The sequence below is a fragment of the Hemitrygon akajei genome, chromosome 26 (assembly GCF_048418815.1).
Source record: "Hemitrygon akajei chromosome 26, sHemAka1.3, whole genome shotgun sequence".
NCBI lineage: Eukaryota > Metazoa > Chordata > Chondrichthyes > Myliobatiformes > Dasyatidae > Hemitrygon > Hemitrygon akajei.
In genome coordinates, this window is record NC_133149.1 from 37,322,808 (window position 1) to 37,394,896 (window position 72,089).

Consider the following 72,089-nt stretch of genomic DNA (forward strand, 5'->3'; position numbering starts at 1 on the left):
AGTTCGACCTTGTGTGATCCTCATTCGGAAGGATTTCGTTGACTGTTCTCGTGTTAATCTCCGCTGGGATAGCGGGAGATTGAGAATAGTGTGGAAGGAAGGTCAGTGCCTTTAAGCCGTTATATTTCATAAAATTCTTCGTGGGAAAGTTCGACGCCGGGAATCGAAGGACAACGACGTGGAAGAGATTTTAAATCGCCTTAAAAAGTCTCTCCTTTTAAATGGACTGTGAGCTTTTGAACTTTCGGCATACCGCTTTAAAGAACTGTTTTTTTCCAATACCGCTTTAAGAACTGTTTGAACTGCAACGCTATTAAGAACTGTGAATCTGCCGCACAGCAGCTGAATTCCGGTTAAGCTAGTGTTTGTTTACTTTTGGGGGGTTTGTTTTCAGTGTTTAATAAACGTGTTATTTGTTATAAAAACCCTTGCCTAACTCATATATATTTATTGTTGCCTGAATACGTAACAGAAGGGGCCTGCAATTAACATGGGTGATTTTAATCTGAATGTCAATTGGACTAATCAAACTAGTAAGAAAACAGTATGACATAAGTTTTTAGACTAGTGCTGTATATCAGGGATTATTTCTTTGAGTAATATGTTACAGGATCTACCCAGGAACATGTTGTCTTAGATTGGCCCATGTATAATGAAATAGGATTATTAAGAGGTTTTGCAGTGAAGGATCTTTCACTGGGTACTGATCACAGCATGGTAGGATTCCAGGTAGAATTTGAGCCGGTGGGGAAATACTTTGTCCTCAACTTAAGTAAATGTATTTGCAAAGATATAGCAAATAATCAAGCGCTCACGACAGTGCATGATGCCGTCTCCGAACATCCTGACGTATTTCAATGTATAGTCAGACCTCAACCAGGCTTGTTTGAAGAAAGCCCTGCCCAATTACCACCACTCCAATTTGCCTACCGGAGCAACAGGTGCACAGCAGATGCCATCTCATTGGCTCTATTTATTTATACTTGCATTTGCACAGTCTGTTGTCTTCTGCACTCTGGTTGATCTTACATTGATCCTGTTATAGTTACTGTTCAAAACAATTGCTGAGTATGCTACATGAAAATGAATCTCAGGGTTGTATATGGTGACATATATGTCCTTTGATAATAAAATTTACTTTGAACTTTGAAATAATGTGAAACAACCAGTGAGAGCTTCAATGGATATATATGTAGTTCAGGTCAGGATGGGACACTGGGAGAGTGAGACAAGGGAATTAATCAAGGGAAGCAAGAAAACGGCAGATAATTTAAATCAATTATTTGCATTAGTCATCACACTGAAGACGTCGCAAATATAACAGATGGGCTGATTTCAAACTGGAGGAATGAAGAAATGGCTGGTCATTCAGAAGAGCTTAATGCGATCAAACCAAGTCAACATGATTTTATGAAAGGGAAATGGTGTTTATAAATTTTCTGGAGCTCTTCACGCAGGTCAACACATCACAAGACCCAAGATACAAAAGCCTGAAGACATGTACCTCCAGGCTTAAGGACAGCTTCTATCACACTATTATCAGACACTTGAATGTTCCTCTTGTACAATAAGGTGGACTCTTAGCCTCACAGTTTCCCTTGTTATGATCTTGCATTTTATTGTTTACCTGTGCATCACTTTCTCTGCAGCTTTTACACTTTATTCTGCATTGTTACTGTTTTACCTTGTTCTAGCTCTATACACTGTGTAATGATCTGATCTCTATGAACAGTATGCAAGACAAGCTTTTCACTGTAACTTGGTACATGTGACCACAATAAACCTAACCAATACCTATATAACAAGAGTAACACACGCAAAATGCTGGAGGAACTCAGCAGGCCAGGCAGCATCTATGGAGAAGAGTAAACAGTCAATGTTTCGGGCTGAGACCCTACATCAGGGATGAAAAGTAACTGAAGAACAAGGTCCAATCCTTTGGACACATCACTAATTAAACCTTTTCCGTCCAAAGAAGACCCATTTATTGAAACTCTTTGTCTTCAGTCCATGTTAACATTCTTCCAGAAGACCATAAGATCTCGCATGCCTGCTTTTTATGTGCCAGCTTGTTCTTGTCCTTTAGTTACCTTTTATTGGTATCAAGGATGGACTAATATTGGAAGTCATCCAGAAGAGATTCACTCAGCTAATTCCTAGGATGAAAGAATTGCCCTGTCATGAACAGTTAAAAATATAGACCAATATTCTTTGGAGTTCAATGAAATAACGAGTAATCCTATTGGAACATCTAAGATCCTGAGGGGCTGACACGACAACAACAAAGATATTTCACTCCAAGACACAATTATGGATGTGGGGACATAAGCTGACAGTCATTAAAAATATAACATTCTTACAGTTAGCAACTTTCCACTCAGTATTCGATTTTCAAGTTTGAATCTTCAGTCAGGATTTTTAAAAGCATGGTTAGAACATAGAACATACACTCAGTGGCCACTTTATTAGGTATCTCCTGTATCTAATAATGTGGCCAATGAGTGTATGTTCATGGTCCTCTGCTGCTGTAGACCATCCACTTCTAGGCTTGATGCGTTGTGCTTTCAGAGATGCTCTTCTGCACACCCCTGCTGTAATGTATGGTTATTTGAGTTACTGTCACCTTCCTGTCAGCTTGAACCAGTCTGGACATTCTCCTCTGACCCCTCTCATGAACAAGGCATATTTGCCCACAGAACTGCCACTCACTGGATGTTTTGTTTTGTTTTTTTCACACCATTCTCTGTAAACTCTAGAGACTGTTGTGTGTGAAAATCCCAGGAGATCAGCAGTTTCTCAGATATTCACACCATGCCATCTGGCACCAACAACATTCCATGTGCAAGGTCACTTAGATAACATTTCTTCCCGCATTCTGATGTTTGTTCTGAACAACAATCAAACCTCTTGACTATGGTTTTATGTTTTAATGGATTGAGCTGCTGCCACGTGATTGACTGATTAGAAGTTTATATTAAAGAGCAGATAGACTGGTGTACCTAATAAAGTGGCCAATAAGTGAGCACAGTGTAGACTCTTCAGCCCACAATTTTGTGCCAATCTTTAAACCTACTCTAAGATCAATCTAACCTTTCCCTCCTACATAACTCTCTATTTTTTCTATCATCCATGTGCCTATCTAACAGTTTCTTAAATGTCCCTAATGTATCTTCCTCTACTTTGACTCCTGGCAAGCTGAAGTACACACCCATCACCCTCTGTGTAACGCACTTACCTCTGATATCCCCCTATATGTTCCTCTACTCACCTTAAAGTTATGCCCCTTGCATCAACCATATCTGCTCTGGCTGTCCACTGGACAATCATTCATCACGACTTGGGCCTGTCTGCTTCTGGTAAGAGTTACAACTAAGCACGGTAGATACATTTATTAATTTAGAGATACCACGCAGAACAAGACCTTCCAGCCCAATGAGTCACACTGCCCAGAAACCCATCTATTTAACCCTATAGCTTAACCACAGGACAATTTTCCTACGTTTGGTGGACGGACACAGGTGGGAGGACAAGAGATGGCAAAATCTGCTGGTAGAGTGAGACAAAGAGGGGCATGTAAAAGCTTGTGCTGTGCAAAATAGCCTCCAGTAAGAAATAATTAAATTGATAATCTAAGCAAATGCAAGGACATTTTAGAAGAAGTACCGTGACAGCCTTTGCTTGTGACTTTAAAAGGAAAAGTTTAAAGAACCTGCATTTATGTAACACTTTACATGGCTGTAGGATGGACAAAAGTAGTTTATATTCTTTTAAGAGCTTTTAAGCATGTGACCATTGTTTAAATATAGCAAACCTACAGCTCAATTGTGCACAGCATGATCCATTGAGCAGCAGAGAAATGAGTGGGCAGTCCATCACTTAGAAATTTATTCCTGGGCAGACCATTTGGACAACTAACACGTTACATTCCACATGTGAATGAAAATCTGTTTTTAGTGCTCCTGACTAGGGATGACTTTCTAAATGACTTTCTGACTGACCAGGGATGATTTTTATTGATGGTAGTTGAGGGGAAAGTATTCCTCAGGATATTGGGAAACTCAGCTGTCCTTTGAAACAAGGCTTGAGATCTTTTAAATCTACTTGAGTGAATAGATGGGCCTCAGCTAAATGTCTCAGCTGAAAGACAACACCTTGAGCTGTCCTGGAACCCTGCACTGAGTATACCAATCTATTTAGTGTTGTAAATAGGGGGTCCTGGTGCAGGAAACACAAAAAGTTAGTATGCAAGTGCAGCAGGTGGTCAAGAAGGCCAATGGAATGCTGGCTTTTATTGCTAGGGGGATGGAGTATAAGAACAGGGAGGTCTTACTGCAGTTGTACCGGGTATTGGTGAGACCACACCTGGAGTACCGCGTGCAGTTCTGGTGTCCATATTTAAGAAAGGACATACTGGCTCTCGAGGCAGTGCAGAGAAGGTTCACTAGGTTAATTCCGGGGATGGGTGGGTTGATGTATGATGAGAGGTTGAGTAGATTGGGACTCTACTCATTGCAGTTCCGAAGAATGAGAGGCGATCTTATTGAAACATATAAGATTGTGAAGGGGCTTGATCGAGTGGATGCGGGGAGAATGTTCCCAATGATGGGTGAAACTAGGACTAGGGGGCATAATCTTAAAATAAGGGGATGCCATTCCAGGACTGAGATGCGGAGAAATTTCTTCACTCAGAGGGTAGTGGGGCTGTGGAATTTACTGCCCCAGAGAGCTGTGGAAGCTACTACACTCAATAAATTCAAAACAGAGATAGACATTTTCCTGGATAAAAATGGCATTAGGGGATACGGTGAGCGAGCAGGTAAGTGGACATGAGGCTAGGTTTAGATCAGCCATGTGATCTCCTGGACCAGTTTTCGATAGCCTGGATGGGTCGGAGAGGAATTTTCCAGATTTTTTCTCCTCAATTGGCAACTCGGTTTTTTCCCCCCGGGTGATCACATGGGTTTGGGCGGGATGAATAATAAAATAAAATGGGCGGCATGGTGCCCTGTTGGTTGGCACTGTTGCCTTGTGGGATTTGGTGAAAACTAGAGTTAAGATTGGATCAGCCATGATCTTGTTGAATGGCGGAGCAGGCTTGAGGGGCCGATTGGCCTACTCCTGCTCCTATCTCTTATGTTCTTATGTAATTATTGGAGCAGACCCAAGCCCATGGCACTCTGATCCAGAGCTATAAACTACTCATGACCTTATTCTAATTAGTGGTCATGAAACATCTAGAGAGTGCCTTGGAGGAAAAGTATAGAGTTCTGGCAGTCTCTGCCAAAATAGATCCAATCAGCAGCAGATGTAGATAAAATGGTAGGTTATATTACAGAAGCAATGTGCTTTAGGTGTGGGAAACCTGAGGTGAAAGCACAAAGTGCAAGAAACTCTCCACACCTCAGACAGCATCTGTGGAGGATGAGACAAAGTTGTCACATCAGTTGTAAAGAAAGGTCAAATACTGCCTGATCTGTTGAGGATTTTGAGTAATTTTTTGTTGTCTTGCATTATTCTGTGGATGCATAATCCTACTTAACAATGCTCATTACACTTCCTAGTAATTAATTTTCGTGGAAGGAATTGATCGTTGTTTAGAGACTGTGAAAACGAAAGGTTCTCTATCTCTTTTTCCTGCCCAAAGAAAATTAAAGCCTGATTTTATCCCTGTCTTTCCTGGTCTAATGTAAATAGAAACCACAGGAAACTCAGTTTAGTCCTGCATTCTAAAGATATCACCTCTAATAGAGCAACATTCCTGCAGCACTATACAGTATAGAATGTACTAAATGCTCACGTACACCGCTGCCTTCTAACTTCATAGTGGGAGAGAAGTCATACTAAACATCATGTTGCTGAATTTGTACAGAAGCAAAGAAACTAAGCCAAATGCAGTAAAACAATTAATGTTTCAGGTCCAAGACCCTTCCTGATAAAGGGTCCAGACCTGAATTTTAACTGCTTCTCAGAGAGGCACAAGAGGCTGCAGATTCTGGAATTTGGAACAACACGTAAGATGTTAGAGGAACTCAGCAGGGCAGGCAGTGTCAATGGAGAAAAATGAACAATTGATATTTCCAGCCTCTCCTGAATTCCTCCAGCATCTTATTTGCTGCTGGGTCTCCACAGATACTGTCTGCCATGCCAAGTTTTTCCTGTATCTTCTGTTTTTATTTCAGATTCCAGCAAACTCCCATTTCTTTATTTTCATATGCATTTCATGTATAGTTCAATAGTTCCATTTAATATCAAAGAATCTATTACAACCTGAAATTCTTAATCTCCGCAGTCATCTTCAAAACAGAAGAATACCCCTAAAGAATGAATAACAGAAAAGCATAAGAACCCCAAAGTCCTCTGCCCCCCCCCACACACAAGCAGCATCAACCCTCCCCTCCCCCACTTATTCTTGCATAAAGCATCAGCATTCCCATAACCCTCCATTCCAGCAACAACCCCAGAGAGAGACCATGGTCTACAGTGCATCAAAAAATGTTCACTCCAACATTTTCGACATCCCCCAGGCACTCTCCCTCACACTAACAAGGGAGAGACAGGTATCACTCCTTCCACAGCGAGAGTGGAGACAACAGTCACTATTTTGATGTTATTCAGTCTGAAGCATTGCCTTTTATTTCGAGTTCCCTGACTCAAGAATCGACAGCAAACTCTCCCTCACCACTGAGGGAGAGATAGATGATCCCAAGTGCAGAGACCCCAACAGCCACTCTCACACGGTCTTCGATGCTCCAGCTCCTGCTATGTTTCAGCTCACAACACAGGTGACAATTTGTCTCCACAGGACCACGCAAGGCCCTGAAGTCACCCGACTTCAGGCCAAACCGGGACATACTAAAATGTGGCTGATCGGCGAGCTCCAAAAACCGGAACAAGCCATTGTGCAGAACTGCAGTTTTTGAGTCCGGTGAAGGTCAAAGATCCCGATAGGACCCAGCAAGCATGAAAAGGAAAATACAGACATTAGAATAGGAATAATTTAACTGTTTCACTGATGAGCTGGGAGAAGTCGCCCTCTGATGACATCTTTAGCTCTACCCACATAGGGCGGTACAGTAGCATAGTGGTTAGCGTGATGCTTTATGGCGCCATCTGTAAGACTGGGGTTCAATCCCAGCTGCTGTTTGCAAGGAGTTTGTCCAATCTTTGTGTAATTGTGTGGGTTTCCTCTGGGTGCTCCAGTTTACTCCTGCATTCCAAAGACAACGGTTAGGGGTAAAGAGCTTTGTCAGTGCTGGAAGCATGACGACACCAGGGGACCGCCCAGCACAATCTCCGCTGATTTGATTTGACACAAACGACACATTTCACTATTTGCTTTGATGTACATGTGACAAATAAAGCTAATCTTTACCTTTTATATTCAGGGACCTCGCTTGCTGTTGATTGAGATGGAAACTAATGATTCATAGCATGACGGCACTAACTAGAACCTCACCTAGGTTGCAGGGATATAAATGCTGAAGATTTGCTGGAGATCGGCAGCAGAATCCAATGGGGCAGAAACTGGTTAATGGACATTTGATGAGGGTTGTCCCTGTCTGTTGCTGATTTAGATAGTGTGATTCTACACACGGAGACTTTGTAAATGAGCACATGGAGAATGAAATGATCATTGTGTCATTCATAAATCTGGAGAGCAGAATGTTAATGACCTATGCTCATTTTTATTCCAATTTTTATAGTTCCTGCAGGGTTGTTCCTAATACTGTAGAATTCAGAGAGCAGCAACAGGCGAAAACGGTGGGAAGGAGATTACATAGAACATAGAACATATAAAATAGACTACAGCACAGTGTAGGCCATTCCACCCACAATGTTGTGCTGACCTTTTAACCTACTTTAAGATCAATCTAAATCTTTCTTCCTACATAGCCCTCCATTTTTCTTTCATCCATGTACCTATCTAAGAGCCTCTTAAACTACCATGCCTGACAGTGCATTCCATGCACCCACTACTCGGTGTATTAAAAACCTACCTATGACATCCCCATATCGTTTCCTCCAATCACCTTAAAATCATGTATTAAGCATTGCCGCTCTGGAAAAAAGGCTGCGGATTTCCACTCTGTCTATACTTCTTATCATCTATCAAATTCAATCATTCAATAGTTCTATTTAATATCAGAGAATGTGTATAATATGCAATCTGAAATTCTTGTTCTTCACAGTCATCCATGAAAACTGAAGAGTACCCCAAAGTAAAAACGTTAGAACCCCAAAACCCCTTCTACTCACCCTCCCACGCACAAGCAGTAACGAAGTATCAACTTTCCCTTCCCCCACTTACCGTACTTCAGCAAAAAAGCATCAGCACCCTCCACCCACCAAGCAAGCAATAGCAAAGCCCCCAAGGAAGACCAGGAGCTGCAGACCAACAAAAACTCATCGTTCACCCAACAGTTTGACATTCCTTAGACTCTCTCTCTCTCTCCCTAAGAAAGAGGCAGAGACATGTCATACAGTGAAAGGGGAGATGAACAAGACAAAAAAAGCACTAAAAGAAAACAAGTCATATCTCATTTTCCTTTACTCCAAGGAGAAAAGCCATAGCTTGCTCAAACCTTCTTCATAGAACATGCTCCCCAATCCAGGCAGCATTCTGGTAAATCTCCACTGCAACCTCTCTGAAGCTTTCACACCCTTCCTATAATGAGGTGAGAAGAAGTGAACACAATATTCCAAGTGTGGTCTAACCAGATTTTTACAGAGTTGCAATATTACCTTGAACTCAGTTCCCTGACTAATGAAGACCAACACACCATACACCTTTATAACCACCCTATCAACTTGCAAACTTACTAACCCACCCTTCACAAACAAGAGAAAGTCTGCAGTTGTTGGAAATCCGAGCAACACACACAAAATGCTGGAGGAACTCAGCAGACCAGGCAGCATCTATGGAAAAAAGTACATTTGACGTTTCAGGCCGAAACCCTTTGGCAGGACTGGAGAGAAAAAGCTGAGGAGTAGATTTGAAAGGTGGGGGGAGGGGAGAGAGAAATGCCAGGCGATAGGTGAAACTTGGAGGGGGAGGGATGAAGCAAAGAGCTGGGAAGTTGATTGGTGAAAGAGACAGAAGGCCATGGAAGAAAGAAGAAAGGTGGGGGAGGAGCAGCAGAGGGAGGCGATGAGCGGGCAAGAGGGAGGGACAAGGGGATGGGAAATGGTGAAGGGGGGTTGGTGGAGGCATGACTAGAAGTTTGAGAAATCGATGTTCATGCCATCAGGTTGGAGGCATCAACTCCTGCTACTTCCAAATGGATCCCACCACCAGACACATCTCCCCAACCACCTCACTTTCTGCTTTCCACAGGGATCGCTCCCTACGTGACTCCCTTCTCTATTTGTCACTCCACACAGATCTCCTCCTGGCACTCATCCTTGCAAGTGGAACAAGTGCTTCACCTGCCCCTACACCTCCTCCCTCACTACCGTTCAGGGCCCAAAACAGTCCTTCCAGGTGAGGTGACACTTCACCTGTGAGTCTGTTGGGGTCATTTACTGTGTTGGTGCTCCCAGTGTGGCCTCCTGTATATCGGTGAGTCCTGACGTAGATTGGGAGACTGCTTCACTGAGCATCTACACTCCATCTGCCAGAACAAGCAGGATCTCCCAGTGGCCACCCATTTTAATTCCACTTCCCATTCCCATTCCGATATGTCCATCCATGGCCTCCTCCACCGCCGGGATAAGGTGACACTTAGGTTGGAGGAACAACACCTTATATTCCTTTTGCGTAGCCTCCAAGCTGATGGCATGAACATCGATTTCTCAAACTTCCAGTAACGCCCCCACCCAAATCCCTTCACCCTTTCCCATCCCCTTGTCCATCTCTCATGTTATCTCCTTGTCCACCCATTGCCTCCCTCTGGTGCTCCCCCCCCCCTTTCTTCTTTCTTCCATGGCCTTCTGTCTCTTTCACCAATCAACTTCCCAGCTCTTTGTTTCATCCCTCCCCCTCCAAGTTTCACCTACTGCCTGGCATTTCTCTCTCCCACCTCCACCTTTCAGATCTACTCCTCAGCTGTTTTTCTCCAGTCCTGCAAAAGAGTTACAGCCCAAAACGACAACTGCACTTTTTTCCATAGATGCTGCCTAACCCACCATTCCATTTCTTCATCTAAGTCACTTATAAAAAAAATCACAAATGTCAGAGGTCCCAGAAGAGATCCCTGCTCTACACAACTAGTCATGAACCTTCATGCATAATATACTCCATCATTCTGCGGTCTAAGAGCAAGACAATTCTGTATCCACACGGCCAAGTTTCCCTTGGTAACATGCCTCCTGACTACCATGAAGAACCTTATCAAATCCATAAGTAACCATTTATGTCCATGGGGAACCATATAAAATCCATATACTCCATATTCACCACTCCACCTTCATCAATTTCTTTTGTGACATCTTCAAATAATTCAGTCAGACTTTGGAGACATGGCCTGTCCCTCTCAAAGCCAAGCTGACAATCCCTGATCACACAGTGTTTATTCATTTGCTTGTAAATCCTGCCTCTAAGAATTCTCTCCAACAGTTTGTCCAACATTGATGCAAGTCTCACTGGTCTATGACTCCCAGGATTATTCCTTTACCTTTCTTGAACAAAGGAATAACATTTTTCCACCCTCCAATCTTCTGGAACTGCTCCTGTGGCCAGTGAGGGTGCAAAGATCATCATCATGGGCACAGTAGTCTCTTCCCTCACTCCCCTTAGTGACCTGGGCTATATCCTGCCTGTCCCGGGAAGTTAACTATCATAATATTTTTCAAAGTATATCCTCTTCCTTAATCTTGACATACTCCAGCATATTGGACTATTCTATGCTAGACTCACTTTTGTCAAGGTCTCTGTGGTGACTACTAAAGACAAAGTACTCATTAATGACCTCCCCTATCTCCTCCAAATCCAGGCACGTGTTTCCTCTTTTATCCTCGATTGGTCCTAACCTCACTCTGGTCATCTTCCTGTTCTTCAGTATGTATAATGCTGTGGGGTTTTCCTCATTCCTACTCTCCAAGGTCTTCTCATGGCCCATCTAGCTCTTCTAAGTTCCTTCTTAAGCTCCTTCCTGGCTACCTTGCAACTCTCAAGAGCCCTGTCTGACCCTTGCTTCCTAAAGCTGAAGTATGCTTCCTCCTTCCTCTTGATTAGATGGCTTTTCTTCTCTTGTCAACCATGGTTCCTTCATCCAAACATCTTTCCCCTGCCTCAGTGGGACAAGCTAAATTAACAGCTAGGAGACTTGCGTGTAGATACTATGGTATGTATGATTACATTGTAAAGAGACAATGACTTTGAAGTGAGAAATTGTATTGTGGAATTGAAACATTCTTTCCCTTTCATTAGTTCCAGCAAAATGCAGCTAATCCAATGTCCCAGTGCATTCCCCTGATACGGACAGATGTGAACGTACATCAATGGTCACTTTATTAGGTACCTCCTGCAACTAATAAAGTGACCACTAAGTGTATGTTCATAGTCTTCTGCTGTAGCCCATCCACTTCACTGTCCGATGTGTTGTAGACAGAAGCACCCAAAAGTGCATTCACATCCAACTATACAGAAACAGCAATGCATGCAGGTCCTCCCCAATTTATGACCTGTCAGGCTCATTGACAGCACACACACACAAACAAATACGTATTTGTGAGACTGGCAGGATGAATGAGGATAGATTTCCCAACAGCAATCTGTCACAAGGGGACATGGAGACTAGACCCAAATGCAGAACACAGGCACTGATGTACTAGGGGCAGGATAGGAACAACTAAAGGATAGAACAAGATGGGGGGTGGGGGGAGACCATGGCATGCAAAGGCAATCCTGGGCTTCAGAGAGCTGATGGCAAAGGCAGGACCCTGGCTAGACTAAAGGATGGGTCTATGGGACAAGGAATGCTGGGAGGATAGCCCCCTGGGCAGGCCACATTACTCCTGGGCAGGTCCCAGCCTCCCAGGCAGGAACACAGGGGTCTGGGCAAGACACAGAGCACCTGGGCAGGTTGAAGCGCACAACCCATCAGAAGAGAGGGGTAGGAAAGGGTCAGAGTCCCCCCACCAGGCAACAGCAGTCCAGCCTGCTTACCCAACAGAGGCAAGGGATCAGAAGGGAGCTCAATCCAGGGTGACTACAAGAGCAGACTTACAGAACTAGATGATTAACAGTGGGTACTCCAAGCCAGGGTCAAACAAGGCAAACCAGCCAGAACAGCAAGTACAAGAGAAACAGGACAACCCCCAACTAGACTCAGTCCCAGAGCCCCTTATGTACACCTGCCAGCCGATAGGTCTCAGGTGCACCTCCTTAAGCCAAGATGATCCTATTTGGGCTTAAGGGTGAAAGGAGGGACGGCTACAAGACCTGGACTCCGGAGTACGCGGACCAGATCAAGACCCGGAATGCGGGATCTGGACCGGCCCATAACAGGCATCTTCTGCTGAGGGTGAAGTATAACATCTCAGCTCTGGTTTCACCTTCATAGCATTTTTTAACTTCAAAGCTCAAGGTAAATGTTATTCTCAAGTACATATTTGTCACCATGCATTGCACAAGGCAGTCTTGGTCCTTGTAGCGAGCCTCAGATTCTCCCAGACCCGCGAGGAGAGTCGAGCAAAGATCAATGTTGCTTAGCCGATACGCCCACTGATTTCAGCATCGAGGGAGAGAGTGTGGCCAATGGTCGACCCCGAGCACGTGAACCCGTGGACCACCCCCAGACCGCAATCGTCGATGGCAATGACCGACGTCTCCACCGCGCTCTGGGCCAGGACACCCATCCTCCCCAGGCTGATGGCAAGCCCGAAGTCCTTGCAAGCAGGAGAGGAAACGCGAAGGTTTTCACCTTCACTGCATCCTCAGCATCACCTGGAGAGACAAAGTCCCAAACTCTGAGGTCCTCTCCCGCGCTGCACTTCCCACAATGTTCACGCTTTTAAGACGACGCAGACTGCGCTGATGGCAGCAGGAAGAAGAAGAGAGCATGGCCTGGGTGGTAGCGATCTCTGATGATGGATGCTGCTTTCCTACGACAGTGTTTCATGTAGATGTGCTCATTGGTTGGGAGGATTTTACCTATGAGGAACTGGGCGGAATCCGCTACATTCTGTAGGATTTTCCACTCAAAGGCTTTGGTGTTTCTATACAGAAACAGTCTTAGATGTCATGCCAAATCTCCACAGACTCCTAAGGAAGTAGAGGCGCTGCTGTGCTTTCTTCGCAATTGCACTTTTGTGCTGGGCCCAGGACAGGTCCTCTGAAATAATAACACTGAGAAATTTAAAGTTGCTAACGCACTCCACCTCTGATCCTGTGATGAGGGCTGGCTCATGGACCTTTGGTTTCCCTCTCCTGAAGTCTATAACCAGCTCCTTGGTCTTGTTGACATTGTGTGAGAGGCTCTTGTTATGCCACCACTCGGCCAAGTTTTGTCAGATCCATTTACTGTGTGTATAGGTTGAGAAATGAGAGCATTTGCTGAGGTGTTGGGCTCTAGAGCAAGGATAGGCAGCAAGGAGCCAAACTTTTCAAGGGTTATGTTTGGAAGCTTTTTTTTTAATGAAAAAGGTAATAGAAGTATGAAATTTTCTTTCTTAAAAATACTATTGGTTCATTAAGAAATCCAGAGGTTGATACATTCTTGTTAGATAACTATACAAGAGCAATATGGAAACAAAGCAGTTTGATACACTCTGATTGTCCATGATCTAATTGATCATGAATCATGGACCTAACAGATAAAACTCATGGAGATGAATGGCCTCCTTGTGATGCTAAGTTCCTATTATTGGACATAGTGTCATTGCCTTGTGGGCATACTCAATAAGTCAATGAAATAATAACTATAACAGAATCAACAAAAGGCCACACCAGCGTGAGTACTTAACCAGTGTGCAAAACAAAACAAACTGTGCAAAAACAAAGAAAATAAATAAATAAATAAGAAATAAAAGTTGAAAACATGAGACGAAGTGTCCTTGAAAGTGAGTTCATAGGTTGTCAGAGGATATCATTGATAGGGCGAGTGAAGTTGAGTGAAGTTAATCTCTTTGGTTCAAGAGCTTGATGGTGGAAGGTAATAACTGTTCCTAAACCTGGTGGTGTGAGTCCTGAGGCTCCTGTACTTCTTTCCTGACGGCAGCAGTGAGAAGAGAGCATGGCCTGGGTGGTGGGGATCTCTGATGATGGATGCTGCTTTCCTGTGACAAGGCTTCATGTAGATGTTCTCAATGGTGGGGAGCGCATTCCCCGTGAAGGACTGGGCTGGATCCACTACTTTTTGTAGGATTTTCTATTCAAGAGCATTGGTGTTTCCATACCAGGCTGCGATGAAGCCAGTCAGTATACTCTGCACTACACATCTATAGAAGTTTGTCAAAGTTTTAGATGTCATGCTGAACTTTCACAAACTCGTCGTAATCACACTTATGTGCTCGGTCTAGGTTAGGTCCTCCAAAATTATAACAGCGAGGAATTTAATGTTGCTGACCTTCTCCACCTCTGATGAGGACTAGTTCATGGACCTCTGCTTTCCCTCTCCTGAAGTCAATAATCAGCTCCTTGATCCTGCTAACATTGATTAAGCGGTTGTTATGGCACCACTCAGCCAGATTTTCAATCTCCTTCCTATATGATGATTCATCACCACATTTGATTCGGCGAATGTCAGTGCTGTCATTAGCTAACTTGAATAGGGCATTAGAGCTGTGCTTAACCGCGCAATCACGAGTGTCAGAAATGTCTTAGGTAACGAATTTTGCTCTGGCACACGGAGGAGCTGATTATAAGATTAACTCGTTCTGTACAGTAGTATATATATATTTTGTACCTACTTGCCTCCCTGCCCCCATCCCTCAAGACCCCAACCAAACAGCTGCTTGTTCACGAAACACGTCTGCTTTGTTTTGCTGAAGCCACTGGTCTGCTGAGAATTTTTTTAGTTTTTGTGTTCCTTTGCTCCATGTACCTATCCAGAAGTCTCTTAAAAGACCCTATCGTATCCACCTCCACCACCGTTGCCGGCAGCCCCTTCCACGCACTCACCACTCTCTGAGTAAAAAACTTACCCCTGACAACTCCTCTGTACCTACTTCCCAGCACCTTAAACCTGTGTCCTCTTGTGGAAACCATTTCAGCCCTAGGAAAAGGCCTCTGACTATCCACACTATCAATGCCTCTCATCATCTTATACACCTCTATCAGGTCACCTCTCATCCTCCGTCACTCCAAGGAGAAAAGGCCGAGTTCACTCAACCTATTCTCATAAGGCATGCTCCCCAATCCAGGCAACATCCTTGTAAATCTCCTCTGCACCCTTTCTATGGCTTCCACATCCTTCCTGTACTGAGGCGACCAGAACTAAGCACAGTACTCCAAGTGGGGTCTGACCAGGGTCCTATGTAGCTGCAACATTGCCTCTCGGCTAAACCTCATAATCCTTTACCATTTCCTAAGTTTGATATATTGGCTATGATTTTATGTTTGAATCCTTAAAGAAAACAAAAACACATAATTAAATATTATGATTAATCACTCCATCAATATGTGAGGGATTACAGATTCTGTACTATTTTTGTGATTATTCTGATGATCGCAAGACCCTGCAGCGGATAATGAGGTCAGCTGAGAAGATCATCGGGGTATCTCTTCCCACCATCACGGACGCTGCATCCGCAAAGCAAACAGCGTTATGAAGGACCCCATGCACCCCTCATACAATCTCTTGTCCCTCCTGCCTTCTGGGAAAAGGCTCCAAAACATTTGGGCTCTCACGACCAGACTATGTGACAGTTTCTTCCCCCAAGCTATCAGACTCCTCAATACCCGAAACCTGGACTGACACCTTGCCCTATTGTCCTGTTTGTTATTGATTGTAATGCCTGCACTGTTTTTGTGCACTTTATGCAGTCCAGTGTAGGTCTGTAGTCTAGTGTAGCTTTCTCTTTTTTTACGTAGTTCAGTCTAATTTTTGTACTGTGTCATGTAACACCATGGTCCTGAAAAACGTTGTCTCATTTTTACTATGTACTGTACCCGCAGTTATGATCGAAATGACAATAAAAGTGACTTGACTGGACTTGACTTGATTCCAAAGAACGGATGCCTTATTGCAGGCATGCCTGGGTCCTGCTTCAATATTGAGCTGACATTAGCAATATAGAAAAGACACCAAAATCAGTGATGAACTGAATAACTTCCCTTCTTTTAAAAGTTGCTGAGGTGAATTGGGCACAACGTCAATCGTGATGCTGATATAATTGAAAGTCCTTCCCCAATTTATCAGGAATGTACAATGGGCTCACTTAGGAAAAGAACTTTTGGTGGGAGTAAATGTTCAGATTTCAAAAATTCAAAGTAAATGTAGTATCAAAGTACATGTATGTCACCATATACAACCCTGAGATTCATTTTTATCAACTACAGCTCAGCAGTCAGTATCATCATCCCCTCAAAACTAACCAATAAGCTCCAAGACTTGGCCTCAATACCTCCTTGTGCAATTGGATCCTCAATTTCCTCACTTGCAGACTTCCAAACAGTTGCTTGTTCACGAAACACGTCTGCTTTGTTTTGCTGAAGCCACTGGTCTGCTGAGAATTTTTTTGTTCTTGTGTGACCATCCTGTCAGCTAATGAATTACCATACCTTTGGACAGTTTGTTACTCTGCCATTATACTCTCCACTACACGTCTAGACAAGTTCGTCAAGGTTTTCGATGTCATGCTGAATCTTCGCAAACTCCTAATGAAGTAGAGGCACTGTCTTGCTTTCTTTGTAATTGCACTTTCATGCTGGGCTCAGGACCGGTCCTCTTAAATAATAATACTGAGGAATTAAAAGTTTCTGACCCTCTCCACCTCTGATCCTCCATGAAAACTGGCTCATGGACCTTCTGGTTTCCCTCTTCTGAAGTCAATAATCAGTTCCTTGGTCTTGGTGGCATTGAGTAAGTGGTTGTTGATATGGCACCACTCAGCCAGATTTCATATCTCCCTCCTATTTGCTGACTCATCACCACCTTTGATTCGGCCTACAACACTGGGGTTGCCAGCAAACTTGAATAAACATTGGATCTGTGCTTTGCCTCACAGTCATAAGTGTAAAGTGAGTAGGGCAGGGGCTAAGTACACAGCCGTATGGTACGCCTGTGCTGATGGAGATCATGGAGGAGATGTGTTGCCAATCTGTACTGACTGAAGTCTGCAAGTGAGGAAATTGAGGATCCAATTGCACAAGGAGGTATTGAGGCCAAGTCTTGGAGCTTATTGATTAGTTTTGAGGGGATGATGATACTGACTGCTGAGCTGTAGTTGATAAAAAGCATCCTGATATATGCATCTTTGCTGTCCAGATGTTCCAGGGTTGAGTGAAGAGCCAATGAGTTTCTGCTGCTGTGGACCTGTTGCTGCGGTAGGCAAATTGGAATGGATCCAAGTCGTTAATCGGGCAGGAGTTGATAGTTTTCGTCACCTACCTCTTAAAACACTTCATCACTATGGACGTAGGTGTTACTGGATGATTGTCACTGAGGCAGGCCACCATGATCTCCTTAGCACCAGTGTAATTGAAGCCTGCTAGAAGCAGGTGGATACCCCAGACCGCCACGTGTAAGATTAAAGATCTCAGTGAACCCTCCAGCTAGTTGATGAGCTCAAGTCTTTAGTACTTGGCCAGGTACCCTGGTTTTAATACCATCTGTCTGATAACATATGGTATCAAAATCCCTTTGTCAGAACAGAGTTTAGACATCTGGGAAAGACAAAGATTTCTGGAATATTGTATTGACTTAAAAATTAACAAGAATTTATAAGTAAATTGCTACAATTAGCACTATTGGATACCCACAATTCTAATGTGATTTAATAGCACAGCTACACATGCATGATCATGGTGACTGATGAACACCTCACACAAGCCAGCACCAGTGAGTGGCAAGCTCAGTGTAACTAAGCTTTTGTGAGGTCACCTCCCTGACTGAAGTCTTGGATATTGAATACACAGAAAGGCTAACAACCAATGAGAAAAGTAGACAAAATGTGCAAATAAGAACTAATCAATCAATAAATAATATTGAGAACATGACCCAGGCCATGATCTTTTCTCGTTGCTGCCATCCGGTAACAGGTACAGGAGCCTCAGGACTCGCACCAGCAGGTTCAAGAACAGTTACTACCCCACAACCATCGGGTTCCTGACCAAAGGTGATAACTACACTCACTTGTCCATCCTTTGAGATGTCCCCACAACCAATTATCTCACTTTAAGGACTTTATATTTTGTTATCTCATATTCTTGATAATTATTACTATATATTTATATTTGCACAGTTTGTTGTCTTCTGCACTCTGGTTGATCTTTCATTGATCCTGTTATAGTTATTACTCGATAGACTTGCTGAGAATATCCACAGAAAAATGATTCTCAGGGTTGTGTATAGTGACATATATATATACTTCGATAATAAAATTTACTTTGAACTTTGTGGAGTCCTTGAAAGTTAGTCCATAGATTGTGATCATTTCATTCAATCATTAGACACTCAGTTGATGGATTCCGAACATTTCATAGAATGGAAATATTCTTGTTTTCCAAGTATCTAATTATGCCATCTTTTCTATTAAAAATAATAAGAAATGGCAATAAAAACAGAAGACTGTGGAAACATTCAGCAGGTCAGCCAGCATCTGTGGAATGAGAAAGAATGTTAATGATTCAGTTGGAAGACCATTCGTCAGAATGGGGGTGGAGAGAAAATAAGTAGTAGGGAGGCTGGGGAGGGATGGATCTCTGATAGGGTGAGGCCAGGGTTGCACTGGGGATTAAACATACATAAGGGCATGATGGGTTAATGGGAGTAATTTGGGAGAGAGAATATGGACTCTTTTATTGCTGAAAGTTCTGAAAGGAAAGCAGTTAGAGAGTAGGATGTAAGAGTTGTACAATGCAGTACTACAGGACACAGGCAACAGATCAGTTGGTGCCAAAGGAAACATCATGTTTTCCTCCTTAACTCTCCCCATTAGCCCACCAGTTACATATCCTCATTTAGAGTCAATCCTGGATCATCCTATCAAAGAGATACCCTTTGTCTGATCATCCCTTCCCTCACTCCCTGCAAAATAAAGCTAACTTGTCTCTCTTTCCTTGTTCTGATGAAAGGCCTTTGACCTGATAATTTTACACTATTTCTCTTTATACCAATGTCTCCCGATCTATTGAGTATTTTCAACATTTTCTCTTTATATTTCAGATTTGCAGCATCTTTTTTTGATTTTCAACTTTCAGCTGCATCTCAGTTTTCTCCATAATTGATCTCCCTTCCAACAAAAGTCAAGAGTAGACCTGTTTGCTGATTATAGATCTTCAACATGATGGCATGAACATAGAATTCTCCAATTTCAGGTATAATTGCTCCCGCACTACCCTTTTCTCTCTCCTCTTGGCCCACACATTTCTTCCTGTACACAAACACACACCGAACCCATCCCACCATATCTGACCTTCTGTTTCCCACTCTTTACCTCCTCCATCTGTCCATCATCCATACACCCCCACTATTCCCAGATGTCCCTCCATCTCTCTTATTTGGTTCCAGACTCCACCTTCTTTTCTTGCCTGCCTGATCCTCCGAGGTCTTCCAGCATTTTGTTTTTGCGTCAGGATAGCTCTTCTGGGCTGAAGAAAGACGGTGTGCGAGAGGGAATAACAGTTGTCATGGTTCATGGTCCTGCTTATGGCTTAGTAGGACCAGCAAGGAGGCTTCAATGATAGATTATGAGTAGATCATGGCAAAATTAAAAGAACAACAGGAGTAACAATCCGTACATTATTATCTGAGTTGCATGAAATTGGCAGAGAGTAAATGAAATCAGGAAAATAAATATTTAGTCAAAAAGGATCTAGTGCTTTCCTAGGACTTCCAGCTGGGTACAGCTATCAATTTTAACCGATGTTTCGATGACAAACTCTGCCATCTTCATCAAGAATGACGTCTGAGCATGTCTAGTTTGGTGGCATTTGATTCTGATTGGTTAGACGGACAGATGATGGGGGTATAAATACTACTGGACTAGACATGCCCCGGCATCATCGCTGATGAAGATGGGAGAGTTTGTCATTGAAACGTTGGTTAAAATCGATATCTGTACCCGGCTGAAAGCCCAAGAAGAGTTTATTCATGTAGTTCAAAGCTTGGTGTGGGTGAAATGAGGCACCGCATCGGTACAGAGGAAAGAGAATGCTGTTCTATTGGGATAGATTCAGTGCTGGTAGCCAGTGTCCTGGTGAATTACATAATTAGGATTATAGTTAAGGCTAATTAGCGGGAGAGTGTATGTATGTTTTGGGAAATTTAGTAAAAGAGCAATGAGGGAGCAGTGGCGTTGGGTAGGAAATGGAGAACGCAAATCAAAATCTGACAGGAAAACGCAGATAATACAAGCAAAAGTGAAGTGAACAGAAGAGACTTGAATCAGAGTAAATAAAAAAGCAAAGTTTAAGGCTCTTTATCTGAATGAATGCAGCATTTGTAACAAGATAGATGAGCTGATGACACAAATAGAAATAAATGAATTTAATTGACTAGCGATTACAGGGACACGGTTGCAGGGTGATCAGGAGTGGCAACACAATATTCCAGGCTATATGACGTTCCAAAAGAATAGACAAAAAGGAAAAGGAGGTGGAGCAGTGTTGTTAATCATGGAAGGTATCCGTACAATGGTGAGTAGTGATATAGATGCAGGGGATCGTGATATAGAATCAATAGGTGGAAATAAAGAGCAGGGTGGAAAAGACCAGGGTGGGTGTGTGTGGCGAACTACATATACCTGTCTGGACACGCCCCCCTGCTGACTGCTCCTGTGGCTCCTCCCACGGACCCTGGTATAAAGGCGATTGGGGACACCGCCCCGGCCTCAGTCTCCAGGATGTACTGTGGTGGTCACTTGCTGCTTGTTCTTTCTTCCAGCCAATGAAAGCCTATATCTCGCCTCACGTCTCCGAGAGTTATTGATGGTGCATCAGTCTGGTTTATCAGTCATCAATGCATGGCCTCACAGTAAGATAAAGCTTAAATGGGGAAATGTTGAAGGTCTGTAAGAAGTGTTACGTACCCGTGACACGTGACAGTGGTACCCTTGTCACGTGACTGGGGTTGAAGTTATACTGGACTTGAGGTAATGGTTTTGTGATGGTGGAGTGATGTCATTTTCCCGCCAGTAGAGGTCATGTGACAGTTTTTTTTTACAGGGTATAAAAGGAAGACCCACCCTGTCAGGTGGGGCAGTTCGTGGCTAGATTTGCCAAGCTGACTTCATGTCACTGCGTGATTTAATGTGATGACGCAGTTTAGTTGAAAAATGAAGTTTTATAAAATGCCTAAAGTTTAAAAGGGTCATTGCCAACAGTTTCTTTACTGTGGGGAGTGAAGATAAAAGTTTGGAAGATAAAAATCGAGGAGAATCGATTTTCGACAGCGGAACGTTCGACCTTGTGTGATCCTCATTCGGAAGGATTTCGTTGACTGTTCTCGTGTTAATCTCTGCTGGGATAGCGGGAGATTGAGAATAGTGTGGAAGGAAAGTCAGTGCCTTTAAGCCGTTATATTTCATAAAATTCTTTGTGGGAAAGTTCGACGCCGGGAATCGAAGGACAACGACGCGGAAGAGATTTTAAATCGCCTTAAAAAGTCTCTCCTTTTAAATGGACTGTGAGCTTTTGAACTTTCGGCATACCGCTTTAAAGAACTGTTTTTTTCCAATACCGCTTTAAGAACTGTTTGAACTGCAACGCTATTAAGAACTGTGAATCTGCCGCACAGCAGCTGAATTCCGGTTAAGCTAGTGTTTGTTTACTTTTGGGGGGTTTGTTTTCAGTGTTTAATAAACGTGTTATTTGTTATAAAACCCTTGCCTAACTCATATATATTTATTGTTGCCTGAATACGTAACAGAAGGGGCCTGCAATTAACATGGGTGATTTTAATCTGAATGTCAATTGGACTAATCAAACTAGTAAGAAAACAGTATGACATAAGTTTTTAGACTAGTGCTGTATATCAGGGATTATTTCTTTGAGTAATATGTTACAGGATCTACCCAGGAACATGTTGTCTTAGATTGGCCCATGTATAATGAAATAGGATTATTAAGAGGTTTTGCAGTGAAGGATCTTTCACTGGGTACTGATCACAGCATGGTAGGATTCCAGGTAGAATTTGAGCCGGTGGGGAAATACCTTGTCCTCAACTTAAGTAAATGTATTTGCAAAGATATAGCAAATAATCAAGCGCTCACGACAGTGCATGATGCCGTCTCCGAACATCCTGACGTATTTCAATGTATAGTCAGACCTCAACCAGGCTTGGTTGAAGAAAGCCCTGCCCAATTACCACCACTCCAATTTGCCTACCGGAGCAACAGGTGCACAGCAGATGCCATCTCATTGGCTCTATTTATTTATACTTGCATTTGCACAGTCTGTTGTCTTCTGCACTCTGGTTGATCTTACATTGATCCTGTTATAGTTACTGTTCAAAACAATTGCTGAGTATGCTACATGAAAATGAATCTCAGGGTTGTATATGGTGACATATATGTCCTTTGATAATAAAATTTACTTTGAACTTTGAAATAATGTGAAACAACCAGTGAGAGCTTCAATGGATATATATGAAGAATTGGGGTAGTTCAGGTCAGGATGGGACACTGGGAGAGTGAGACAAGGGAATTAATCAAGGGAAGCAAGAAAACGGCAGATAATTTAAATCAATAATTTGCATTAGTCATCACACTGAAGACGTCCCAGATATAACAGATGGGCTGATTTCAAACTGGAGGAATGAAGAAATGGCTGGTCATTCAGAAGAGCTTAATGCGATCAAACCAAGTCAACATGATTTTATGAAAGGGAAATCGTGTTTATAAATTTTCTGGAGCTCTTCACGCAGCTCAACAGATCACAAGACCCAAGATACAAAAGCCTGAAGACATGTACCTCCAGGCTTAAGGACAGCTTCTATCACACTATTACCAGACACTTGAATGGTCCTCTTGTACAATAAGGTGGACTCTCAGCCTCACAGTTTCCCTTGTTATGATCTTGCATTTTATTGCTTACCTGTGCATCACTTTCTCTGCAGCTTTTACACTTTATTCTGCATTGTTACTGTTTTAACTTGTTCTAGCTCTATACACTGTGTAATGATCTGATCTCTATGAACAGTATGCAAGACAAGCTTTTCACTGTAACTTGGTACATGTGACCACAATAAACCTAACCAATACCTATATAACAAGAGCAACACACGCAAAATGCTGGAGGAACTCAGCAGGCCAGGCAGCATCTATGGAAAAGAGTAAACAGTCAATGTTTCAGGCTGAGACCCTACATCAGGGATGAAAAGTAACTGAAGAACAAGGTCCAATCCTTTGGACACATCACTAATTAAACCTTTCCAGTCCAAAGAAGACCCATTTATTGAAACTCTTTGTCTTCAGTCCATGTTAACATTCTTCCAGAAGACCATAAGATCTCGCATGCCTGCTTTTTATGTGCCAGCTTGTTCTTGTCCTTTAGTTATCTTTTATTGGTATCAAGGATGGACTAAAATTGGAAGTCATCCAGAAGAGATTCACTCAGCTAATTCCTAGGATGAAATAATTGCCCTGTCATAAACAGTTAAAATATAGACCAATATTCTTTGGAGTTCAGTGAAATAACGAGTAATCCTATTGGAACATCTAAGATCCTGAGGGGCTGACACGACAACAACAAAGATATTTCACTCCAAGACACAATTATGGATGAGGGGACATAAGTTGACAGTCATTAAAAATATAACATTCTTACAGTTAGCAACTTTCCACTCTATTCGATTTTCAAGTTTGAATCTTCTGCCAGGATTTTTAACAGCATGGTTAGAACATAGAACATACACTCAGTGGCCACTTTATTAGGTATCTCCTGTATCTAATAATGTGGCCAATGAGTGTATGTTCATGGTCCTCTGCTGCTGTAGACCATCCACTTCTAGGCTTGACGTGTTGTGCTTTCAGAGATGCTCTTCTACACACCCCTGCTGTAATGTATGGTTATTTGAGTTACTGTCACCTTCCTGTCAGCTTGAACCAGTCTGGACATTCTCCTCTGACCCCTCTCATGAACAAGGCATATTTGCCCACAGAACTGCCACTCACTGGATGTTTTGTTTTGTTTTTTTCACACCATTCTCTGTAAACTCTAGAGACTGTTATGTGTGAAAATCCCAGGAGATCAGCAGTTTCTCAGATATTCACACCATGGCATCTGGCACCAACAACATTCCATGTGCAAGGTCACTTAGATAACATTTCTTCCCGCATTCTGATGTTTGTTCTGAACAACAATCAAACCTCTTCACTATGGTTGCATGTTTTTATGTATTGAGCTGCTGCCACGTGATTGACTGATTAGAAGTTTATATTAAAGAGCAGATAGACTGGTGTACCTAATAAAGTGGCCAATAAGTGAGCACAGTGTAGACTCTTCAGCCCACAATTTTGTGCCAATCTTTAAACCTACTCTAAGATCAATCTAACCTTTCCCTCCTACGTAACTCTCTATTTTTTCTATCATCCATGTGCCTATCTAAGAGTTTCTTAAATGTCCCTAATGTATCTTCCTCTACTTTGACTCCTGGCAAGCTGAAGTACACCCCCTGTGTAACGCACTTACCTCTGATATCCCCCTATATGTTCCTCTACTCACCTTAAAGTTATGCCCCTTGCATCAACCATATCTGCTCTGGCTGTCCACTGGACAATCATTCATCATGACTTGGGCCTGTCTGCTTCTGGTAAGAGTTACAACTAAGCACGGTAGATACATTTATTAATTTAGAGATACCACGCAGAACAAGACCTTCCAGCCCAATGAGTCACACTGCCCAGAAACCCATCTATTTAACCCTATAGCTTAACCACAGGACAATTTTCCTACGTTTGGTGGACGGACACAGGTGGGAGGACAAGAGATGGCAAAATCTGCTGGTAGAGTGAGACAAAGAGGGGCATGTAAAAGCTTGTGCTGTGCAAAATAGCCTCCAGTAAGAAATAATTAAATTGATAATCTAAGCAAATGCAAGGACATTTTAGAAGAAGTACCGTGACAGCCTTTGCTTGTGACTTTAAAAGGAAAAGTTTAAAGAACCTGCATTTATGTAACACTTTACATGGCTGTAGGATGGACAAAAGTAGTTTATATTCTTTTAAGAGCTTTTAAGCATGTGACCATTGTTTTAATATAGCAAACCTACAGCTCAATTGTGCACAGCATGATCCATTGAGCAGCAGGGAAATGAGTGGGCAGTCCATCACTTAGAAATTTATTCCTGGGCAGACCATTCGGACAACTAACACGTTACATTCCACATGTGAATGAAAATCTGTTTGATTTGATACATGACAATTCTGTATCTACACAGCCAAGTTTCCCTTGGTAACATGTCTCCTGACTTTCTGAATGAACCTTATCAAATCCATAAGTCATATCCACGGGGAACCATATGAAATCCTTTCTTTCTTTTTCAATATTTTTATTGAATTTTTCAAAAAAAAGATACATAACGGTCATAATAGTAGAAAGAGAGTGGGATTACATTGTTAGCAATTGACATACGAGTAAAAACTATAGGTAACACCGATATAATTGACCTCTCAAACCCCTACTATAAACAAGATACAAAAAAAAAGATGGGAAAAAAACCCCAAATTGAAAAATCAAAAACAAAATAAACTAAAACTAAACTAAACAAAGCTGGGCTATTCTATTACATCAAATAAAATCATTAGTGTCGTCAACTCCGCTCCTCTACACAAATTAATGAATGATATAAAGGAATCGGAAAAGGTCAAATTACATTCTGTGAAAGTATTGAATAAAAGGCCTCCAAGTTTCTTCAAGTTTAACCGAGGGATCAAAGGTACCACTTCTAATTTTTTCTAAGTTTAAACAGGATATGGTTTGGGAAAACCATTGAGATGTCGTTGGAGGATTCATCTCCTTCCAATTCGATAAAATAGATCTTCTAGCCATTAAAGTAGCAAATGCACTCATCTGCCGAGCTGAAGAGGGCAGATCATTCATTGGTAAGCCAAACATTGCAGTTACACGGTGAGGTTGTAAATCAATGTGCAAAACTGTAGAGAATGTATCAAAAATATCTTTCCATAATTTTTCCAAAAGAGGGCAAGACCAAAACATAGAGTCAGAGAGGCTACCTCAGAGTGACATCTATCACAAATCGGATTTATATGAGAGTAAAAACGAGCTAATTGATCTTTAGACATATGAGCCCTATGCACCACTTTAAATTGAATCAAGGTATGTTTAGCACAAATAGAAGAAAAATTAACTAATTGAAAAATTTTCTCCCATTTCTCTATAGGTAAAGAAAGTGGAAGTTCCTTCTCCCATTCATTTTTAATTTTATCAGATATATCTGGCTGTATATTCATAATCATATCATAAATGATTGCTATTAAGCCCTTTTGATAAGGGTTTAAGCCTAAATTTTTTCCATGATATCAGTTGGATATGAAATTGGAAAAGTAGGTAACATGGTATTTAAAATATCTCTGATCTGTAAGTATCTAAAAAATGGGATCTGGGCAAATTATATTTATTAGGCAATTGTTCAAAACTCATGAAACAATTATCCAAAAATAAATCACGAAAACATATTATACCCTTTGTTTTCCAAACTAAAAAGACTTGACCCAGGACAGAGGGTTGAAAGAAAAAATTAAATATAATAGGACTTGATAAAAATAAATTTATTCAAGCCAAAAAATTTACGAAAATGAAACCATACTCGAAATGTATGTTTAATTACTGAATTAACCATTTGTTTATTCAATTTAGAAAAAACCAGTGGAAGCGAGGTCCCTAAGGTGGAAGTCAATGAAAATCCTTGTGCAGAATTACATTCAAGATTAACCTATTGTAGACTGACATTAATATCCACATCTTGTGTCCAAAATATTAGATATCAAATATTAATTGCCCAATAATAAAATCTTAAATGATAACCATATAAAAACCATATGCTCCATATTGTTTCTAAAGTTATCGGTTCTTTCGTCTGTTTCAATTCTTTTGCTCTAGACATTTCAGCAAGTTGAGAATAAGTCAAATAGTTAAAAAGAAAAATTCTGTATGTTTAGACCCCTTTAGAATAAGTATAAGAAGATCCTTTAAGGGGTGTTTGTAGGTTAAATAGACGTAAAAGGTTTGGAGCAAAGCCTAGAAGCGGTTTACCCCATGAGCGCCATCTTGAGACCTCCATATGCTCCATATTAACCACTCCACCTTCATCAATTTGTTTTGTGACATCTTCAAAGAATTCAGTCAGGCTTTGGAGGCATGGCCTGTCCTTCACAAAGCCAAGCTGACAATCCCTGATCACACAGTGCTTCTTCATTTGCTTGTCAATCCTGCCTCTAAGAATTCTCTCCAACAGTTTGTCCAACACTCACTGGTCTATGATTCCCAGGATTATCCCTTTACCTTTCTTGAACAAAGGAATAACATTTGCCACCCTCCAATTTTCCAATACTTCTCCTGTGGCCAGTGAGGGTGCAAAGATCATCGTCATGGGCACAGTAGTCTCTTCACTCACTCCCCTTAGTGACCTGGGCTATATCCTGCCTGTCCCGGGAAGTTAACTATCATAATATTTTTCAAAGTATATCCTCTTCCTTAATCTTGACATACTCCAGTATATTGGACTATTCTATGCTAGACTCACTTTTGTCAAGGTCTCTGTGGTGACTACTGAAGCAAAGTACTCATTAATGACCTCCCCTATCTCCTCCAAATCCAGGCACGTGTTTCCTCTTTTATCCTCAATTGGTCCTAGCCTCACTCTGGTCATCTTCCTGTTCTTCAGTATGTATAATGCTGTGGGGTTTTCCTCATTCCTACTCTCCAAGGTCTTCTCATGGCCCATCTAGCTCTTCTAAGTTCCTTCTTAAGCTCCTTCCTGGCTACCTTGCAACTCTCAAGAGCCCTGTCTGACCCTTGCTTCCTAAAGCTGAAGTATGCTTCCTCCTTCCTCTTGATTAGATGGCTTTTCTTCTCTTGTCAACCTTGGTTCCTTCGTCCAAGCATCTTTCCCCTGCCTCAGTGGGACAAGCTAAATTAACAGCTAGGAGACTTGCATGTAGATACTATGGTATGTGTGATTAAACTGTAAAGAGAACTGTAAAGACTTTGAAGTGAGAAATTATATTGTGGAATTGAAACATTCTTTTCCTTTCATTAGTTCCAGCAAAATGCAGCTAATCCAATGTCCCAGTGCATTCCCCTGATACGGACAGATATGAACGTACATCAATGGTCACTTTATTAGGTACCTCCTGCAACTAATAAAGTGACCACTAAGTGTATGTTCATAGTCTTCTGCTGTAGCCCATCCACTTCACTGTCCGATGTGTTGTAGACAGAAGCACCCAAAAGTGCATTCACATCCAACTATACAGAAACAGCAATGCATGCAGGTCCTCCCCAATTTATGACCTGTCAGGCTCATTGACAGCACACACACACAAACAAATACGTATTTGTGAGACTGGCAGGATGGATGAGGATAGATTTCCCAACAGCAATCTGTCACAAGGGGACATGGAGACTAGACCCAAATGCAGAACACAGGCACTGATGTACTAGGGGCAGGATAGGAACAACTAAAGGATAGAACAAGATGGGGGGTGGGGGGAGACCATGGCATGCAAAGGCAATCCTGGGGTTCAGAGAGCTGATGGCAAAGGCAGGACCCTGGCTAGACTAAAGGATGGGTCTATGGGACAAGGAATGCTGGGAGGATAGCCCCCTGGGCAGGCCACATTACTCCTGGGCAGGTCCCAGCCTCCCAGGCAGGAACACAGGGGTCTGGGCAAGACACAGAGCACCTGGGCAGGTTGAAGCACACAACCCATCAGAAGAGGGGGGTAGGAAAGGGTCAGGGTCCCCCCACCAGGCAACAGCAGTCCAGCCTGCTTACCCAACAGAGGCAAGGGATCAGAAGGGAGCTCAGTCCAGGGTGACTACAAGAGCAGACTTACAGAACTAGATGATTAACAGTGGGTACTCCAAGCCAGGGTCAAACAAGGCAAACCAGACAGAACAGCAAGTACAAGAGAAACAGGACAACCCCCAACCAGACACAGTCCCAGAGCCCCTTATATACACCTGCCAGCCGATAGGTCTCAGGTGCACCTCCTTAAGCCAAGATGATCCTATTTGGGCTTAAGGGTGAAAGGAGGGACGGCTACAAGACCCGGACTCCGGAGTACGCGGACCAGATCAAGACCCGGAATGTGGGATCTGGACCGGCCCATAACACAATCGGGCTGCAGGCATCTTCTGCTGGGGGTGAAGTATAACATCTCAGCTCTGGTTTCACCTTCATAGCATTTTTTAACTTCAAAGCTCAAGGTAAATGTTATTCTCAAGTACATATTTGTCACCATGCATTGCACAAGGCAGTCTTGGTCCTTGTAGCGAGCCTCAGATTCTCCCAGACCCGCGAGGAGAGTCGAGCAAAGATCAATGTTGCTTAGCCGATACGCCCACTGATGTCAGCATCGAGGGAGAGAGTGTGGCCAATGGTCGACCCCGAGCACGTGAACCCGTGGACCACCCCCAGACCGCAATCGTCGATGGCAATGACCGACGTCTCCACCGCGCTCTGGGCCAGGACACCCATCCTCCCCAGGCTGATGGCAAGCCCGAAGTCCTTGCAAGCAGGAGAGGAAAAGCAAAGGTTTTCACCTTCACTGCATCCTCAGCATCACCTGGAGAGACAAAGTCCCAAACTCTGAGGTCCTCTCCCGCGCTGCACTTCCCACAATGTTCACGCTTTTAAGACGACGCAGACTGCGCTGATGGCAGCAGGAAGAAGAGAGCATGGCCTGGGTGGTAGCGATCTCTGATGATGGATGCTGCTTTCCTACGACAGTGTTTCATGTAGATGTGCTCATTGGTTGGGAGGATTTTACCTATGAGGAACTGGGCGGAATCCGCTACATTCTGTAGGATTTTCCACTCAAAGGCTTTGGTGTTTCTATACCAGGCTGCGATGCAGCCTGTCAATATACTCTTCACTACACATCTATAGAAGTTTGACGAAGTTTTAGATGTCATGCCAAATCTCCACAGACTCCTAAGGAAGTAGAGGCGCTGCTGTGCTTTCTTCGCAATTGCACTTTTGTGCTGGGCCCAGGACAGGTCCTCTGAAATAATAACACTGAGAAATTTAAAGTTGCTAACGCACTCCACCTCTGATCCTGTGATGAGGGCTGGCTCATGGACCTTTGGTTTCCCTCTCCTGAAGTCTATAACCAGCTCCTTGGTCTTGTTGACATTGTGTGAGAGGCTCTTGTTATGCCACCACTCGGCCAAGTTTTGTCAGATCCATTTACTGTGTGTATAGGTTGAGAAATGAGAGCATTTGCTGAGGTGTTGGGCTCTAGAGCAAGGATAGGCAGCAAGGAGCCAAACTTTTCAAGGGTTATGTTTGGAAGCTTTTTTTTTAATGAAAAAGGTAATAGAAGTATGAAATTTTCTTTCTTAAAAATACTATTGGTTCATTAAGAAATCCAGAGGTTGATACATTCTTGTTAGATAACTATACAAGAGCAATATGGAAACAAAGCAGTTTGATACATTCTGATTGTCCATGATCTAATTGATCATGAATCATGGACCTAACAGATAAAACTCATGGAGATGAATGGCCTCCTTGTGATGCTAAGTTCCTATTATTGGACATTGTGTCATTGCCTTGTGGGCATACTCAATAAGTCAATGAAATAATAACAATAACAGAATCAACAAAAGGCCACACCAGCGTGAGTACTTAACCAGTGTGCAAAACAAAACAAACTGTGCAAAAACAAAGAAAATAAATAAATAAATAAGAAATAAAAGTTGAAAACATGAGACGAAGTGTCCTTGAAAGTGAGTTCATAGGTTGTCAGAGGATATCATTGATAGGGCGAGTGAAGTTGAGTGAAGTTAATCTCTTTGGTTCAAGAGCTTGATGGTGTAAGGTAATAACTGTTCCTAAACCTGGTGGTGTGAGTCCTGAGGCTCCTGTACTTCCTTCCTGACGGCAGCAGTGAGAAGAGAGCATGGCCTGGGTGGTGGGGATCTCTGATGATGGATGCTGCTTTCCTGTGACAAGGCTTCATGTAGATGTTCTCAATGGTGGGGAGCGCATTACCCGTGATAGACTGGGCTGGATCCACTACTTTTTGTAGGATTTTCTATTCAAGAGCATTGGTGTTTCCCTACCAGGCTGCGATGAAGCCAGTCAGTATACTCTGCACTACACATCTATAGAAGTTTGTCAAAGTTTTAGATGTCATGCTGAACTTTCACAAACTCGTCGTAATCACACTTATGTGCTCGGTCTAGGTTAGGTCCTCCAAAATTATAACAGCGAGGAATTTAATGTTGCTGACCTTCTCCACCTCTGATGAGGACTAGTTCATGGACCTCTGCTTTCCCTCTCCTGAAGTCAATAATCAGCTCCTTGATCCTGCTAACATTGATTAAGCGGTTGTTATGGCACCACTCAGCCAGATTTTCAATCTCCTTCCTATATGATGATTCATCACCACATTTGATTTGGCGAATGTCAGTGCTGTCATTAGCTAACTTGAATCTGGCATTAGAGCTGTGCTTAACCGCGCAATCACGAGTGTCAGAAATGTCTTAGGTAACGAATTTTGCTCTGGCACACGGAGGAGCTGATTATAAGATTAACTCGTTCTGTACAGTAGTATATATATATTTTGTACCTACTTGCCTCCCTGCCCCCATCCCTCAAGACCCCAACCAAACAGCTGCTTGTTCATGAAACACGTCTGCTTTGTTTTGCTGAAGCCACTGGTCTGCTGAGAATTTTTTTGTTTTTGTGTTCCTTTGCTCCATGTACCTATCCAGGAGTCTCTTAAAAGACCCTATCGTATCCACCTCCACCACCGTTGCCGGCAGCCCCTTCCACGCACTCACCACTCTCTGAGTAAAAAACTTACCCCTGACAACTCCTCTGTACCTACTTCCCAGCACCTTAAACCTGTGTCCTCTTGTGGCAACCATTTCAGCCCTGGGAAAAAGCCTCTGACTATCCACACGATCAATGCCTCTCATCATCTTATACACCTCTATCAGGTCACCTCTCATCCTCCGTCACTCCAAGGAGAAAAGGCCGAGTTCACTCAACCTATTCTCATAAGGCATGCTCCCCAATCCAGGCAACATCCTTGTAAATCTCCTCTGCACCCTTTCTATGGCTTCAACATCCTTCCTGTACTGAGGCGACCAGAACTAAGAACAGTACTCCAAGTGGGGTCTGACCAGGGTCCTATGTAGCTGCAACATTGCCTCTCGGCTAAACCTCATAATCCTTTACCATTTCCTAAGTTTGATATATTGGCTATGATTTTATGTTTGATTCCTTAATTTAACGAAAACAAAAACACATAATTAAATATTATGATTAATCACTCCATCAATATGTGAGGGATTACAGATTCTGTACTATTTTGGTGATTATTCTGATGATCGCAAGAACCTGCAGCAGATAATGAGGTCAGCTGAGAAGATCATCGGGGTATCTCTTCCCGCCATCACGGACATTTACACTACATGCTGCATCCGCAAAGCAAACAGCGTTATGAAGGACCTCATGCACCCCTCATACAATCTCTTGTCCCTCCTGCCTTCTGGGAAAAGGCTCCAAAACATTTGGGCTCTCACGACCAGATTATGTAACAGTTTCTTCCCCCAAGCTATCAGACTCCTCAATACCCGAAACCTGGACTGACACCTTGCCCTATTGTCCTGTTTATTATTGATTGTAATGCCTGCACTGTTTTTGTGCACTTTATGCAGTCCTGTGTAGGTCTGTAGTCTAGTGTAGCTTTCTCTTTGTTTTACGTAGTTCAGTCTAATTTTTGTACTGTGTCATGTAACACCATGGTCCTGAAAAACGTTGTCTCATTTTTACTATGTACTGTACCCGCAGTTATGATCGAAATGACAATAAAAGTGACTTGACTGGACTTGACTTGATGCCAAAGAACGGATGCCTTATTGCAGGCGTGCCTGGGTCCTGCTTCAATATTGAGCTGACATTAGCCATATAGAAAAGACACCAAAATCAGTGATGTATGTCACCATATACAACCCTGAGATTCATTTTTATCAACTACAGCTCAGCAGTCAGTATCATCATCCCCTCAAAACTAATCAATAATGTTCAGATTTCAAAAATTCAAAGTAAATGTAGTATCAAAGTACATGTATGTCACCATATACAACCCTGAGATTCATTTTCTTGTGGTCATACTTCATAAATCTATAATAGAATAATAACCATAGCAGAGTCAATGAAGGACTACGCCAACTCTGGCATTCAATCAGTGTGCAAAAGACAACAAAATGAAAGAAATAAATAAACAGTAAATATGAGGGATCTTTGAAAGTAAGTCCAGAGATTCTGGGAACATTTCCAAGATAGGACAAGTGAAGTTATCCCCTTTGGTTCAAGAGCTTGGTGGTTGAGGGGTGGTAACTGTTTCTGAACCTGGTGGTGCTGAGGCCACTTGAGGCCACTGTACCTTCTTCCTGACGGCAGCAGTGAGAAGAGAGCATGGCCTGGGTAGTGGGGATCTCTGATGATGGATGCTGCTTTCCTGTGACAAGGCTTCATGTAGATGTTCTCAATGGTGGGGAGCGCATTCCCCGTGAAGGACTGGGCTGGATCCACTACTTTTTGTAGGATTTTCTATTCAAGAGCATTGGTGTTTCCATACCAGGCTGCAATGAAGCCAGTCAGTATACTCTGCACTACACATCTATAGAAGTTTGTCAAAGTTTTAGATGTCATGCTGAACTTTCACAAACTCGTCGTAATTACACTTATGTGCTCGGTCTAGGTTAAGTCCTCCAAAATTATAACAGCGAGGAATTTAATGTTGCTGACCTTCTCCACCTCTGATGAGGACTAGCTCATGGACCTCTGCTTTCCCTCTCCTGAAGTCAATAATCAGCTCCTTGATCTTGCTAACATTGATTAAGCGGTTGTTATGGCACCACTCAGCCAGATTTTCAATCTCCTTCCTATATGATGATTCATCACCACATTTGATTTGGCGAATGTCAGTGCTGTCATTAGCGAACTTGAATATGGCATTAGAGCTGTGCTTAACCGCGCAATCACGAGTGTCAGAAATGTCTTAGGTAACGAATTTTGCTCTGGCACACGGAGGAGCTGATTATAAGATTAACTCGTTCTGTATGTACAATGTCCTGTGTATGTTACTAAAAAGGGCTTCTTTGGTTTGTTACGAGTAGGAATGCTTCTTTGTCTGTTAAAAGTTTCTCTTGCCGTTGTTTCGCTTTAGAATGGCTGATATGGTAATTGTATTCATTTGTTAATCAATGGGGAATGTTATTGTGTTTTGTGAGGCTGGGAACTTGGGGGAGGGGTTGCGCGGGCTTGGGGTGTGAGGAGAGTCCGGAGGGAGACGCCGAGGAAGGAGGACGTGCGCTCGGGAGACCACCGGGGAGTCCGAAGTGGGAGTTTCGAGAGGACGACCACCGAGGAGTCGAATGGTTCGCTGGATGAGCTCCACCGATGTGCACTAAACTGACTGAACTTTGATAAGTTGGCGCCTTTTGTTTTTTTCTTGTATATATATATATATTGTACTGCCTAATACTCTTTTAATTTTAGTAAACTCTTTAAAGTGTATTTCATAACGGTATTTGTTGTGAGTTTGATACTGCCGGCGGGGGCGCGAGGCATAAACTCGATTCTCACAGCACTTGCGTGTACGGGAGGCGGGGTTGGGGTGTGGCTGGATCTCTTTTTCCCCTAGACATATACCAGCCTGTTGGGTAAGTGTTACATTTGTGGGGTGCTCGCCCGGGATTGGATTGTCAGGGGGCTGTGGAATCGCGCAAGTAGTGAGCGGAGATGGACAGAGATAAAATTGTTCGCTGGTGCCGATTTGAAGGTGTACCGGCACAGTACGCATGCGTAGTGAGCGGAGTGGATTTTCGAGTCTCGGGAGACGCGGTAGTGCGGGGGTTAAGTTTGGTGAAGGGTATGGGGCAGGTAGAATTGGTAGCTAGACGGTGTGGTAAAGAGATGGAGTCTAGCTGGGTGTTGGTTAGTACGAGTGCTGACGTCAGGACGTTGGAACTACCGGCGACGGTCAGTGTACCGGGGGAGGAGGGGCTGTGGGGGCTCCACACCCTCTCCAAAGATGAGGCTGAGGAGACATCGGAGGAGGAGCTAGAGCTAGAGGAAAACCCCGGAGAGGTGGCAGGCACTAGCAAAGGGAGGAGGGAGGAGGGAATCGTGACTAGGCCCCGCTCCCCAGGTAGGGTGGAAGCCTCCGAGCTGGCAGCCGCACTTAACTCCCTGGTGGGAGTGGCCGAGAGGCCACAGCTGAAGCTGGGGGTGTTCTCCGGAGCCAAGCCTACTCCGGATGGGGAGGTGGACTATGAGACCTGGATCAAGCATACGTCCTTGATGTTAGAGGAGTGGCCAGGCTCGGAGGAGGAGAAGCGGCAGCGATTGGTGGGAAGTTTGAGGGGTTTGGCAGCCAAAACAGTTCGGGAGTGGAAAGTTGAAAAGTCTGGGGCCTCAGTGGAGGAATGTATAGAAGTTTTGGAGGGAGCGTTTGGGTTGTCAGGGGAACCCTGGCTGCTTTTAGCAGAGTTCCAACGCCTGGAACAATGGAGAGGGGAAAAGCTCTCCGAGTACATATTTAGGATGGAGGGGATGCTCTCGGGGCTGCGGCGCCGGGGGGTAGTGAAGGCACCGGACGTGGCTAGCGTGAGGATGAGTCAGTTATTCAGTGGCTCTCTGGAGGAGGACAAGGTGGCATGGACTATTAGGCAGGCTTATAGGAAAGGCCCCCCTCCATCATTCGGGCAATTGATTAGAGAGGTGCGGGAGGAAGAGAGAGCGTTGGGGCGGAAAAGGGGCGCGGGCCTACGGGAGCGATCCTCAGTGATACAGGAAGTGGTGGCTGGGTGGAGGAATGACAACCCACTGAGGGGTAGAGAATCCCCTCTGGAGGGGAGGGACAGGGGAGGTACCCACTCTCAGGGGCGACCAGTGCCGTGGGTTGGGAGTGGGAGTCGTCCTGGGAGAGGAGGGGCGGCAGGCAGCGTGTGCTTTAACTGTGGGAAAGAGGGGCATTTCAGGCGGGACTGTGGGCGGCCGAGGGTGTGCTATAGCTGTGGAGAGGAGGGACACTTTAGGTGGGATTGTGAGAGACAAGGAGTTCCGCGGAGGACAAGCCCCCCTGCATCTAAGAAGGGGGAGATGTCGGGAAACTTAGGAGAGGCTCAGTGAGGGAACGGACTGGAGCCTCTGGAGGAACACGTTCCCAGAGATCAGCCAGGGGACCACCGGGTGCCCACCCCTCTATTCCAGATGGGCTGGTAGGACCCCGTGCCAGTGTGGGTCTACGGATAGAGGGAGTTTACGCAAAAGCCGTTCTGGATACGGGATCGCAGGTGACCTTATTGTACCGGTCTTTCTACCACCAATATCTAAAGCATTTGCCCGTAACCCCATTTGACGCCCTGCAGATTTGGGGTGTGAGCGAGGGTGACTACCCGTACGATGGGTACCTATCGGTGAGATTGGATTTCTCGGAGGGCGATGTGGGAGTGTCCGAAGCCATTGAGACGTTGGTGTTGGTGTGTCCTGACCCGGTGGAAACCGGTGGTGCTGCCCTCCTGGTGGGGACTAATTCCCCCGTTGTGCGACGGCTCCTGGGAGCTTGTAAGGAGAAAGCGGGGGAAGACTTTCTGGAGACCCTCTCGGTGCATCCAGTGTTTCGAGCAGTGTTCGAAGAAGGGGTTGCCTCACTAGGACTGGACCCGGAGTGTAAACGTGGGACGGTGTGGTGTATGCAGGCGAGGCCCAAGGTGATCCGACCCGGGGAGGTAGCACTAGTGATGGGGACCCCCAGATTCCCAGGAGTGCCGACGGGCGAAGCCCTGTTAGTCGACGCCCCGGACGATCTTGAAGGGGAGACACGATTTCCGGCGGGGGCGCTGGTGAGGCCCGAAGTGCAGAGACCAGGGGTGGTACATGCGAGGCGTATAGCTATAAGTGTCAGGAACACCACGGCAAGAGAAATCACCTTTAAGAGGGGAATGCCGCTGGCACATCTGTTCCCGGTGACGGTAATGTCTAGCGCACCAGTGAGGACCCCTAACGGGGAGGGATCGGAGCATCGAAGGGAGCTGACCGCTGAAGTCTTTAACTTCGGGGATTCCGCTGTGTTGCCGGAGTGGAAACACAGACTAGTGGAGAAGATGCTGAAGATGGAAGCTGTTTTTTCTCAGGGCGAGTTTGATGTTGGCTGCTCCAAAAGCACTCGCCACACCATCCGGGTGACGGAGGACACCCCGTTCAGAGAGAGATCCCGGCGGCTGGCTCCGGCAGATGTTGAGGACGTGCGGCAGCACTTGTGCAAGTTGAAGGAGGCCGGAATCATAGCTGAGTCCCGAAGTCCTTATGCGTCCCCAATAGTGGTGGCACGGAAGAAGAATGGGCGAGTGCGCATGTGTGTTGACTACAGGACGTTGAATCGGCGAACTGTCCCTGATCAATATACTGTCCCAAGAGTGGAGGATGCGCTGGCCTGCCTGAGTGGTGCGAAGTGGTTCAGTGTGCTGGATTTAAGAAGTGGGTATTACCAGATCCCAATGAGTGCGGCCGATAAAGAGAAGACTGCTTTTATCTGCCCGCTGGGGTTCTTTCAGTTCGAATGAATGCCCCAAGGCATATTGGGAGCCCCAGCCACCTTCCAGAGGCTCATGGAGAGAACTGTGGGGGATATGAATCTGTTAGAGGTGCTGGTGTACCTGGACGATTTGATAGTGTTTGGATTGACTTTGGAGGAACATGAGGAGAGGCTGTTGAAGGTGTTGGGCCGGCTTAATGAAGAAGAGTTGAAGCTTTCCCTGGACAAATGCCAGTTCTGCAAGTCGTCGGTTAGCTACGTTGGTCATATCATTTCGCGAGAGGGAGTGGCTACTGATCCAACCAAGATAGAGGCCGTGACCACCTGTCCGAGACCCCAGAAAGTGGGCGCTCTGCGCTCATTTTTGGGGTTCTGTGGGTATTACCAGCGATTTGTGAAAGGATACGCCAAAGTGTGTCATCCGTTGACTCAGCTGTTGTGTGGCTATCCCCCGGTGGGAAAGAAAAGGACGGGGGACCAGAGACAGGACGCTGGAGGATACTGGAACCCGGTGGAACCTTTTGGCTCGAGATGGGATGATCAATGTGAAGAGGCGTTCCGATCTTTGAAAAGGGCACTGACCCAGGCCCCGGTGTTGGCTTTTGCCGATCCCCAGAAGCCATATGTGCTGCACACGGATGCCAATCGAGAGGGTCTCGGGGCTGTTCTGTACCAGGAGCATGGCAAAGCATTGAGGCCGGTAGCCTTTGTCAGCCGAAGCTTGTCGCCATCGGAGAGAAACTATCCCACTCACCAGTTGGAGTTCCTGGCGCTGAAGTGGGCGGTGGTGGACAAGTTGGGCGATTACCTGTACGGAGCCAAGTTTGAGGTGCGAACGGATAACAATCCTCTCACTTATATTCTGCCTTCGGCGAAGCTGGATGCCACAGGACATCGGTGGCTGGCGGTCTTGTCGGTATATGATTTCAGCCTGAGGTACCGGCCCGGAAGCAAGAATGTCGATGCGGATGCTTTGTCTCGTCGGGAGCCGGGGGAACAGGAGAGGGATGAGGAGTGGGAGAGTGTCCCTGCCCCTGGAGTGAAGGCGATGTGCCAGTTTGCTATCACCGTGAAGGCCGAGGGAAGAGGGAGGCTGGAACGAGCCGTGGACCATTTGGGGGGTTTTGACGACGCCATACCCCTAGCTTACTGTGACCTGACCGCACTACGGACTAAATAGTTGCCGGAACTGAGTCCGGGGGAAGTGGCAGCTGCTCAGCAAAATGACCCGGGCATTGGCACAGTGTGGAGAGCGGTCGAGAGGGGGGATGGGGCGTTGGCTGAGAAAGCGAAACACCCATTCGTGCCTCTGTTATTGAAGGAGTGGTCTCGGTTGAAGTTAAAGAACAAAATCTTGTACCGGGTAACGGCGCCTCCGGACCAACCCCACTCTTGGCAACTGGTCCTGCCGGAGGAGTATCGGCAGGCTGTACTCCAGGCCCTACATGATGATTCTGCACACTTGGGGGTGGAAAAGACCTATGGATTACTCAAAGACCGGTTCTACTGGCCCCGGATGAGGGGGGAAGTCGAAGAATACTGTAGGGGCTGCAGTTGTTGCATCCGGAGGAAGACCCTGCCCGTGTTGGCGGCTCCACTGTCGCACTTGCAGAGTGCGGGACCTCTGGACCTGGTATGTATGGATTTTCTGTCGATTGAACCTGACACCAGCAACACCGCGAATGTCTTAGTCATCACCGATCATTACACTCGCTATGCTCAGGCATTTCCCACTAAGGATCAGAAGGCGACGACAGTGGCGAAGGTGTTATGGGAGAAGTATTTTGTTCATTACGGCCTTCCCAGGCGAATCCATAGCGATCAGGGGCGGGACTTTGAGAGCCGCCTTATCCATGAATTACTGACTATGCTTGGGGTTGAGAAATCCAGGACTACCCCTTATCACCCACAGGGAGATCCTCAGCCAGAGAGGTTCAACAGGACCCTGTTGGATATGCTCGGGACGCTGGAGATTGGGCAGAAAAGCAGGTGGAGTCGTCATATTGGACAATTGGTTCACTGTTACAATTGTACTCGCAATGATGCTACAGGATATTCGCCCTATTATCTGATGTTCGGGCGGGAAGCGAGGTTGCCCATTGACTTGTGGTTTGGGGGTGAAGTGGGTGAATTACCCGGGAAGTCCCATCTAAAGTATGTGTCCGACATGAAGAGGGAGTTACAGCGGGCGTACGAGTTGGCCGAGGCGGCGGCTACCAAACAAAATCAGAGGAATAAGATGCGGTATGATCGAAAGGTGAAGTTTGTTCAATTATTGCCGGGCAACCGGGTCCTTTTACGGAATTTGGGACTCCCTGGTAAGCACAAGTTGGCAGACCGATGGGCGGCCAGCCCCTATGTAATAGAGAGCCAGATGCCGAACCTGCCAGTTTACCGGGTGAAAACTGAGGATGGGAAAGGGCCTATCAAGGTACTCCATCGGAATCACCTGCTGCCGCTGGGTCAAGCGGTGCAGGTGGATACGGAGCCAGAGTGGGAGATTACGCCAAGTACAAGGACTCTGCGAGGGCGCAGAGAAAGGGAAGAGACCGCTGCTGAAGAGCGGGGACGGGTCCCTCGCCCGGAAATGGCTACTGATTCGGAAGAGGACGACTCAGATGAGTGGCCCCTGTTCCCATTCGCTGGTGCTCCAGTACCCGGAGAGGAGGCTCCTGGCCCTTCCCATACTGAATTGGGTGAGAGGAGGGAAGGTCTTGAGGGCCAGATGGAGAGGCAGCCAACAGTGGTGGGAGAGAGGGTGGAGCCTGAGCGTGAGCCGGAGAGATCTCAGGTGAGGGAGGACCCCCGTGAGGAAGGGGGTGAGGGTCTGTCAGGAAGACCTGGGGTGTCCGAGACAGTGGGTTCGCAGGTGGAGAGGGAGCCCAGGGGGGCAGAAGGGGTATGGAGATCTCAGAGGATTAGGCGCCCCCCAGAGCGGTTGACATATGTGGTACCCGGAGAACCGAGTGTGATTTCTACTGCTCTGGGTAGTTATGTCGCTGCTTTCTGCACCTGGGTTGGGTTTTGTGTGTTGCAAGAAGCTTTGGGGAACTCTAGTAATGTCATGAGGGCATGACATTTGCTGGTGGGGAGAGAATGTACAATCTCCTGTGTAGGTTACTAAAAAGGGCTTCTTTGGTTTGTTACGAGTAGGAATGCTTCTTTGTCTGTTAAAAGTTTCTCTTGCCATTGTTTCGCTTTAGAATGGCTGATATGGTAATTGTATTCATTTGTTAATCAATGGGGAATGTTATTGTGTTTTGTGAGGCTGGGAACTTGGGGGAGGGGTTGCGCGGGCTTGGGGTGTGAGGAGAGTCCGGAGGGAGACGCCGAGGAAGGAGGACGTGCGCTCGGGAGACCACCGGGGAGTCCGAAGTGGGAGTTTCGGGAGGACGACCACCGAGGAGTCGAATGGTTCGCTGGATGAGCTCCACCGATGTGCACTAAACTGACTGAACTTTGATAAGTTGGCGCCTTTTGTTTTTTTCTTGTATATATATATATATATATTGTACTGCCTAATACTCTTTTAATTTTAGTAAACTCTTTAAAGTGTATTTCATAACGGTATTTGTTGTGAGTTTGATACTGCCGGCGGGGGCGCGAGGCATAAACTCGATTCTCACACCACTTGCATGTACGGGAGGCGGGGTTGGGGTGTGGCTGGATCTCTTTTTCCCCTAGACATATACCAGCCTGTTGGGTAAGTGTTACATGTACATTAGTATATATATATTTTGTACCTACTTGCCTCCCTGCCCCCATCCCTCAAGACCCCAACCAAACAGTTGCTTGTTCACGAAACACGTCTGCTTTGTTTTGCTGAAGCCACTGGTCTGCTGAGAATTTTTTTGTTTTTGTGTTCCTTTGCTCCATGTACCTATCCAGAAGTCTCTTAAAAGACCCTATCGTATCTACCTCCACCACCGTTGCCGGCAGCCCCTTCCACGCACTCACCACTCTCTGAGTAAAAAACTTACCCCTGACAACTGCTCTGTACCTACTTCCCAGCACCTTAAAACTGTGTCCTCTTGTGGCAACCATTTCAGCCCTGGGGAAAAAGCCTCTGACTATCCACACGATCAATGCCTCTCATCATCTTATACACCTCTATCAGGTCACCTCTCATCCTCCGTCACTCCAAGGAGAAAAGGCCGAGTTCACTCAACCTATTCTCATAAGGCATGCTCCCCAATCCAGGCAACATCCTTGTAAATCTCCTCTGCACCCTTTCTATGGCTTCCACATCCTTCCTGTAGTGAGGCGACCAGAACTAAGCACAGTACTCCAAGTGGGGTCTGACCAGGGTCCTATGTAGCTGCAACATTGCCTCTCGGCTAAACCTCATAATCCTTTACCATTTCCTAAGTTTGATATATTGGCTATGATTTTATGTTTGAATCCTTAATTTAAAGAAAACAAAAATACATAATTAAATATTATGATTAATCACTCCATCAATATGTGAGGGATTACAGATTCTGTACTATTTTGGTGATTATTCTGATGATCGCAAGAACCTGCAGCAGATAATGAGGTCAGCTGAGAAGATCATCGGGGTATCTCTTCCCGCCATCACGGACATTTACACTACACGCTGCATCCGCAAAGCAAACAGCGTTATGAAGGACCTCATGCACCCCTCATACAATCTCTTGTCCCTCCTGCCTTCTGGGAAAAGGCTCCAAAACATTTGGGCTCTCACGACCAGACTATGTAACATTTTCTTCCCCCAAGCTATCAGACTCCTCAATACCCGAAACCTGGACTGACACCTTGCCCTATTGTCCTGTTTGTTATTGATTGTAATGCCTGCACTGTTTTTGTGCACTTTATGCAGTCCTGTGTAGGTCTGTAGTCTAGTGTAGCTTTCTCTTTGTTTTACGTAGTTCAGTCTAATTTTTGTACTGTGTCATGTAACACCATGGTCCTGAAAAACATTGTCTCATTTTTACTATGTACTGTACCAGCAGTTATGGTCGAAATGACAATAAAAGTGACTTGACTGGACTTGACTTGATTCCAAAGAATGGATGCCTTATTGCAGGCGTGCCTGGGTCCTGCTTCAATATTGAGCTGACATGAGCCATATAGAAAAGACACCAAAATCAGTGATGTATGTCACCATATACAACCCTGAGATTCATTTTTATCAACTACAGCTCAGCAGTCAGTATCATCATCCCCTCAAAACTAATCAATAAGCTCCAAGACTTGGCCTCAATACCTCCTTGTGCAATTGGATCCTCAATTTCCTCACTTGCAGACTTCCAAACAGTTGCTTGTTCACGAAACACGTCTGCTTTGTTTTGCTGAAGCCACTGGTCTGCTGAGAATTTTTTTGTTCTTGTGTGACCATCCTGTCAGCTAATGAATTACCATACCTTTGGACAGTTTGTTACTCTGCCATTATACTCTCCACTACACGTCTAGACAAGTCTGTCAAGGTTTTCGATGTCATGCTGAATCTTCGCAAACTCCTAATGAAGTAGAGGGACTGTCTTGCTTTCTTTGTAATTGCACTTTCATGCTGGGCTCAGGACCGGTCCTCTTAAATAATAATACTGAGGAATTAAAAGTTTCTGACCCTCTCCACCTCTGATCCTCCATGAAAACTGGCTCATGGACCTTCTGGTTTCCCTCTTCTGAAGTCAATAATCAGTTCCTTGGTCTTGGCGGCATTGAGTAAGTGGTTGTTGTTATGGCACCACTCAGCCAGATTTTCAATCTCCCTCCTATTTGCTGATTCATCACCACCTTTGATTCGGCCTACAACACTGGGGTTGCCAGCAAACTTGAATAAACATTGGATCTGTGCTTTGCCTCACAGTCATAAGTGTAAAGTGAGTAGAGCAGGGGGCTAAGCACACAGCCGTATGGTACGCCTGTGCTGATGGAGATCATGGAGGAGATGTGTTGCCAATCTGTACTGACTGAAGTCTGCAAGTGAGGAAATTGAGGATCCAATTGCACAAGGAGGTATTGAGGCCAAGTCTTGGAGCTTATTGATTAGTTTTGAGGGGATGATGATACTGACTGCTGAGCTGTAGTTGATAAAAAGCATCCTGATATATGCATCTTTGCTGTCCAGATGTTCCAGGGTTGAGTGAAGAGCCAATGAGTTTCTGCTGCTGTGGACCTGTTGCTGCAGTAGGCAAATTGGAATGGATCCAAGTCGTTCCTCGGGCAGGAGTTGATACTTTTCGTCACCTACCTCTTAAAACACTTCATCACTATGGACGTAGGTGTTACTGGATGATTGTCACTGAGGCAGGCCACCATGATCTCCTTAGCACCAGTGTAATTGAAGCCTGCTAGAAGCAGGTGGATACCCCAGACCGCCACGTGTAAGATTAAAGATCTCAGTGAACCCTCCAGCTAGTTGATGAGCTCAAGTCTTTCGTACTTGGCCAGGTACCCTGGTTTTAATACCATCTGTCTGATAACATATGGTATCAAAATCCCTTTGTCAGAACAGAGTTTAGACATCTGGGAAAGACAAAGATTTCTGGAATATTGTATTGACTTAAAAATTAACAAGAATTTATAAGTAAATTGCTACAATTAGCACTATTGGATACCCACAATTCTAATGTGATTTAATAGCACAGCTACACATGCATGGTCATGGTGACTGATGAACACCTCACACAAGCCAGCACCAGTGAGTGGCAAGCTCAGTGTAACTAAGCTTTTGTGAGGTCACCTCCCTGACTGAAGTCTTGGATATTGAATACACAGAAAGGCTAACAACCAATGAGAAAAGTGGATAAAATGTGCAAATAAGAACTAATCAATCAATAAATAATATTGAGAACATGACCCAGGCCATGATCTTTTCTCGTTGCTGCCATCTGGTAACAGGTACAAGAGCCTCAGGACTCGCACCAGCAGGTTCAAGAACAGTTACTACCCCACAACCATCCTGTTCCTGACCAAAGGTGATAACTACACTCACTTGTCCATCCTTTGAGATGTCCCCACAACCAATTATCTCACTTTAAGGACTTTATATTTTGTTATCTCATATTCTTGATAATTATTACTATATATTTATATTTGCACAGTTTGTTGTCTTCTGCACTCTGGTTGATCTTTCATTGATCCTGTTATAGTTATTATTCTATAGACTTGTTGAGAATATCCACAGAAAAATGAATCTCAGGGTTGTGTATAGTGACGTATATATATACTTCGATAATAAAATTTACTTTGAACTTTGTGGTGTCCTTGAAAGTTAGTCCATAGATTGTGATCAGTTCATTCAATCATTAGACACTCAGTTGATGGATTCCGAACATTTCATAGAATGGAAATATTCTTGTTTTCCAAGTATCTAATTATGCCATCTTTTCTATTAAAAATAATAAGAAATGGCAATAAAAACAGAAGACTGTGGAAACATTCAGCAGGTCAGCCAGCATCTGTGGAATGAGAAAGAATGTTAATGATTCAGTTGGAAGACCATTCGTCAGAATGGGGGTGGAGAGAAAATAAGTAGTAGGGAGGCTGGGGAGGGATGGATCTCTGATAGGGTGAGGCCAGGGTTGCACTGGGGATTAAACATACATAAGGGCATGATGGGTTAATGGGAGTAATTTGGGAGAGAGAATATGGACTCTTTTATTGCTGAAAGTTCTGAAAGGAAAGCAGTTAGAGAGTAGGATGTAAGAGTTGTACAATGCAGTACTACAGGACACAGGCAACAGATCAGTCGGTGGCAAAGGAAACATCATGTTTTTCTCCTTAACTCTCCCCATTAGCCCACCAGTTACATATCCTCATTTAGAGTCAATCCTGGATCATTCTCTCAAAGAGATACCCTTTGTCTGATCATCCCTTCCCTCACTCCCTGCAAAATAAAGCTAACTTGTCTCTCTTTCCTTGTTCTGATGAAAGGCCTTTGACCTGATAATTTTACACTATTTCTCTTTATACCAATGTCTCCCGATCTATTGAGTATTTTCAACATTTTCTCTTTATATTTCAGATTTGCAGCATCTTTTTTTGATTTTCAACTTTCAGCTGCATCTCAGTTTTCTCCATAATTGATCTCCCTTCCAACAAAAGTCAAGAGTAGACCTGTTTGCTGATTATAGATCTTCAACATGATGGCATGAACATAGAATTCTCCAATTTCAGGTATAATTGCTCCCCCACTACCCTTTTCTCTCTCATCTTGGCCCACACATTTCTTCCTGTCCTGTTCATCTCCGGTCCTGTTCACCCTGTACACATCAGACTTCCAATATAACTCAGAGTCCTGCCATGTGCAGAAGTTCGCTGATGACACGGCCATAGTGGGGTGTGGCAGAAATGGACAGGAGGAGGAGTATAGGAAACTGATACAGGACTTTGTGATATGGTGCAACTCAAACTACCTGCGTCTCAATATCACCAAGACCAAGGAGTTGGTGGTGGACTTTAGGAGATCTAGGCCTCATATGGAGCCAGTGATCATTAATGGAGAATGTGTGGAGCAGGTTAAGACCTACAAGTATCTGGGAGTACAGTTAGACGAGAAGCTAGACTGGACTGCCAACACAGATGCCTTGTGCAGGAAGGCACAGAGTCGACTGTACTTCCTAAGAAGGTTGGAGTCATTCAATGTCTGTAGTGAGATACTGAAGATGTTCTATAGGTCAGTTGTGGAGAGCGCCCTCTTCTTTGTGGTGGCGTGTTGGGGAGGAAGCATTAAGAAGAGGGACGCCTCACGTCTTAATAAGCTGGTAAGGAAGGCGGGCTCTGTCGTGGGCAAAGTACTGGAGAGTTTAACATCGGTAGCTGAGCGAAGGGCGCTGAGTAGGCTACGGTCAATTATGGATAACTCTGAACATCCTCTACATAGCACCATCCAGAGACAGAGAAGCAGTTTCAGCGACAGGTTACTATCGATGCAATGCTCCTCAGACAGGATGAAGAGGTCAATACTCCCCAATGCCATTAGGCTTTACAATTCTACCGCCAGGACTTAAGAACTTTTTAAAAAGCTATTATTAATGCTTTTTGAGATGGTGATTTAGATGCATATCATATTTTTTTTACTGAGTTAAGTATTGTATGTAATTAGTTCTGCTACAACAAGTGTATGGGACATTGGAAAAAAAGTTGAATTTCCCCATGGGGATGAATAAAGTATCTATCTATCTATCTATCTGTACACAAACACACACCGAACCCATCCCACCATATCTGACCTTCTGTTTCCCACTCTTTACCTCCTCCATCTGTCCATCATCCATACACCCCCACTATTCCCAGATGTCCCTCCATCTCTCTTATTTGGTTCCATACTCCACCTTCTTTTCTTGCCTGCCTGATCCTCCGAGGTCTTCCAGCATTTTGTTTTTGCGTCAGGATAGCTCTTCTGGGCTGAAGAAAGACTTGGTGTGCGAGTGGGACTAACAGTTGTCATGGTTCATGGTCCTGCTTATGGCTTAGTAGGACCAGCAAGGAGGCTTCAATGATAGATTATGAGTAGATCATGGCAAAATTAAAAGAACAACAGGAGTAATAATCCGTACATTATTATCTGAGTTGCATGAAATTGGCAGAGAGTAAATGAAATCAGGAAAATAAATATTTAGTCAAAAAGGATCTAGTGCTTTCCTAGGACTTCCAGCTGGGTACAGCTATCAATTTTAACCGATGTTTCGATGACAAACTCTGCCATCTTCATCAAGAATGACGTCTGAGCATGTCTAGTTTGGTGGCATTTGATTCTGATTGGTTAGACGGACAGATGATGGGGGTATAAATACCACTGGACTAGACATGCCCCGGCATCATCGCTGATGAAGATGGGAGAGTTTGTCATTGAAACGTTGGTTAAAATCGATACCTGTACCCGGCTGAAAGCCCAAGAAGAGTTTATTCATGTAGTTCAAAGCTTGGTGTGGGTGAAATGAGGCACCGCATCGGTACAGAGGAAAGAGAATGCTGTTCTATTGGGATAGATTCAGTGCTGGTAGCCAGTGTCGTGGTGAATTACATAATTAGGATTATAGTTAAGGCTAATTAGAGGGAGAGTGTATGTATGTTTTGGGAAATTTAGTAAAAGAGCAATGAGGGATCAGTGGCGTTGGGTAGGAAAGGGAGAACGCAAATCAAAATCTGACAGAAAAACGCAGATAATACAAGCAAAAGTGAAGTGAACAGAAGAGACTTGAATCAGAGTAAATAAAAAAGCAAAGTTTAAGGCTCTTTATCTGAATGAATGCAGCATTTGTAACAAGATAGATGAGCTGATGACATAAATAGAAATAAATGAATTTAATTGACTAGCGATTACAGGGACACGGTTGCAGGGTGATCAGGAGTGGCAACACAATATTCCAGGCTATATGACGTTCCAAAAGAATAGACAAAAAGGAAAAGGAGGTGGAGCAGTGTTGTTAATCATGGAAGGTATCCGTACAATGGTGAGTAGTGATATAGATGCAGGGGATCGTGATATAGAATCAATAGGTGGAAATAAAGAGCAGGGTGGAAAAGACCAGGGTGGGTGTGTGTGGCGAACTACATATACCTGTCTGGACACGCCCCCCTGCTGACTGCTCCTGTGGCTCCTCCCACGGACCCCGGTATAAAGACGATTGGGGACACTGCCCCGGCCTCAGTCTCCAGGATGTACTGTGGTGGTCATTTGCTGCTTGTTCTTTCTTCCAGCCAATGAAAGCCTATATCTCGCCTCACGTCTCCGAGAGTTATTGATGGTGCATCAGTCTGGTTTATCAGTCATCAATGCATGGCCTCACAGTAAGATAAAGCTTAAATGGGGAAATGTTGAAGGTCTGTAAGAAGTGTTACGTACCCGTGACACGTGACAGTGGTACCCTTGTCACGTGACTGGGGTTGAAGTTATACTGGACTTGAGGTAATGGTTTTGTGATGGTGGAGTGATGTCATTTTCCCGCCAGTAGAGGTCATGTGACAGGTTTTTTTTACAGGGTATAAAAGGAAGACCCACCCTGTCAGGTGGGGCAGTTCGTGGCTAGATTTGCCAAGCTGACTTCATGTCACTGCGTGATTTAATGTGATGACGCAGTTTAGTTGAAAAATGAAGTTTTATAAAATGCCTAAAGTTTAAAAGGGTCATTGCCAACAGTTTCTTTACTGTGGCGAGTGAAGATAAAAGTTTGGAAGATAAAAATCGAGGAGAATCGATTTTCGACAGTGGAAAGTTCGACCTTGTGTGATCCTCATTCGGAAGGATTTCGTTGACTGTTCTCGTGTTAATCTCCGCTGGGATAGCGGGAGATTGAGAATAGTGTGGAAGGAAGGTCAGTGCCTTTAAGCCGTTATATTTCATAAAATTCTTCGTGGGAAAGTTCGACGCCAGGAATCGAAGGACAACGACGTGGAAGAGATTTTAAATCGCCTTAAAAAGTCTCTCCTTTTAAATGGACTGTGAGCTTTTGAACTTTCGGCATACCGTTTTAAAGAACTGTTTTTTTCCAATACCGCTTTAAGAACTGTTTGAACTGCAACGCTATTAAGAACTGTGAATCTGCCGCACAGCAGCTGAATTCCGGTTAAGCTAGTGTTTGTTTACTTTTGGGGGGTTTGTTTTCAGTGTTTAATAAACGTGTTATTTGTTATAAAACCCTTGCCTAACTCATATATATTTATTGTTGCCTGAATACGTAACAGAAGGGGCCTGCAATTAACATGGGTGATTTTAATCTGAATGTCAATTGGACTAATCAAACTAGTAAGAAAACAGTATGACATAAGTTTTTAGACTAGTGCTGTATATCAGGGATTATTTCTTTGAGTAATATGTTACAGGATCTACCCAGGAACATGTTGTCTTAGATTGGCCCATGTATAATGAAATAGGATTATTAAGAGGTTTTACAGTTAAGGATCTTTCACTGGGTACTGATCACAGCATGGTAGGATTCCAGGTAGAATTTGAGCCGGTGGGGAAATACTTTGTCCTCAACTTAAGTAAATGTATTTGCAAAGATATAGCAAATAATCAAGCGCTCACGACAGTGCATGATGCCGTCTCCAAACATCCTGACGTATTTCAATGTATAGTCAGACCTCAACCAGGCTTGTTTGAAGAAAGCCCTGCCCAATTACCACCACTCCAATTTGCCTACCGGAGCAACAGGTGCACAGCAGATGCCATCTCATTGGCTCTATTTATTTATACTTGCATTTGCACAGTCTGTTGTCTTCTGCACTCTGGTTGATCTTACATTGATCCTGTTATAGTTACTGTTCAAAACAATTGCTGAGTATGCTACATGAAAATGAATCTCAGGGTTGTATATGGTGACATATATGTCCTTTGATAATAAAATTTACTTTGAACTTTGAAATAATGTGAAACAACCAGTGAGAGCTTCAATGGATATATATGAAGAATTGGGGTAGTTCAGGTCAGGATGGGACACTGGGAGAGTGAGACAAGGGAATTAATCAAGGGAAGCAAGAAAACGGCAGATAATTTAAATCAATAATTTGCATTAGTCATCACACTGAAGACGTCCCAGATATAACAGATGGGCTGATTTCAAACTGGAGGAATGAAGAAATGGCTGGTCATTCAGAAGAGCTTAATGCGATCAAACCAAGTCAACATGATTTTATGAAAGGGAAATCGTGTTTATAAATTTTCTGGAGCTCTTCACGCAGCTCAACAGATCACAAGACCCAAGATACAAAAGCCTGAAGACATGTACCTCCAGGCTTAAGGACAGCATCTATCACACTATTATCAGACACTTGAATGGTCCTCTTGTACAATAAGGTGGACTCTCAGCCTCACAGTTTCCCTTGTTATGATCTTGCATTTTATTGCTTACCTGTGCATCACTTTCTCTGCAGCTTTTACACTTTATTCTGCATTGTTACTGTTTTAACTTGTTCTAGCTCTATACACTGTGTAATGATCTGATCTCTATGAACAGTATGCAAGACAAGCTTTTCACTGTAACTTGGTACATGTGACCACAATAAACCTAACCAATACCTATATAACAAGAGCAACACACGCAAAATGCTGGAGGAACTCAGCAGGCCAGGCAGCATCTATGGAAAAGAGTAAACAGTCAATGTTTCAGGCTGAGACCCTACATCAGGGATGAAAAGTAACTGAAGAACAAGGTCCAATCCTTTGGACACATCACTAATTAAACCTTTCCAGTCCAAAGAAGACCCATTTATTCAAACTCTTTGTCTTCAGTCCATGTTAACATTCTTCCAGAAGACCATAAGATCTCGCATGCCTGCTTTTTATGTGCCAGCTTGTTCTTGTCCTTTAGTTACCTTTTATTGGTATCAAGGATGGACTAAAATTGGAAGTCATCCAGAAGAGATTCACTCAGCTAATTCCTAGGATGAAATAATTGCCCTGTCATAAACAGTTAAAATATAGACCAATATTCTTTGGAGTTCAGTGAAATAACGAGTAATCCTATTGGAACATCTAAGATCCTGAGGGGCTGACACGACAACAACAAAGATATTTCACTCCAAGACACAATTATGGATGAGGGGACATAAGTTGACAGTCATTAAAAATATAACATTCTTACAGTTAGCAACTTTCCACTCAGTATTCGATTTTCAAGTTTGAATCTTCTGCCAGGATTTTTAACAGCATGGTTAGAACATAGAACATACACTCAGTGGCCACTTTATTAGGTATCTCCTGTATCTAATAATGTGGCCAATGAGTGTATGTTCATGGTCCTCTGCTGCTGTAGACCATCCACTTCTAGGCTTGACGTGTTGTGCTTTCAGAGATGCTCTTCTACACACCCCTGCTGTAATGTATGGTTATTTGAGTTACTGTCACCTTCCTGTCAGCTTGAACCAGTCTGGACATTCTCCTCTGACCCCTCTCATGAACAAGGCATATTTGCCCACAGAACTGCCACTCACTGGATGTTTTGTTTTGTTTTTTTCACACCATTCTCTGTAAACTCTAGAGACTGTTATGTGTGAAAATCCCAGGAGATCAGCAGTTTCTCAGATATTCACACCATGGCATCTGGCACCAACAACATTCCATGTGCAAGGTCACTTAGATAACATTTCTTCCCGCATTCTGATGTTTGTTCTGAACAACAATCAAACCTCTTCACTATGGTTGCATGTTTTTATGTATTGAGCTGCTGCCACGTGATTGACTGATTAGAAGTTTATATTAAAGAGCAGATAGACTGGTGTACCTAATAAAGTGGCCAATAAGTGAGCACAGTGTAGACTCTTCAGCCCACAATTTTGTGCCAATCTTTAAACCTACTCTAAGATCAATCTAACCTTTCCCTCCTACGTAACTCTCTATTTTTTCTATCATCCATGTGCCTATCTAAGAGTTTCTTAAATGTCCCTAATGTATCTTCCTCTACTTTGACTCCTGGCAAGCTGAAGTACACACCCTGTGTAACGCACTTACCTCTGATATCCCCCTATATGTTCCTCTACTCACCTTAAAGTTATGCCCCTTGCATCAACCATATCTGCTCTGGCTGTCCACTGGACAATCATTCATCATGACTTGGGCCTGTCTGCTTCTGGTAAGAGTTACAACTAAGCACGGTAGATACATTTATTAATTTAGAGATACCACGCAGAACAAGACCTTCCAGCCCAATGAGTCACACTGCCCAGAAACCCATCTATTTAACCCTATAGCTTAACCACAGGACAATTTTCCTACGTTTGGTGGACGGACACAGGTGGGAGGACAAGAGATGGCAAAATCTGCTGGTAGAGTGAGACAAAGAGGGGCATGTAAAAGCTTGTGCTGTGCAAAATAGCCTCCAGTAAGAAATAATTAAATTGATAATCTAAGCAAATGCAAGGACATTTTAGAAGAAGTACCGTGACAGCCTTTGCTTGTGACTTTAAAAGGAAAAGTTTAAAGAACCTGCATTTATGTAACACTTTACATGGCTGTAGGATGGACAAAAGTAGTTTATATTCTTTTAAGAGCTTTTAAGCATGTGACCATTGTTTAAATATAGCAAACCTACAGCTCAATTGTGCACAGCATGATCCATTGAGCAGCAGGGAAATGAGTGGGCAGTCCATCACTTAGAAATTTATTCCTGGGCAGACCATTCGGACAACTAACACGTTACATTCCACATGTGAATGAAAATCTGTTTGATTTGATACATGACAATTCTGTATCTACACAGCCAAGTTTCCCTTGGTAACATGTCTCCTGACTTTCTGAATGAACCTTATCAAATCCATAAGTCATATCCACGGGGAACCATATGAAATCCTTTCTTTCTTTTTCAATATTTTTATTGAATTTTTCAAAAAAAAGATACATAACGGTCATAATAGTAGAAAGAGAGTGGGATTACATTGTTAGCAATTGACATACGAGTAAAAACTATAGGTAACACCGATATAATTGACCTCTCAAACCCCTACTATAAACAAGATACAAAAAAAAAGATGGGAAAAAAACCCCAAATTGAAAAATCAAAAACAAAATAAACTAAAACTAAACTAAACAAAGCTGGGCTATTCTATTACATCAAATAAAATCATTAGTGTCGTCAACTCCGCTCCTCTACACAAATTAATGAATGATATAAAGGAATGGGAAAAGGTCAAATTACATTCTGTGAAAGTATTGAATAAAAGGCCTCCAAGTTTCTTCAAGTTTAACCGAGGGATCAAAGGTACCACTTCTAATTTTTTCTAAGTTTAAACAGGATATGGTTTGGGAAAACCATTGAGATGTCGTTGGAGGATTCATCTCCTTCCAATTCGATAAAATAGATCTTCTAGCCATTAAAGTAGCAAATGCACTCATCTGCCGAGCTGAAGAGGGCAGATCATTCATTGGTAAGCCAAAAATTGCAGTTACACGGTGAGGTTGTAAATCAATGTGCAAAACTGTAGAGAATGTATCAAAAATATCTTTCCATAATTTTTCCAAAAGAGGGCAAGACCAAAACATAGAGTCAGAGAGGCTACCTCAGAGTGACATCTATCACAAATCGGATTTATATGAGAGTAAAAACGAGCTAATTGATCTTTAGACATATGAGCCCTATGCACCACTTTAAATTGAATCAAGGTATGTTTAGCACAAATAGAAGAAAAATTAACTAATTGAAAAATTTTCTCCCATTTCTCTATAGGTAAAGAAAGTGGAAGTTCCTTCTCCCATTCAGTTTTAATTTTATCAGATATATCTGGCTGTATATTCATAATCATATCATAAATGATTGCTATTAAGCCCTTTTGATAAGGGTTTAAGCCTAAATTTTTTCCATGATATCAGTTGGATATGAAATTGGAAAAGTAGGTAACATGGTATTTAAAATATCTCTGATCTGTAAGTATCTAAAAAATGGGATCTGGGCAAATTATATTTATTAGGCAATTGTTCAAAACTCATGAAACAATTATCCAAAAATAAATCACAAACACATATTATACCCTTTGTTTTCCAAACTAAAAAGACTTGACCCAGGACAGAGGGTTGAAAGAAAAAATTAAATATAATAGGACTTGATAAAAATAAATTTATTCAAGCCAAAAAATTTACAAAAATGAAACCATACTCGAAATGTATGTTTAATTACTGAATTAACCATTTGTTTATTCAATTTAGAAAAAACCAGTGGAAGCGAGGTCCCTAAGGTGGAAGTCAATGAAAATCCTTGTGCAGAATTACATTCAAGATTAACCTATTGTGGACTGACATTAATATCCACATCTTGTGTCCAAAATATTAGATATCAAATATTAATTGCCCAATAATAAAATCTTAAATGATAACCATATAAAAACCATATGCTCCATATTGTTTCTAAAGTTATCGGTTCTTTCGTCTGTTTCAATTCTTTTGCTCTAGACATTTCAGCAAGTTGAGAATAAGTCAAATAGTTAAAAAGAAAAATTCTGTATGTTTAGACCCCTTTAGAATAAGTATAAGAAGATCCTTTAAGGGGTGTTTGTAGGTTAAAAAGACGTAAAAGGTTTGGAGCAAAGCCTAGAAGCGGTTTACCCCATGAGCGCCATCTTGAGACCTCCATATGCTCCATATTAACCACTCCACCTTCATCAATTTGTTTTGTGACATCTTCAAAGAATTCAGTCAGGCTTTGGAGGCATGGCCTGTCCTTCACAAAGCCAAGCTGACAATCCCTGATCACACAGTGCTTCTTCATTTGCTTGTCAATCCTGCCTCTAAGAATTCTCTCCAACAGTTTGTCCAACACTCACTGGTCTATGATTCCCAGGATTATCCCTTTACCTTTCTTGAACAAAGGAATAACATTTGCCACCCTCCAATTTTCCAATACTTCTCCTGTGGCCAGTGAGGGTGCAAAGATCATCGTCATGGGCACAGTAGTCTCTTCACTCACTCCCCTTAGTGACCTGGGCTATATCCTGCCTGTCCCGGGAAGTTAACTATCATAATATTTTTCAAAGTATATCCTCTTCCTTAATCTTGACATACTCCAGCATATTGGACTATTCTATGCTAGACTCACTTTTGTCAAGGTCTCTGTGGTGACTACTGAAGCAAAGTACTCATTAATGACCTCCCCTATCTCCTCCAAATCCAGGCACTTGTTTCCTCTTTTATCCTCGATTGGTCCTAACCTCACTCTGGTCATCTTCCTGTTCTTCAGTATGTATAATGCTGTGGGGTTTTCCTCATTCCTACTCTCCAAGGTCTTCTCATGGCCCATCTAGCTCTTCTAAGTTCCTTCTTAAGCTCCTTCCTGGCTACCTTGCAACTCTCAAGAGCCCTGTCTGACCCTTGCTTCCTAAACCTGAAGTATGCTTCCTCCTTCCTCTTGATTAGATGGATTTTCTTCTCTTGTCAACCATGGTTCCTTCGTCCAAGCATCTTTCCCCTGCCTCAGTGGGACAAGCTAAACTAACAGCTAGGAGACTTGCATGTAGATACTATGGTATGTGTGATTAAACTGTAAAGAGAACTGTAAAGACTTTGAAGTGAGAAATTATATTGTGGAATTGAAACATTCTTTTCCTTTCATTAGTTCCAGCAAAATGCAGCTAATCCAATGTCCCAGTGCATTCCCCTGATACGGACAGATGTGAACGTACATCAATGGTCACTTTATTAGGTACCTCCTGCAACTAATAAAGTGACCACTAAGTGTATGTTCATAGTCTTCTGCTGTAGCCCATCCACTTCACTGTCTGATGTGTTGTACACAGAAGCATCCAAAAGTGCATTCACATCCAACTATACAGAAACAGCAATGCATGCAGGTCCTCCCCAATTTATGACCTGTCAGGCTCATTGACAGCACACACACACAAACAAATACGTATTTGTGAGACTGGCAGGATGGATGAGGATAGATTTCCCAACAGCAATCTGTCACAAGGGGACATGGAGACTAGACCCAAATGCAGAACACAGGCACTGATGTACTAGGGGCAGGATAGGAACAACTAAAGGATAGAACAAGATGGGGGGTGGGGGGAGACCATGGCATGCAAAGGCAATCCTGGGCTTCAGAGAGCTGATGGCAAAGGCAGGACCCTGGCTAGACTAAAGGATGGGTCTATGGGACAAGGAATGCTGGGAGGATAGCCCCCTGGGCAGGCCACATTACTCCTGGGCAGGTCCCAGCCTCCCAAGCAGGAACACAGGGGTCTGGGCAAGACACAGAGCACCTGGGCAGGGTGCAGCGCACAACCCATCAGAAGAGAGGGGTAGGAAAGGGTCAGAGTCCCCCCACCAGGCAACAGCAGTCCAGCCTGCTTACCCAACAGAGGCAAGGGATCAGAAGGGAGCTCAGTCCAGGGTGACTACAAGAGCAGACTTACAGAACTAGATGATTAACAGTGGGAACTCCAAGCCAGGGTCAAACAAGGCAAACCAGACAGAACAGCAAGTACAAGAGAAACAGGACAACCCCTAACAAGACACAGTCCCAGAGCCCCTTATATACACCTGCCAGCCGATAGGTCTCAGGTGCACCTCCTTAAGCCAAGATGATCCTATTTGGGCTTAAGGGTGAAAGGAGGGACGGCTACAAGACCCGGACTCCGGAGTACGCGGACCAGATCAAGACCCGGACTCCGGAGTACGCGGACCAGATCAAGACCCGGAATGCGGGATCTGGACCGGCCCATAACACAATCGGGCTGCAGGCATCTTCTGCTGGGGGTGAAGTATAACATCTCAGCTCTGGTTTCACCTTCATAGCATTTTTTAACTTCAAAGCTCAAGGTAAATGTTATTCTCAAGTACATATTTGTCACCATGCATTGCACAAGGCAGTCTTGGTCCTTGTAGCGAGCCTCAGATTCTCCCAGACCCGCGAGGAGAGTCGAGCAAAGATCAATGTTGCTTAGCCGATACGCCCACTGATTTCAGCATCGAGGGAGAGAGTGTGGCCAATGGTCGACCCCGAGCACGTGAACCCGTGGACCACCCCCAGACCGCAATCGTCGATGGCAATGACCGACGTCTCCACCGCGCTCTGGGCCAGGACACCCATCCTCCACAGGCTGATGGCAAGCCCGAAGTCCTTGCAAGCAGGAGAGGAAAAGCGAAGGTTTTCACCTTCACTGCATCCTCAGCATCACCTGGAGAGACAAAGTCCCAAACTCTGAGGTCCTCTCCCGCGCTGCACTTCCCACAATGTTCACGCTTTTAAGACGACGCAGACTGCGCTGATGGCAGCAGGAAGAAGAGAGCATGGCCTGGGTGGTAGCGATCTCTGATGATGGATGCTGCTTTCCTACGACAGTGTTTCATGTAGATGTGCTCATTGGTTGGGAGGATTTTACCTATGAGGAACTGGGCGGAATCCGCTACATTCTGTAGGATTTTCCACTCAAAGGCTTTGGTGTTTCTATACCAGGCTGCGATGCAGCCTGTCAATATACTCTTCACTACACATCTATAGAAGTTTGACGAAGTTTTAGATGTCATGCCAAATCTCCACAGACTCCTAAGGAAGTAGAGGCGCTGCTGTGCTTTCTTCGCAATTGCACTTTTGTGCTGGGCCCAGGACAGGTCCTCTGAAATAATAACACTGAGAAATTTAAAGTTGCTAACGCACTCCACCTCTGATCCTGTGATGAGGGCTGGCTCATGGACCTTTGGTTTCCCTCTCCTGAAGTCTATAACCAGCTCCTTGGTCTTGCTGACATTGTGTGAGAGGCTCTTGTTATGCCACCACTCGGCCAAGTTTTGTCAGATCCATTTACTGTGTGTATAGGTTGAGAAATGAGAGCATTTGCTGAGGTGTTGGGCTCTAGAGCAAGGATAGGCAGCAAGGAGCCAAACTTTTCAAGGGTTATGTTTGGAAGCATTTTTTTTAATGAAAAAGGTAATAGAAGTATGAAATTTTCTTTCTTAAAAATACTATTGGTTCATTAAGAAATCCAGAGGTTGATACATTCTTGTTAGATAACTATACAAGAGCAATATGGAAACAAGGCAGTTTGATACACTCTGATTGTCCATGATCTAATTGATCATGAATCATGGACCTAACAGATAAAACTCATGGAGATGAATGGCCTCCTTGTGATGCTAAATTCCTATTATTGGACATAGTATCATTGCCTTGTGGGCATACTCAATAAGTCAATGAAATAATAACTATAACAGAATCAACAAAAGGCCACACCAGCGTGAGTACTTAACCAGTGTGCAAAACAAAACAAACTGTGCAAAAACAAAGAAAATAAATAAATAAATAAGAAATAAAAGTTGAAAACATGAGACGAAGTGTCCTTGAAAGTGAGTTCATAGGTTGTCAGAGGATATCATTGATAGGGCGAGTGAAGTTGAGTGAAGTTAATCTCTTTGGTTCAAGAGCTTGATGGTGTAAGGTAATAACTGTTCCTAAACCTGGTGGTGTGAGTCCTGAGGCTCCTGTACTTCCTTCATGAAGGCAGCAGTGAGAAGAGAGCATGGCCTGGGTGGTGGGGATCTCTGATGATGGATGCTGTTTTCCTGTGACAAGGCTTCATGTAGATATTCTCAATGGTGGGGAGCGCATTCCCCGTGAAGGACTGGGCTGGATCCACTACTTTTTGTAGGATTTTCTATTCAAGAGCATTGGTGTTTCCATACCAGGCTGCGATGAAGCCAGTCAGTATACTCTGCACTACACATCTATAGAAGTTTGTCAAAGTTTTAGATGTCATGCTGAACTTTCACAAACTCGTCGTAATCACACTTATGTGCTCGGTCTAGGTTAGGTCCTCCAAAATTATAACAGCGAGGAATTTAATGTTGCTGACCTTCTCCACCTCTGATGAGGACTAGTTCATGGACCTCTGCTTTCCCTCTCCTGAAGTCAATAATCAGCTCCTTGATCCTGCTAACATTGATTAAGCGGTTGTTATGGCACCACTCAGCCAGATTTTCAATCTCCTTCCTATATGATGATTCATCACCACATTTGATTCGGCGAATGTCAGTGCTGTCATTAGCTAACTTGAACATGGCATTAGAGCTGTGCTTAACCGTGCAATCACGAGTGTCAGAACTGTCTTAGGTAACGAATTTTGCTCTGGCACACGGAGGAGCTGATTATAAGATTAACTCGTTCTGTACAGTAGTATATATATATTTTGTACCTACTTGCCTCCCTGCCCCCATCCCTCAAGACCCCAACCAAACAGCTGCTTGTTCATGAAACATGTCTGCTTTGTTTTGCTGAAGCCACTGTCTGCTGAGAATTTTTTTGTTTTTGTGTTCCTTTCCTCCATGTACCTATCCAGAAGTCTCTTAAAAGACCCTATCGTATCCACCTCCACCACCATTGCCGGCAGCCCCTTCCACGCACTCACCACTCTCTGAGTAGAAAACTTACCCCTGACAACTCCTCTGTACCTACTTCCCAGCACCTTAAACCTGTGTCCTCTTGTGGCAACCATTTCAGCCCTGGGAAAAAGCCTCTGACTATCCACACGATCAATGCCTCTCATCATCTTATACACCTCTATCAGGTCACCTCTCATCCTCCGTCACTCCAAGGAGAAAAGGCCGAGTTCACTCAACCTATTCTCATAAGGCATGCTCCCCAATCCAGGCAACATCCTTGTAAATCTCCTCTGCACCCTTTCTATGGCTTCCACATCCTCCCTGTAGTGAGGCGACCAGAACTAAGCACAGCACTCCAAGTGGGGTCTGACCAGGGTCCTATGTAGCTGCAACATTGCCTCTCGGCTAAACCTCATAATCCTTTACCATTTCCTAAGTTTGATATATTGGCTATGATTTTATGTTTGAATCCTTAATTTAAAGAAAACAAAAACACATAATTAAATATTATGATTAATCACTCCATCAATATGTGAGGGATTACAGATTCTGTACTATTTTGGTGATTATTCTGATGATCGCAAGAACCTGCAGCAGATAATGAGGTCAGCTGAGAAGATCATCGGGGTATCTCTTCCCGCCATCACGGACATTTACACTACACGCTGCATCCGCAAAGCAAACAGCGTTATGAAGGACCTCATGCACCCCTCATACAATCTCTTGTCCCTCCTGCCTTCTGGGAAAAGGCTCCAAAACATTTGGGCTCTCACGACCAGATTATGTAACAGTTTCTTCCCCCAAGCTATCAGACTCCTCAATACCCAAAACCTGGACTGACACCTTGCCCTATCGTCGTGTTTATTATTGATTGTAATGCCTGCACTGTTTTTGTGCACTTTATGCAGTCCTGTGTAGGTCTGTAGTCTAGTGTAGCTTTCTCTTTGTTTTACGTAGTTCAGTCTAATTTTTGTACTGTGTCATGTAACACCATGGTCCTGAAAAACGTTGTCTCATTTTTACTATGCACTGTACCAGCAGTTATGGTCGAAATGACAATAAAAGTGACTTGACTGGACTTGACTTGATTCCAAAGAACGGATGCCTTATTGCAGGCGTGCCTGGCTCCTGCTTCAATATTGAGCTGACATTAGCCATATAGAAAAGACACCAAAATCAGTGATGTATGTCACCATATACAACCCTGAGATTCATTTTTATCAACTACAGCTCAGCAGTCAGTATCATCATCCCCTCAAAACTAATCAATAAGCTCCAAGACTTGGCCTCAATACCTCCTTGTGCAATTGGATCCTCAATTTCCTCACTTGCAGACTTCCAAACAGTTGCTTGTTCACGAAACACGTCTGCTTTGTTTTGCTGAAGCCACTGGTCTGCTGAGAATTTTTTTGTTCTTGTGTGACCATCCTGTCAGCTAATGAATTACCATACCTTTGGACAGTTTGTTACTCTGCCATTATACTCTCCACTACACGTCTAGACAAGTTTGTCAAGGTTTTCGCTGTCATGCTGAATCTTCGCAAACTCCTAATGAAGTAGAGGCACTGTCTTGCTTTCTTTGTAATAGCTCTTGCATGCTGGGCTCAGGACCGGTCCTCTTAAATAATAATACTGAGGAATTAAAAGTTTCTGACCCTCTCCACCTCTGATCCTCCATGAAAACTGGCTCATGGACCTTCTGGTTTCCCTCTTCTGAAGTCAATAATCAGTTCCTTGGTCTTGGTGGCATTGAGTAAGTGGTTGTTGTTGTGGCACCACTCAGCCAGATTTTCAATCTACCTCCTATTTGCTGATTCATCACCACCTTTGATTCGGCCTACAACACTGGGGTTGCCAGCAAACTTGAATAAACATTGGATCTGTGCTTTGCCTCACAGTCATAAGTGTAAAGTGAGTAGAGCAGGGGCTAAGCACACAGCCGTATGGTACGCCTGTGCTGATGGAGATCATGGAGGAGATGTGTTGCCAATCTGAACTGACTGAAGTCTGCAAGTGAGGAAATTGAGGATCCAATTGCACAAGGAGGTATTGAGGCCAAGTCTTGGAGCTTATTGATTAGTTTTGAGGGGATGATGATACTGACTGCTGAGCTGTAGTTGATAAAAAGCATCCTGATATATGCATCTTTGCTGTCCAGATGTTCCAGGGTTGAGTGAAGAGCCAATGAGTTTCTGCTGCTGTGGACCTGTTGCTGCGGTAGGCAAATTGGAATGGATCCAAGTCGTTCCTCGGGCAGGAGTTGATACTTTTCGTCACCTACCTCTTAAAACACTTCATCACTATGGACGTAGGTGTTACTGGATGATTGTCACTGAGGCAGACCACCATGATCTCCTTAGCACCAGTGTAATTGAAGCCTGCTAGAAGCAGGTGGATACCCCAGACCGCCACGTGTAAGATTAAAGATCTCAGTGAACCCTCCAGCTAGTTGATGAGCTCAAGTCTTTAGTACTTGGCCAGGTACCCTGGTTTTAATACCATCTGTCTGATAACATATGGTATCAAAATCCCTTTGTCAGAACAGAGTTTAGACATCTGGGAAAGACAAAGATTTCTGGAATATTGTATTGACTTAAAAATTAACAAGAATTTATAAGTAAATTGCTACAATTAGCACTATTGGATACCCACAATTCTAATGTGATTTAATAGCACAGCTACACATGCATGGTCATGGTGACTGATGAACACCTCACACAAGCCAGCACCAGTGAGTGGCAAGCTCAGTGTAACTAAGCTTTTTTGAGGTCACCTCCCTGACTGAAGTCTTGGATATTGAATACACAGAAAGGCTAACAACCAATGAGAAAAGTAGACAAAATGTGCAAATAAGAACTAAACAATAAATAAACAATATTGAGAACATGACCCAGGCCATGATCTTTTCTCGTTGCTGCCATCCGGTAACAGGTACAAGAGCCTCAGGACTCGCACCAGCAGGTTCAAGAACAGTTACTACCCCACAACCATCCCGTTCCTGACCAAAGGTGATAACTACACTCACTTGTCCATCCTTTGAGATGTCCCCACAACCAATTATCTCACTTTAAGGACTTGATATTTTGTTATCTCATATTCTTGATAATTATTACTATATATTTATATTTGTACAGTTTGTTGTCTTCTGCACTCTGGTTGATCTTTCATTGATCCTGTTATAGTTATTATTCTATAGACTTGCTGAGAATATCCACAGAAAAATGAATCTCAGGGTTGTGTATAGTGACGTATATATATACTTCGATAATAAAATTTACTTTGAACTTTGTGGTGACCTTGAAAGTTAGTCCATAGATTGCGATCAGTTCATTCAATCATTAGACACTCAGTTGATGGATTCCGAACATTTCATAGAATGGAAATATTCTTGTTTTCCAAGTATCTAATTATGCCATCTTTTCTATTAAAAATAATAAGAAATGGCAATAAAAACAGAAGACTGTGGAAACATTCAGCAGGTCAGCCAGCATCTGTGGAATGAGAAAGAATGTTAATGATTCAGTTGGAAGACCATTCGTCAGAATGGGGGTGGAGAGAAAATAAGTAGTAGGGAGGCTGGGGAGGGATGGATCTCTGATAGGGTGAGGCCAGGGTTGCACTGGGGATTAAACATACATAAGGGAATGATGGGTTAATGGGAGTAATTTGGGAGAGAGAATATGGACTCTTTTATTGCTGAAAGTTCTGAAAGGAAAGCAGTTAGAGAGTAGGATGTAAGAGTTGTACAATGCAGTACTACAGGACACAGGCAACAGATCAGTCGGTGCCAAAGGAAACATCATGTTTTCCTCCTTAACTCTCCCCATTAGCCCACCAGTTACATATCCTCATTTAGAGTCAATCCTGGATCATCCTCTCAAAGAGATACCCTTTGTCCGATCATCCCTTCCCTCACTCCCTGCAAAATAAAGCTAACTTGTCTCTCTTTCCTTGTTCTGATGAAAGGCCTTTGACCTGATAATTTTACACTATTTCTCTTTATACCAATGTCTCCCGATCTATTGAGTATTTTCAACATTTTCTCTTTATATTTCAGATTTGCAGCATCTTTTTTTGATTTTCAACTTTCAGCTGCATCTTAGTTTTCTCCATAATTGATCTCCCTTCCAACAAAAGTCAAGAGTAGACCTGTTTGCTGATTATAGATCTTCAACATGATGGCATGAACATAGAATTCTCCAATTTCAGGTATAATTGCTCCCGCACTACCCTTTTCTCTCTCCTCTTGGCCCACACATTTCTTCCTGTACACAAACACACACCGAACCCATCCCACCATATCTGACCTTCTGTTTCCCACTCTTTACCTCCTCCATCTGTCCATCATCCATACACCCCCACTATTCCCAGATGTCCCTCCATCTCTCTTATTTGGTTCCATACTCCACCTTCTTTTCTTGCCTGCCTGATCCTCCGAGGTCTTCCAGCATTTTGTTTTTGCATCAGGATAGCTCTTCTGGGCTGAAGAAACACTTGGTGTGCGAGTGGGAATAACAGTTGTCATGGTTCATGGTCCTGCTTATGGCTTAGTAGGACCAGCAAGGAGGCTTCACTGATAGATTATGAGTAGATCATGGCAAAATTAAAAGAACCACAGGAGTAATAATCCGTACATTATTACCTGAGTTGCATGAAATTGGCAGAGAGTAAATGAAATCAGGAAAATAAATATTTAGTCAAAAAGGATCTAGTGCTTTCCTAGGGCTTCCAGCTGGGTACAGCTATCAATTTTAACCGATGTTTCGATGACAAACTCTGCCATCTTCATCAAGAATGACGTCTGAGCATGTCTAGTTTGGTTGCATTTGATTCTGATTGGTTAGACGGACAGATGATGGGGGTATAAATACTACTGGACTAGACATGCCCCGGCATCATCGCTGATGAAGATGGGAGAGTTTGTCATTGAAACATTGGTTAAAATCGATACCTGTACCCGGCTGAAAGCCCATGAAGAGTTTATTCATGTAGTTCAAAGCTTGGTGTGGGTGAAATGAGGCACCGCATCGGTACAGAGGAAAGAGAATGCTGTTCTATTGAGATAGATTCAGTGCTGGTAGCCAGTGTCCTGGTGAATTACATAATTAGGATTATAGTTAAGGCTAATTAGAGGGAGAGTGTATGTATGTTTTGGGAAATTTAGTAAAAGAGCAATGAGGGAGCAGTGGCGTTGGGTAGGAAAGGGAGAACGCAAATCAAAATCTGACAGAAAAACGCAGATAATACAAGCAAAAGTGAAGTGAACAGAAGAGACTTGAATCAGAGTAAATAAAAAAGCAAAGTTTAAGGCTCTTTATCTGAATGAATGCAGCATTTGTAACAAGATAGATGAGCTGATGACACAAATAGAAATAAATGAATTTAATTGACTAGCGATTACAGGGACACGGTTGCAGGGTGATCAGGAGTGGCAACACAATATTCCAGGCTATATGACGTTCCAAAAGAATAGACAAAAAGGAAAAGGAGGTGGAGCAGTGTTGCTAATCATGGAAGGTATCCGTACAATGGTGAGTAGTGATATAGATGCAGGGGATCGTGATATAGAATCAATAGGTGGAAATAAAGAGCAGGGTGGAAAAGACCAGGGTGGGTGTGTGTGGCGAACTACATATACCTGTCTGGACACGCCCCCCTGCTGACTGCTCCTGTGGCTCCTCCCACGGACCCCGCTATAAAGGCGATTGGGGACACCGCCCCGGCCTCAGTCTCCAGGATGTACTGTGGTGGTCATTTGCTGCTTGTTCTTTCTTCCAGCCAATGAAAGCCTATATCTCGCCTCACGTCTCCGAGAGTTATTGATGGTGCATCAGTCTGGTTTATCAGTCATCAATGCATGGCCTCACAGTAAGATAAAGCTTAAATGGGGAAATGTTGAAGGTCTGTAAGAAGGGGCCTGCAATTAACATGGGTGATTTTAATCTGAATGTCAATTGGACTAATCAAACTAGTAAGAAAACAGTATGACATAAGTTTTTAGACTAGTGCTGTATATCAGGGATTATTTCTTTGAGTAGTATGTTACAGGATCTACCCAGGAACATGTTGTCTTAGATTGGCCCATGTATAATGAAATAGGATTATTAAGAGGTTTTGCAGTTATGGATCTTTCACTGGGTACTGATCACAGCATGGTAGGATTCCAGGTAGAATTTGAGCCGGTGGGGAAATACTTTGTCCTCAACTTAAGTAAATGTATTTGCAAAGATATAGCAAATAATCAAGCGCTCACGACAGTGCATGATGCCGTCTCCGAACATCCTGACGTATTTCAATGTATAGTCAGACCTCAACCAGGCTTGTTTGAAGAAAGCCCTGCCCAATTACCACCACTCCAATTTGCCTACCGGAGCAACAGGTGCACAGCAGATGCCATCTCATTGGCTCTATTTATTTATACTTGCACTTGCACAGTCTGTTGTCTTCTGCACTCTGGTTGATCTTACATTGATCCTGTTATAGTTACTGTTCAAAACAATTGCTGAGTATGCTACATGAAAATGAATCTCAGGGTTGTATATGGTGACATATATGTCCTTTGATAATAAAATTTACTTTGAACTTTGAAATAATGTGAAACAACCAGTGAGAGCTTCAATGGATATATATGTAGTTCAGGTCAGGATGGGACACTGGGAGAGTGAGACAAGGGAATTAATCAAGGGAAGCAAGAAAATGGCAGATAATTTAAATCAATTATTTGCATTAGTCATCACACTGAAGACGTCGCAAATATAACAGATGGGCTGATTTCAAACTGGAGGAATGAAGAAATGGCTGGTCATTCAGAAGAGCTTAATGCGATCAAACCAAGTCAACATGATTTTATGAAAGGGAAATGGTGTTTATAAATTTTCTGGAGCTCTTCACGCAGCTCAACACATCACGAGACCCAAGATACAAAAGCCTGAAGACATGTACCTCCAGGCTTAAGGACAGCATCTATCACACTATTATCAGACACTTGAATGGTCCTCTTGTACAATAAGGTGGACTCTTAGCCTCACAGTTTCCCTTGTTATGATCTTGCATTTTATTGCTTACCTGTGCATCACTTTCTCTGCAGCTTTTACACTTTATTCTGCATTGTTACTGTTTTAACTTGTTCTAGCTCTATACACTGTGTAATGATCTGATCTCTATGAACAGTATGCAAGACAAGCTTTTCACTGTAACTTGGTACATGTGACCACAATAAACCTAACCAATACCTATATAACAAGAGCAACACACGCAAAATGCTGGAGGAACTCAGCAGGCCAGGCAGCATCTATGGAAAAGAGTAAACAGTCAATGTTTCAGGCTGAGACCTTACATCAGGGATGAAAAGTAACTGAAGAACAAGGTCCAATCCTTTGGACACATCACTAATTAAACCTTTCCAGTCCAAAGAAGACCCATTTATTCAAACTCTTTGTCTTCAGTCCATGTTAACATTCTTCCAGAAGACCATAAGATCTCGCATGCCTGCTTTTTATGTGCCAGCTTGTTCTTGTCCTTTAGTTACCTTTTATTGGTATCAAGGATGGACTAAAATTGGAAGTCATCCAGAAGAGATTCACTCAGCTAATTCCAAGAATGAAAGAATTGCCCTGTCATGAACAGTTAAAAATATAGACCAATATTCTTTGGAGTTCAATGAAATAACGAGTAATCCTATTGGAACATCTAAGATCCTGAGGGGCTGACACGACAACAACAAAGATATTTCACTCCAAGACACAATTATGGATGAGGGGACATAAGCTGACAGTCATTAAAAATATAACATTCTTACAGTTAGCAACTTTCCACTCAGTATTCGATTTTCAAGTTTGAATCTTCTGTCAGGATTTTTAAAAGCATGGTTAGAACATAGAACATACACTCAGTGGACACTTTATTAGGTATCTCCTGTATCTAATAATGTGGCCAATGAGTGTATGTTCATGGTCCTCTGCTGCTGTAGACCATCCACTTCTAGGCTTGACGTGTTGTGCTTTCAGAGATGCTCTTCTGCACACCCTTGCTGTAATGTATGGTTATTTGAGATACTGTCACCTTCCTGTCAGCTTGAACCAGTCTGGACATTCTCCTCTGACCCCTCTCATTAACAAGGCATATTTGCCCACAGAACTGCCACTCACTGGATGCTTTGTTTTGTTTTTTTCACACCATTCTCTGTAAACTCTAGAGACTGTTATGTGTGAAAATCCCAGGAGATCAGCAGTTTCTCAGATATTCACACCACGGCATCTGGCACCAACAACTTTCCATGTGCAAGGTCACTTAGATAACACTTCTTCCCGCATTCTGATGTTTGTTCTGAACAACAATCAAACCTCTTGACTATGGTTGCATGTTTTTATGTATTGAGCTGCTGCCACGTGATTGACTGATTAGAAGTTTATATTAAAGAGCAGATAGACTGGTGTACCTAATAAAGTGGCCAATAAGTGAGCACAATGTAGACTCTTCAGCCCACAATTTTGTGCCAATCTTTAAACCTACTCTAAGATCAATCTAACCTTTCCCTCCTACGTAACTCTCTATTTTTTCTATCATCCATGTGCCTATCTAAGAGTTTCTTAAATGTCCCTAATGTATCTTCCTCTACTTTGACTCCTGGCAAGCTGAAGTACACACCCTGTGTAACACACTTACCTCTGATATCCCCCTATATGTTCCTCTACTCACCTTAAAGTTATGCCCCTTGCATCAACCATATCTGCTCTGGCTGTCCACTGGACAATCATTCATCACGACTTGGGCCTGTCTGCTTCTGGTAAGAGTTACAACTAAGCACGGTAGATACATTTATTAATTTAGAGATACCACGCAGAACAAGACCTTCCAGCCCAATGAGTCACACTGCCCAGAAACCCATCTATTTAACCCTATAGCTTAACCACAGGACAATTTTCCTACGTTTGGTGGACGGACACAGGTGGGAGGACAAGAGATGGCAAAATCTGCTGGTAGAGTGAGACAAAGAGGGGCATGTAAAAGCTTGTGCTGTGCAAAATAGCCTCCAGTAAGAAATAATTAAATTGATAATCTAAGCAAATGCAAGGACATTTTAGAAGAAGTACTGTGACAGCCTTTGCTTGTGACTTTAAAAGGAAAAGTTTAAAGAACCTGCATTTATGTAACACTTTACATGGCTGTAGGATGGACAAAAGTAGTTTATATTCTTTTAAGAGCTTTTAAGCATGTGACCATTGTTTAAATATAGCAAACCTACAGCTCAATTGTGCACAGCATGATCCATTGAGCAGCAGAGAAATGAGTGGGCAGTCCATCACTTAGAAATTTATTCCTGGGCAGACCATTTGGACAACTAACACGTTACATTCCACATGTGAATGAAAATCTGTTTTTAGTGCTCCTGACTAGGGATGACTTTCTAAATGACTTTCTGACTGACCAGGGATGATTTTTATTGATGGTAGTTGAGGGGAAAGTATTCCTCAGGATATTGGGAAACTCAGCTGTCCTTTGAAACAAGGCTTGAGATCTTTTAAATCTACTTGAGTGAATAGATGGGCCTCAGCTAAATGTCTCAGCTGAAAGACAACACCTTGAGCTGTCCTGGAACTCTGCACTGAGTATACCAATCTATTTAGTGTTGTAAATAGGGGGTCCTGGTGCAGGAAACACAAAAAGTTAGTATGCAAGTGCAGCAGGTGGTCAAGAAGGCCAATGGAATGCTGGCTTTTATTGCTAGGGGGATGGAGTATAAGAACAGGGAGGTCTTACTGCAGTTGTACCGGGTATTGGTGAGACCACACCTGGAGTACTGCGTGCAGTTCTGGTGTCCATATTTAAGAAAGGACATACTGGCTCTCGAGGCAGTGCAGAGAAGGTTCACTAGGTTAATTCCGGGGATGGGTGGGTTGATGTATGATGAGAGGTTGAGTAGATTGGGACTCTACTCATTGCAGTTCCGAAGAATGAGAGGCGATCTTATTGAAACATATAAGATTGTGAAGGGGCTTGATCGGGTGGATGCGGGGAGAATGTTCCCAGTGATGGGTGAAACTAGGACTAGGGGGCATAATCTTAAAATAAGGGGATGCCGTTCCAGGACTGAGATGCGGAGAAATTTCTTCACTCAGAGGGTAGTGGGGCTGTGGAATTTACTGCCCCAGAGAGCTGTGGAAGCAGCTACTACACTCAATAAATTCAAAACGGAGATAGACATTTTCCTGGGTAAAAATGGTATTAGGGGATACAGTGAGTGAGCAGGTAAGTGGACATGAGGCTAGGTTTAGATCAGCCATGTGATCTCCTGGACCAGTTTTCGATAGCCTGGGTGGTTCGGAGAGGAATTTTCCAGATTTTTTCTCCTCAATTGGCAACTCGGTTTTTTTCCCCCCGGGTGATCACATGGGTTTGGGCGGGATGAATAATAAATTAAAATGGGCGGCATGGTGCCATGTTGGTTGGCACTGTTGCCTTGTGGGATTCGGTGAAAACTAGAGTTAAGATTGGATCAGCCATGATCTTGTTGAATGGCGGAGCAGGCTTGAGGGGCCGATTGGCCTACTCCTGCTCCTATCTCTTATGTTCTTATGTAATTATTGGAGCAGACCCAAGCCCATGGCACTCTGATCCAGAGCTATAAACTACTCATGACCTTATTCTAATTAGTGGTCATGAAACATCTAGAGAGTGCCTTGGAGGAAAAGTATAGAGTTCTGGCAGTCTCTGCCAAAATAGATCCAATCAGCAGCAGATGTAGATAAAATGGTAGGTTATATTACAGAAGCAATGTGCTTTAGGTGTGGGAAACCTGAGGTGAAAGCACAAAGTGCAAGAAACTCTCCACACCTCAGACAGCATCTGTGGAGGATGAGACAAAGTTGTCACATCAGTTGTAAAGAAAGGTCAAATACTGCCTGATCTGTTGAGGATTTTGAGTAATTTTTTGTTGTCTTGCATTATTCTGTGGATGCATAATCCTACTTAACAATGCTCATTACACTTCCTAGTAATTAATTTTCGTGGAAGGAATTGATCGTTGTTTAGAGACTGTGAAAACGAAAGGTTCTCTATCTCTTTTTCCTGCCCAAAGAAAATTAAAGCCTGATTTTATCCCTGTCTTTCCTGGTCTAATGTAAATAGAAACCACAGGAAACTCAGTTTAGTCCTGCATTCTAAAGATATCACCTCTAATAGAGCAACATTCCTGCAGCACTATACAGTATAGAATGTACTAAATGCTCACGTACACCGCTGCCTTCTAACTTCATAGTGGGAGAGAAGTCATACTAAACATCATGTTGCTGAATTTGTACAGAAGCAAAGAAACTAAGCCAAATGCAGTAAAACAATTAATGTTTCAGGTCCAAGACCCTTCCTGATAAAGGGTCCAGACCTGAATTTTAACTGCTTCTCAGAGAGGCACAAGAGGCTGCAGATTCTGGAATTTGGAACAACACGTAAGATGTTAGAGGAACTCAGCAGGGCAGGCAGTGTCAATGGAGAAAAATGAACAATTGATATTTCCAGCCTCTCCTGAATTCCTCCAGCATCTTATTTGCTGCTGGGTCTCCACAGATACTGTCTGCCATGCCAAGTTTTTCCTGTATCTTCTGTTTTTATTTCAGATTCCAGCAAACTCCCATTTCTTTATTTTCATATGCATTTCATGTATAGTTCAATAGTTCCATTTAATATCAAAGAATGTATTACAACCTGAAATTCTTAATCTCCGCAGTCATCTTCAAAACAGAAGAATACCCCTAAAGAATGAATAACAGAAAAGCATAAGAACCCCAAAGTCCTCTGCCCCCCCCACACACAAGCAGCATCAACCCTCCCCTCCCCCACTTATTCTTGCATAAAGCATCAGCATTCCCATAACCCTCCATTCCAGCAACAACCCCCAAAGAGAGACCATGGTCTACAGTGCATCAAAAAATGTTCACTCCAACATTTTCGACATCCCCCAGGCACTCTCCCTCACACTATCAAGGGAGAGACAGGTATCACTCCTTCCACAGCGAGAGTGGAGACAACAGTCACTATTTTGATGTTATTCAGTCTGAAGCATTGCCTTTTATTTCGAGTTCCCTGACTCAAGAATCGACAGCAAACTCTCCCTCACCACTGAGGGAGAGATAGATGATCCCAAGTGCAGAGACCCCAACAGCCACTCTCACACGGTCTTCGATGCTCCAGCTCCTGCTATGTTTCAGCTCACAACACAGGTGACAATTTGTCTCCACAGGACCACGCAAGGCCCTGAAGTCACCCGACTTCAGGCCAAACCGGGACATACTGAAATGTGGCTGATCGGCGAGCTCCAAAAACCGGAACAAGCCATTGTGCAGAACTGCAGTTTTTGAGTCCGGTGAAGGTCAAAGATCCCAATAGGACCCAGCAAGCATGAAAAGGAAAATACAGACATTAGAATAGGAAGAACTTAACTGTTTCACTGATGAGCTGGGAGAAGTCGCCCTCTGATGACATC